Below are 71,453 nucleotides of genomic sequence, written 5' to 3'. Positions count from 1 at the left end.
AAGCAGATATGAAATTGAATGTAAATTTTGAATTTGTTTTTAAAATTAAAAATCTAATTGTGGGCCAGGTGCAGTGTCTCACTGCACTAATCCCAGCAGTTTGGGAAGTCAAGGCAGGAGGATCGCTTGAGCCCAGCAGTTCAAGACCAGCCTGGGCAGCATAATGAGACCCACTTCTACAAATAATTAAAAAAATTAAAATTAGCCAGGCATGGTGGCATGCGCCTATGGTTCCAGCTGTGTGTGAGGCTGTGGTGGGAGGATCACTTGAGCCTGAGAAGTCAAGGCTACACTGAGTTCTGACCATGCCACTGCACTCCAAGCTGGGCAATAGAGTGAGACCCTGTCTCAAAAAACAAATCTAATGTATAGACCACTTGAGACTATATTCACTTTCTTCTTTACTAACAGAATCCAATTTTGTTGGAGGTCCCAGTTGAAAAATAAAATTACCTTTCCCAGCTCCCCTTGAAGATGGAGTGGCCACGTGTCTGCTCTGGCCAGTGAGCTCTAAGTGGAAATCACCAGGCAGGACTTCACAGAGTGCTCCTTAGAGGTGGGTGGATTTAGGTGGACCCCCCTTTTGGCCTTGACCATTCTTCCTACTTGGAAGTGACCACAGGACAACCATGAAAAAAATGCCAAGAACGAACTGGGACTTGGCCCTGACATCTGTGAGTCTTTGAATCATACCTTCATGTGGCCATCTCTGAAATTCTTGTGCCAAGAGAAAAATAAAACTTTTTTTGAGACGGCGTCTTGCTCTGTCGCCCAGGCTGGAGTGCAGTGGCGCGATCTCGACTCACTGCAAGCTGTGCCTCCCGGGTTCACGTCATTCTCCTGCCTCAGCCTCCTGAGTAGCTGGGACCACAGGCGCCTGCCACCACGCCCGGCTAATTTTTTGTATTTTTAGTAGAGACGGGGTTTCACCGTGTTAGCCAGGATGGTCTCAATCTCCTGACCTCGTGATCCACCAGCCTCGGCCTCCCAAAGTACTGGGATTATAGGCGTGAGCTACTGCGCCCAGCCCAAACCAGTTTTTCAAGTTTCTGTTACACCTGATTGTAGTTCTTCTATTTTCAGTATCTCTCCATTTTCTACGAACTTTTACCTCCTTTCTATTTTTTACGTTCTACAAAAGTGTCACTGCCAAATTCTGAGTCTTCCAGTCTCATCCTATCATGCTCCCCACGGGAGTCCCTGGTTCAGGGTGCTGAAGGGAGGAGAACATGCTGAGGGCTGGGAAGGAGAAAGAACCCATCCAGATGGAGCTAAGAACAAAGACCTGGGCCCCCCCGCCCATGAGAAAGCTCAAATGTGTGTGACTACTTTTATTTATTTATTTATTGAGACAGGGTCTCACTCAGGCTGGCAGGTCACCCAGGCTGGCATGCAGTGGCGTAATCTCAGCTCACTGCAACCTCCACCTCCCAGGCTCCAGTGATCCTCCCCCTCAGCCTCCCGAGTAACTGAGACTACAGGCACCACCATCACGCTCAGCTAATTTTTGTATTTTTTGTAAAGAAGCGGGGCAGTGGGGATGTCTCACCATGTTACCCAGGTTGGTCTTGAACTCCAGGCTCTAGCGATCCACCCACTTCAGCCTCCCAAAGTGCCAGGATTACAGGCATGAGCCATCACACCCAGCCAACATGTGACTCCTCTTGATCCCTCTTCTCAACTCCTCCAGCTGCCGTTGTGAAGTCTGCTAGGAAGCTGTGAGCCTTGGGGTACCATAGATGCAAGTCCTGCTCTTCTTTCTACCCTTAACAAGCCATGTGTTTCCCGTTATTGCTCATTCATAATGATACCTTCTCCACAATCTTATGGGACTGATGACACAGAAGAATGTACACACAGCACCTGGCTCAGAGCCTTGCACATCAGGTAGTCTCGACATATTGAATTATCCTTCTGCCTTTGAGGTCCTGAATGTTTATTTTATCCTCCTATCACCTGGATGAAAATGTTGGCCTGTGGTAAAGCAGGTTTCCCCACAGCATGGCTTTTCCTCCCAGCTCTGTGACCCCAAGAACAGCTCTGGCGAATGGAAGAGTTCGGGAGTTTAAGTTTAAGGCAACTCCCAAAGATTGGAAAGGTCAACTCAGAGACTCGCTGTCCTGGGAGAGGAGAGTGAAGACCGCACTTAACTGAAGCTCAGAGGAATGAAGTGAGGTGATATTAGAGAGAAGCAAATGGGGATGGCTCACTGCAAATTATCTGCCACTGGGATTTTGGGGAGGGTGTCCACGTGTCCCTGATGGCTCTTGGCTCTTCCATCTTCTCAATCTGTGCTCATTTCTCTTTATGTTATTTACCCTTTAGATTTTTCAGAGAAAATAGTTGGTCTTTAATTCACTGATTCATAGAGTCGTTTATTTAAGAGAGGTTAATAGCGCAATCCTCTTAGTGGAAAGAGTCAAGCAAAGAAACAAAGTTTGAATTCCAGCTGTACCACCAACTAGCTGAGTAACTGGAAAACTCAGTTCATCTCTATGGGCCCAATGAAGGGAGAGGATATGAATATTCAGAACTTCTTATTAAGATACATTTTAAAACATACAGCTTTGTAGAGGATAATAAGGCCAGGCACAGTGGCTCATGCCTATAATCTCAGCACTTTGAGAGACTGAAGTGAGTGAATCACTTGAGGTCAAGAGTTCGAGACCATCCTGGCCAACATGTCAAAACCCCATCTCTACTAAAAACACAAAAATTTGCCAGGTGTGGTGGCGGGTGCCTATAATCTCAGCTACTCAGGAGCCTGAGGCATGAAAATCACTTGAATCAGGAGGCAGAGGTGAGCCGAGACTGGGCCACTGCACTCCAGCCTGGGCAACAGAGCACGACTCCGTCTCAGAAAAAAAAAGAAAAAAGAGAATAATATGTACTCATGTGCTCACATGAGGCTTTATCCAATCTCAGCATCTTTTGCCATATTTGCTTCCTTAAAAAAAGACGTTACAAATGTATTTCATAAGGTCAGTCACTGTGTGGACATTCTTCTGTGTCATCAGCCCCAGAATACTATGGAGTAGGTATCATTACGGATGAGCAACTAATCCCTGTCCCCTCCTTCCCTTCCTGAAGGCAAGCATAACCTGAATTCGTTGTTTTTTATTCCCATGAATGTTTTCATACTCAGATCTATCCTCCCTTATCCACAATTCTGAAATCTGAAAAGCTGCAAGAAACAGTTTTTTTGTAAATTTGTGACAAACTCATTTGGCAGTAAAACTCGAACTGACATGTAGTTATTTATGGACTTTATATGGCTCGTTTTAAGTGGTTGTACATAGATTTCACTGAAGAAATACTGATGTATTTGAACCTAGGTAGCTGCCTCATATCCTGTTAGCGATGTTCTCTGCAGCCCCATATGACCTTTCTGAAATGTGAACAACTCCAAATATCAAAACATGCCTGGCCCCCAGGGTTTAGGATGAGGATTATGACTCTTCATTACACATACAAACCACATAACACCACTCTCACCGTGTGTCTTTATACAGTATGGACCTATATGATTTTCAACTTTTATTTAAATGTTTATACAAAATGCTTCCTTTGGCAACTTGTTTTTATTCACTCAATATTTTCTTAAATTTTTTCCTATCAATAAATGTAACTATGTGGCACTCCACTGTCTGACTTTATCATGAATTATTTATTCATATTGCCTGTTGATGAACATCTAGGATGTTTTCAATTTTCCATTTTTGTAAACAGTGCTGACTGAACACTCGTGCTTATGTGGGTGAGGGTATCTTCCCGGACCCTAGGGAACCCACATCTTCAAGTTCAGTAGTGCTCAGTTACTCTCCAAAATAGTAAATTGGTTTACACTTGCATCAGCAGCACTAAAAGGACTTTTTGCTCTAATTTTTTTTTTCCATTTTTGTCCATTGGTGAGTATGCTTCGGGGAAACCCAACCAGCAGGATACCTTCCCTTGCCCAAGTTTTGAGCCAATTGGGAAATAGACAGAAGACTTAAGAGATGGAGAACCAAGCACCATCTTTACCAGCGATAAAGTTGGGTTAATGCGAGAGCCAGAAAGGCCTTGCTCAACCTTGGAACAGCCCACTCATGGGAAGACTGAATCTGGAGCAAAATCACACTTGCCTGGGTGGCTGGATCATGCTAGTCGAGGTGGAAAGGGAGAAACAGACCAAACCCCTTGCATCCAGGATCTTTTTCAGATAAGTTCCACCCAGGAGAAAAATGTAAGTCAAAAGCCCCCCAACCAGGGAATTTGTCCCATCTCCATGAGGAGGAGAAAGGGTAAGACGAGAAGTCATGAGTCAGGGGAAATCTCCTTTCCTGAGGAAAACATCAGGAGTAGGGAAGAAACAGTTTTCTTCTAGCCACTATGAAATGGCAACTCGTTGTTTTTAGTTGCATTTCTCTGATTACTACTGAGGTTGAGCAAGTTTTCATGAGTTAATGGCCATTGATGCTTTCTCTCCATTGAATATTCGTATTATTTGCCTGTTTTTCTATTGCATTATTTGTCTTTATCTTACAGGTTTGTGGGCATTATTTATATATTGTGAATCCCATACTTGTGTCAGCAATATACGTTGCTAATATATTCTTCCAGTCTTTGAGTTGTGTTTTCACTTATTTACAATGAAATAGAAATATATGAAAGCTGAAGATTTTTAATGTCATCCAATCCTTTATTGATTCTCCCCTTTAAAGTTCATGGTTTTTGCATCTTATTTGAGAAATTCTTTGCTATCTTGTAGTCTGGGAGTAGCAAGAGTTTCAGGATATGTATGTACCAAACGGCCTGGGTTATATCCCAAGGAGAGATATGAAAGTTTAGAGCACCAACCTAATGACAAGGTGGGGGCATAGAAGGAAAGGAAGACAGAGCTGGAGGACTGCCAGCCTCCACAGCCCAGCTAGTCCTGACCAGCAAAACCTTCTAGGGTTCCACTAGGCTCAGAACCTGCATGCAACTTCTGAGACTCTCAGGTGGTGGCCCTGGGCCCTGGGAAAACGGAGCTCCTCCAGCCGCAACAACCAACAGGCCAGGGAACACTTCTGGACTTCGGCAGAGAGGAACCTCCCAAGACAGGAAGTCCAAGGATTCCAGTGGAGCATGGTGAGGACTGCCCACAAAAGAAGGTCTGGATATGTTAGGGACACACTCTGAATCTTAACTCAAGATGGCTCTTTTTTTGTTTTTCAGACTGCTATAACAAAATAAACTGGGTAATTTATAAACAAATGAAATGTATTGCTCACAGTTCTCCACGCTGGGAAGTCCAAGATAGAGGTGCCAAAAGATTCTGTTTGGTGAGGAGCTGTTCCCCATCAACAGTGCCTTTTTGCTGAGCTGTCACATGGTAGAAAGGCAAAAAAAAAAAAAAGTCTCCCTCAAGCCTCTTTTATAAGGCAATAATCTCATTCATTAGGGCAGATCCCTTATGAGCTAATCACCTCCCAAAGGCACCACCTCTTAATACTAATGCTAATACTATTGCATTGTTGATTCCAACGTATGGATTTGGGGCCACATTCAGATCATAGCACATTCGCACTGGGCATTGTCTTCCCATGGCCTACATCTGAGAGGTTTGCGGAGTGAGACGGCTGAGACTGGACAGGTCCTGGGTCCATCCAGGTAAGAAGGGACCCAAGGAGACCCAGGTGGGTTTGTGGATGCAGAGCTGATGAGCTGTGATGGCTGCAGGGATAAGCTGTCCCTAGAACAGGGTGCAATAAAGAATGATGTGCTGAGCTTACATCTGGAGGGCGATTTTCTTCAAATCATCACCTCTGCTCACTCACTCTCTGAGGTGCCTCTAATGAGATTTTCTTTCTTTCTGTTATGTGCAGCTTCTGTCCTGAAGTCACCTGGCACCTACAGCTTCGGAGCTGTGTCACCTCCCCGTCTCCACCACCAGGGCAAGCTCAATCAGCAGCTTAGCAGACTGGAACCTTGGGCTGTGTGAAGACAGTCTTTGGGTGCCTTTTGCCCCTAGCATGGGCTTGCCACCCCCCTCCAAGGACAGTTTTTTGCTGCTTTCCGGTCTCTCCTAACAGTCTCACCTTCTGTGTGTAAACCATAACAGCTTTATGCTTTCTCTTCCTAGGCCTTCTCCCCCACCAAACTTTTTCTAATTTACATCACAACTCAAACGGTTATTTGCTGCATTTAGCAGACTGCTGGTGTCATTATTTCCCCAGGGATGCAACAGTCTCACCTCTCATCTGCTCCTACCTGGCAACACCCCACCTTCCCCAGAACTAAGAACACAGTTTAATATCATAAGAGTGTATTTTTGTAATGTGTAACTGTGTCTGTTGTTTTCGCGTGGGAGTGCCCATGGCAGCCCTGGCTTCCCTTCCTCATCCTTCTTTTCCCATCTTTATCCTGTAGTTTGTCATAGTAACCAGTGGGTGGCTGTAGTACTTATATGTACACATACATGTGTGTATGCGCATACACACACACACACACACACACACGCTCCAAGCTATTCATTTTCATTTATAAAGTTGCTACAAATAAGCGAATGGGTGTTCAGAAGGACGGATGTGTGAGTAAATGACCAAATAAATGAATGAATTAGTAAATGCTCAAATGATTGAATGAATGAGGACAAAGGAAAAGACTGTCGACAGGAAGGCACTCAGCAGCAGTGAATACCAAAACACTAGAATTATTTTATAGACTTCAACTGTTCAGAATGTCAAAGAAACAGTCCATGGGAGCCAAAATATATGCCATTTCAGTTCCGCAATATAGAATATCTGAAATAACAAAAAAAAAAAAAAAAAAAGGAAGAAAGTATAAGAATGGGGGAGCATGAAGGTGGAAAAAAGACAGGATACAAAAGTAAGAGAAAGCAAAGGGCAGTTTATGTAGCTAATTCCAAGACAGACAATACATTAGTTGATATTAATGTCAATTTAGCTTCAAATACTTCCAAGAGCCTTGTATGTGTGAGGCACTGAGTGAAACATCCACATGCCTTACTCATTTAATGCTCCCATCAACTTTGGGCAGAGAGGCATCATTCTTTTTGCTTTTCAGATAATTAAATTAAAACTTTAATAAATAGAGCCTTCGGACACAGTGGATCACACTTGTAAACCCAGCATTTTGGGACGCCAATGTGGGAGGATCGCTTGAGGCCAGGAGTTTGAGACCAGCCTGGGCAACATAGTGAGACCTCCTTTCTACCACCACCAACAAAAAAAAAACAAACCCCACTATTTTTGACTAGTTGGGCATGCTGGCATGTGCCTGTAGTCCCAGGTGTTCAGGAGGCTGAGGTGGGAGGATTGCTTGAGCCTAGGAGTTGGAGCCTGAAAAAGAAAAGAAAGAAAGAAGGAGAGAAAGGGAGAAGGAGAGAAAGAAAGGAGAAAACAGAGCCTTGCCTGGCTCTCAGCTGTGTGCCTGAGGAGGGTGTTTTGGGCAGCTGGGCAGGAGAGCAGGAACACAATGTAAGTGGTGGCTGTAGGGGACAGCATGAGGGTCACAGAAGGAGCATCATTAGCATGCAGGACCTACCCCTGTCTTACGTTCAGTGAATCATTGCTGTTTCCCCCTCCCAGGCACTCAGGCACAAACACTCCATCCTTCTGGGTTTGCAGCCTCCTTCCTGCTCCAGAGGTTCCAGGAGGACTTGAAGAGAAGAGCCCAGTCCTTGCCCTCAAGGAGTTTCGGCTAATTTAGGCGACAGAGCTGACACTATGAAGCAAAAAGGCAAAGTGGGCCTAGAACAGGGGCTGAAATGTGTGGCTCAGACAAAACGTGTTCCATGAATTCAGAAGAAAGAGAGACCCGTGAGGGAGTAAACACTCAAGGAAACATTCTGGAGAAAGGGATGGATTTCTTAAGGATTAAGTCTGGTGGAGGAAAAAGGATTCTGGAGGAGAGGCACCAACAGCAGGAATGAGGGATGAGCCTGGTGTTTGTAATGCAATGACCATCTTACCTTGACTGGAGTGGAAGGGCCTAGGTGTAGTGGAAATAAAGTAGATGAGAAACAGGGCTGGAATCCCAGGGGCCTTCAGAGTCAGATGGAGGTAATCTGTGCACTCTGATGCCAGTTACTGGCTGCCACGTTTGTAGAACTGGATAGAGAAGCCCAATCAGAGTAGACATGAAGAAGTCTACTTCAACATAGATAGGACCCTCATCCCTTCCCCCATTGCCTGACCTTGATTCCAAAACACAAAATCTGTATGGACCAGAAAACCAGGCATTCAGACCACAGAGCAGCTTCTTACAGAAGGAAACAAAGACTGTGCCTTCTCCTCCCTCCCTCCTTCCCTTGCCCCTCACTGGCACTTCTCTTTATGCATCCATTTCCAAATCCAGTGAGGCAGACAGTGAGAGGAGGGAGAAAGAGGGGGCACCTCCAGGAAGGGCCCTGGTGCCAGTGAACTTAGAAGACTGACTTTGGTATATCAGAGAACAAGGTAAGAGGGGCTGGAGAAGAGGCCATTGGTCCAGTTGCCTCTGGTGGGGAGGTAAGGGGATTGGGCTGGGAGCTCTGCTCCCTGGCTTGTCCAGAGATGGATCTGGATGGGGAATTTGGCAAGTAGCTAAGTGGACAAAGACAGAATTGCCACAGTGAGCCACACGCCCATCTGTGGATGTACACGAGGCCTGGGGAGTCCCTACTGCCGGGAAGAGGGGTAACCAAAATCCAAGACAGGACCCATGAAGGACTCCTATCTAATATGGGAGGGGAACCATCATCACGAAGACCTAGATGACATTCCCAGCTCTGGAAGTGATTTTTTTACAGAAACCAAAGGGGAAATTGAGTACAGGACTTGGCAGTCTCTAAAGGATACTAAAAGATAGGGTTTTCATGATCTGTGATGAAAAGACAGCAGGTATTATTGTAGGAAGAGGAAGATAAGAAAATATTACAGGGAAGCCAAACTTGCACTAGCAGATTTAAAATCCACACTGGTGCCAAATATCACCCCACAGATCACCTACCTACTAATTTCCAAAAGGAAATTAGAGCTTGACAACAGAAAGCCCTGATCTCTACTACCTTAACCACACAATCAAACTGAGCAGCTTTAATGATAGGACATGGGATGACTGATAAAAAATAAAGTAGCACTATGAGCTATTCTTGCTAAAAATGTTAAGCAGAATCTAATCACACCTTCAAACCTAGCTTCTACTTTATAGCACATACAAGGATGGAGTAACAAACTAAATATACCAAATGGAAACAATCAGACTAATCCAGAATGTGGGAGAGTCTAAAATTAACAAAGGAATAAAGCAGGGGTGAGGAAGATCATTCTAGGTTAACAGACTAAAGAGGCAAAACAACAAAAAGCAACAGATTAACCTTGATGGTATACGGACTCTGGGGCAGGAAGACATTTTGAGGACAGTTGAGGCAACCTGAGTATGGTCTGGATTTAATATCAAGGAATTAAGTTTCTTAGGTGTGATCATGGTATTGAGGTTATAAAACAAGAGTGTCCTTACTTTTAAGAGATACATACTGAAGTACTTAAAGGAGACATGTTATAATATTTGCAACTTATTTTCAAATGGCTTAGCCCTTAAACAAGTCCATATATATAAATGAATAACAGATGGCGGAATACTCTCAGTTATTGAAATTATGTGAGGATCCTTATTCTCTCAACTTTTTTGCTTGACAATTTTTCACAGTGAAAAGTTGGGGTAAAATCACAGGGCATTAGTAAAGAGCAGAACTAACTGTGCTCTACTACAGCGGTCCCCAACCCTCTGGCCACAGACCCCTACCATGGCCTGTTAGGAACCAGGCCACACAGCAGGTGAGCAGCAGGTGAGGGAAGCTTCACCTGTATTTACAGCCACTGTCTTATCAGTGGTGGCTTTAGATTCTTATAGGAGCACGCACCCTGTTGGAACAGCACATGAGAGGGATTTAGCTTGCATGCTCCTAACGAGAATCCTGATGAACAGTTTCATCCCAAAATCACTCCACCCCGGGCCCCCTTGTCCATGGAAAAATTTTCTTCCATGAAACCGGTCCCTGGTACCCAAAAGTTTGGGGACCCACTGCTGTTAGTAGAGCAGTCTGTCTGTCACGTAGAAAACAAACTCAAGAAGCACTCCCAGGAAGCAGAAGAAAAGAACAAAGAGGTAAAAACGATGAGAAAGAAGGTGACAGATATGTAGACAAACCTCAAGAAAGCTTGGGAGAGTGTGAATGAGCAAGGGAGACAAAAATGAATCTTATTTTCCAAGCAACAGAAATGGAAGAGAAGGAATTATGATGCATTAGAACAGACAGAGGAAATAATTTGACATAATTAAAGAACATGTTGTAGAAATGATAATAGGCCCGAGTAAGAATAAAAACATGGTCTGGATTTCAGGCAAAATCAATTATTTGACTCATTTCTAGAAACCCTTTGAAAATAGCTTTTAATTATAAGGAATGCAAGAAAGTACTATAAGCGTTCATGCAAGGAAAATTTTTTTATTTGCATTATAAGCAAAGGAACAGATTTTATGTTGCAGACTTCTCAGAAATGCTAAATATTTTTTAAAAGTCACACTCAGAGCATTTTGAGTGAAGAAAGTAAGGATTCAATAATTTTATTCCTGGCCAAATTATTTGTAATATGTGGAGGCAGCATAAAGATATTCTTATATATGGGCATGGAAAACATAACTTTCACAGAAGAAAATTACATGAACATATGTTCCATTCAACCAAGTGATAAATTTAAAACACAAAACTGGCGAAATCACATCTGAAAGTATTTGTGGATCCTTTCTTGCTGGATTTAGATCCCAATCATAGTAACTCAGTCCAATTATGTGTCTACCATGAGCAACCATGCCGTCATCTCACCACTTTCTCTTCTGCTAATGTGCCTTTTCCAGAACTAGGAGGTATGGTTTTGAGCCGTATGTATCACCCCATAATTGTGATGGTATCCCTTGTCATCCTTGATAAGCAGCAAGAACAATGACTGCTGCTGTTCTGTTCCAGCAGATGCAAACAATAGAAAATGATGAACATATGCAATGTTATGCCAGGAGAATTACTGAACTCAGCGTCCTTTTTTTTTCTTTTTTCTTTTTTTTTTTTATCTTCCATTAATGGGCCACATAATAATAAGGAACTTGAACGGTGATTTTTATACATCTTGAGTGGTATAAAATTTTTGTTTGTGTTTTTTATTTTTATTTATTTATTTATTTGAGACAGAGTCCTCCTCTGTTGCCAGGCTGGAGTGCAGCGGCATGATCACGGCTCACTGCAACCTCCACTTCCCGGATTTAGGCGATCCTCCCACCTCAGCCTCCCAAGTAGCTGGGACTACAGACCTACACAATCATGCCCAGCTAATTTTTGTACTTTTTGCAAAGATGGGGTTTTGCCGTGTTGCCCAGGCTGTTCTCAAACTCCTGAGCTCAAGTGATTCACCCACCTCGGCCTCCCAAGGTGTTGGGATTACAGGCATGAGCCCCTGCGCCTGGCTGTTTTTGATTTTTAAAAAGCAATAAAATGCCAAGAAGAAATTATCATGTCATTAGCCTCTGTTAATATAATCTTCCATCTAAAACATGTGTACATTCTTACATTAATTATTCCTTTTTTTTTTTTGAGACAGAGTTTCGCTCGTCTCCAGGCTGCAGTGCAATGGTGTAATCTCTGCTCACTGTAACCTCCACCTCCCAGGTTCAAATAATTCTCTTGCCTCAGCCTCCAGAGTAGCTGGAATTACAGGTGCACACCACCATACCCGGCTAATTTTTTGTATGAAGTAGAGACAGCGTTTCACCATGTTGGCCAGGCTGGTCTTGAACTCCTGACCTCAGGCGATCTGCCTGCCTTGGCCTCTCAAAGTGCTGGGATTACAGGCGTGAGCCACTGCGCCTGGCCCATTAATTATTCTTTAAAAAGAATATATGTTATGTTATCTTGACTATGTAATTTATACATACACATACTAATGCCTGTATGTTAATAAAGGGAGCTTGAGAAAGTGAGACAAGCATGAGTCTTATGTTCCAAGCAGCAGAAATTCCCTCTCGGGAAATATTTCCTCTTGCTAGAAGTTTATCTTGATGAGCCTTAGGGTGAACAGTGACAGTGCAATTGGTAGTTGTGATTTTTCCAACCATGTGGCTTTTGTTTTGCTGAGTGGGGGATACAACATGAGGTGGCAGTTAAATTGCTCCAAAGCATAGAAAGGATTGGGGAGGCAAAAAAGGAGAATAATATTACCATAGCTAATACGCCTTATATGCCAGACACTACCGTAAGCATTGTTTAAGTACTAACAATTCTGCAAGGTAGATGCCATTATTATCCCCACTTGACAGGTGAGGAAACTGAGACCCAGAGAAGTTAAGTCGCTCATCCAAAGTCTGACAGCTATTAAGTAGCAGAACTTGGGGATCAAACCAAGCAATTCTGGCACATGAATCTGTGCTCACAGCCATCAGAGCTAGGGGTAAAAGAGCGAGGAGAATGTGGATACGTTTCTGATGGATAGGATGTGATGTGGATTCTCTTTCATGTCTTGCAATAAAATCTTTTATAAAATATTCAGGTGTCCTTCATGTGTTCTAAAGTTGAATTTGTTTTGTGGGTTACAGTGAAATGCCAAGTATGGGGAGTGTGTGTGTGTATGTGTACAAACAGAATGTAAGAATGCAGTTGAATCTGTGTAATTTTTTCTCCTTTGCATTTTGATTTTCTGTAATATTCTATGGCTGAATGTATAATTTTACAATCAGAAAAAAATTATTTCTTAAAAATAAATATATTGAATTTTGTATTTGCCATATGATGAGTGCATTTAAAATGTTCATAGCAAATAGCCTGGAAAAAAACTCATAAAAATGTAAGCAATGGTTATAACTAGATGGAAAAACTAGGGGTTATTTCTTTCTTTCCTTTCTTTACTAAATTTTCTAATCTTTTTATAATGACCAGATTCCAATTTTGAAATGAAAGAAAAAATCATAATTTTAAATAAAATCAAGGATAATTTTAGATGCAATGAGCAATGGGACATTATCAAAGTGAAGTGGCATGAAGACAGTGGGTTTTAGAAAACTTTCTCTGATGGTACCAGAATTGACCAGAACAAGGCGAGAAGCCAATGATTGGAATACCAAAGTTCCCCCCCTTTTCAGCCTTGTCAGCTTTCCAGCCACAACAGGATATCCACAGCTTACTGATGTATTCAACAAATGATTATTGAACAACAGCCCTGGGCCAACCATGGGCCAGGCACAACAAGGAGGAGTTTAGATTGTGTGGGGAAGATAAGCACTAAACAAGTAAACCAATCACTACACAGCTAATTTCAGATGATGGTACAGGATGTGAAGGGGAATAAATATGACACTGACCAGAAAATAGGTATTGGGGCACTGGCGAAGGAGGGTTTTGCTTTAGATAAGGGGCACAGGGAATTAAGGTTTTAGCTGAAGCCTAAAGGAGAAGAAGGAGTTGCCCAGGCATTCCAGGCAGTAGGCACTGCAGGGACACAGGCTGGGAAGAAGGAATAGAAGGGATAAGAGGGATATGGGAATTGAGCAGGAGCCAGTCACATATGGTCTTTCAGGCCATGCAAAGGGGTCCGTATTGTATTCCAAGTGCAAGTAGAAGCCACTGGGAGGTTTTAATAATGGAATGACACAATCTGAATTATGCTTTAAAAGGTCACTCTGACTGCTCGTGGAGAATGAGTTAAAGAGGAGGAAGAGAAGTTCTGCAGAGACCAGTTAGGAGGTCAGCATGATTGCTGGTGACAGATGATGAGGCTTGGCTGTGGCAGGCTCTGGAAAATGTGACTCAACTTCCTGTCTTTCAAGAACGTGTCCAGCAGTTGCCTCCTCCCTGAGGCTTTTCCTGACCCTTCCCAGGGGGCTTTGTGACACCAGGGATCACCTCCTATTGCAACTGTAGCACTGTATAGCACTCACTGTGTGCATGTCCATCTCATCCTTATAAACAGTCAGTCTTCTTAAACTTCTAACTGGTGCCTAGCACAGCAGCTTGCCCTTAGCGATAAGCAACAACTAGGGTATTGAGTGCCTATAACCTGCCAGACTCCCACTAAGCAATGTACATACTGTGATGGTTTGTTTTACGTATCAACTTAACTGGGTTAAGGGATACCCAGATAGCTGGCAAAGCATGATTTCCGGGTGTGTCTGTGAGGGTGTTTCTGGACGAGATTGGCATTTGAATCCACGGGCTGAGTGAGGAAGATCTGCCCTCACCCAGTGTGACAAGGCACCATCCAATCCACTGAAGGCCTGGATAGAACAAAAAGGCAGAGGAAGGCAAATTCTTGCTTTCTCTCTTCTAGAGCTGGGATACCCTTCTTCTCCTGCCCTTGGACATCAGGCTCTAAGAACTGCACCCGCAGCCCTCCAGGTTCTCAGGCCTTTGGCCTGAGACTGAGAGTTAGACTATGGCCTCCCCAGGTTCTCAGCTCTTTGGGCTTCTCTGGGGCTCCAGCTTGCAGACAGCATATTGTGGGGACTTCTCAGTCTCCATAATTGTGTGAGGCAGTTCCCCTAATAGACTCTCTCTCATCTATATAACTATCTGTCTCTCTATCTCCATCTCTCTGTTTATCCTATTATTTCTGTTTCTCTGGAGAACCCTGACTAATACACATTTATTGCATTATTTTAATCCTGTTAACAGTCTGATAGGTAGGTATTTGTATTAGGCCATTCTTGCATTGCCATAAAGAAATACCTGAGGCTGTGTAATTTATAAAGAAAAGAAGTTTAATTGGCTCACAGTTCTGCAACCATACAGGAAGCATGGCACCGGCCTCTGCTCCACCTCCTGATAAGTTCCTCGTTTCATCTGAGACCTCAGCAGCCTGGACTTCCCTGTCCTTATCACTATCAGCATTTTGGTCACAACCATTTAACCAGTTTCTAAGAAGTTCCAAACTTTCCCTCATCTCTCTTCTTCTGAGACCTCCAAACTCTTCCAATCTTGGCCTGTTACCCAGTTACAAAGTGGTTTCCACTTTTTCGGGTATTTTTATAGCAATGGCCCACTCCTTAGCACCAATTTTCTGTATTAGGCCATTCTCGCATTGCTATAAAGAAATACTTGAGACTGGATAACTTATAGAGAAAAGGTTTAATTGGCTCCCACTTCTGCAAGCTGTACAAACATAGCGCCAGCATCTGCTCAGCTTCTGGGGAAAGCCTCCGAGAGCTTTTACTCATGGCGGAAGGCGAAGCAGGAGTAGGTTCCTCACATGGCGAAAGCAGGAGCAAGAGCGAGAGTAGAGAGGGAGGTGCCACACTTGACAACAACCAGATCTCAGAAGAATTCACTCACTATCATGAGGACAGCAACGCGCCGTGAGAGATCAGCCCCCATGACCCAAACATCTTTCACCAGGCCCCACCTCCAGATTTGTGGATTACAATTCAGCATGAGATTTGGGTGGAGACAAATATCCAAACCATATGAGTATTATTCTTTCCACTTTACAGATCAAAAACTGAGGTTTAGAGACAATGAAAAATTCATCAACATCACACAGATAGGAAGTAAAAGAGCATGAGCTTTGAATGCGGGTCTAGCAGGCTCTCAAGCTCAGGTCACTATTGAGCAGGGCATCAATAAACAGGTGTTAAGTGAACAAATGGAGGACCTGGACTAGGGCATGGTGGATGAGACTAGAAATAAAGAACTGGCTACAGGAGAAAGCTCAAAGGAAAGTCTGGATAAACCTTTGTATCTATTAACTGTGGGTGGTGAGCAGTCATTCAAGACAGCCTCAACATGGCCCCACCTTAAGACTAAAAGCACACAGGGACCTCCAGGTCATGGAAGTGGGTAGGGAGCTAATTTCAGAGAAAAAATGATATTTCTGGATCTCCTGAAAAGCTGTGATAAAAAAGGTCAGGAACAAAGGGAGAAGACAGCTTAGAGGAGATGGCCATCCACTTGGTCAAACTCTTTCCAGGTCAAGTGGATTAAAAACAAAAACGTTTTTTATTACAGTGCGGTTTCTGAGGAACCCAAATTGCAATACCATCTAAGGTTATTTTGCAACTTGATTACTTAAAAGGGCATCAAGTCTGAGTGAAGTGAGGTCATGGAGCCCATTTCCACCCCATCCGCCCTCCTCCTAACAGCCACAGGGAGGAGATGGCACAAAACCAGGAGGCAGATTTTCCCCAAGACCTAGGCACCTGAAGGCTCCTGAGACAGATGGTAGCTCATCTAATAGGGGAGCCACCCTCCAACATGCCACCAGAACATAACTGCACTCCAATTATATGGTTTTCTATTCTTGGACATTGCCCTGCAGGGAGCTATGTTTTAACTTTATAAGCACCCCATGGGGAGAGCATGAGAGTTGGTAGAAAATGTGTGACGTATAGGTCTCACCAGGCCCCCTTCATGATTTTTCAGAGACATGTTCCCCCACTCAAATGCAGCAACAACTTGACAGAAGATGAAAATGGAGAGAGAAGAAAACAATTCATGCTCATGGCATAAGTGGAGGAAAAGTGAAAAAGAGAATCACTCACTTTCTGATTATTGGAGTTGCCAGGCAGCACAATGAAGCATTGCTAGTAGAAAAGTGCCTGTACCTTCTGCCATCACACACCTCCCTTGGGACCAGAGCCCCTGGCCCACTAGAAAGTCTGAAGAATGCACAACCCTGTAATGGTATCTTGGCAGTGCTGCAGCTATGCCTGCAACTGTGATTTCAGATACATGGCTCACAGACAGGTGGACTTACATCGCTTCAACAGCTGGGCACTCATGAACAATGTAAAAGGCACTCCACCTTGACGGGGGCTACGGAGGAGGAGGGGTAGGGAGAGTGGAAACAAAAATGTCCAGGAAGGGCAAACAGTGGCTCATACGTAGCCTATAATCCCAGTATTTGGGGAGGCTGACGCGGGCGGATTGCTTGCGTTCAGGAGTTCAAGAGCAGCCTTGGCAACATAGCGAGACCTTGTCTCTACTAAAAATTAAAAAAAATTAGCTGAGCATGGTAGTGCTTGCCTGCAGCCCCAGCTACTTGGGAGGCAGAGTGAAGAGGGAGGATGGCTTGAGATCTTATCATATCCACCAGATATGATAAGAAGCAACCAGATCAGTTTCCAGGAAGTGAAAATCTTTGCTTTGGTAAAAAAAGAAATTTTTTTAAAAGGAGAGAAAAAAGGGGTGGAGGATGGGAAAAGAAAAGGAAGAAAAGAAGGAAGCAATTGACATCCAACAGCGGATATTTCCACAATAACAGAATGTTGAAATCTAGCCCTGAACAAAATGGACATCAATTCACCTAAGTGGAGTGTGAGCAAAGCCAAGCAGCTATTTTCTTTCCTAACCTAGAGTACTGGCCAAAGGATTCTTCTGAGATTCAGTTATAAAACTGGAATTACACTGCTTTTGTTATATACCTGAGTCCTCCAACTGTTTCACACTCTCAAGTAATTGACAGTCCTGAGGAGCTCTAAAATAACCATGCCAAGAGGCTATTAGAAACATTCACTCCTCAGATCCGAGGCCAGCGGTAGACAAGACCATCCCAGCTGTCCTCTCTGTGGGCTCCTTTTCCATGGAGTACGGCCAACTGGCCCTGGAGGGGGGACAACCACAGTCACCCACAGGTGACTTCCAGGGCTTTCAAATTACATGACTTATCAGTGGCACCACACAACCCCAGAAGCCTGAAGCTGCCACAAAGAATGTCCACTCCTCACATCCCCAAAGCATAGTTCCCATGGGCATGATGAAGAGCCAGGAGCCTTTGCCCTTCTTTGGGTCTGTCCTTTGGTCAACACTTATTGAGCATTCATCATGTGTCATATCCAGAGCCAGGGATGGAAAGAAAGAAAGAAAGAAAGAAAGAAAGAAAGAAAGAAAGAGAAAGAGAGAAGAGAGAAAGAGAGAAAGAGAGAAAGAGAGAAAGAGGAGAGAAAGAGAGAGAGAGAGGAAGGGAGGGAGGGAAGGAAGGAAGGAAGGAAGGAAGGAAGGAAAGAAAACTCTGGAAAGAGTCCTGCTTTCTTGGAGCTCACAACCTGGCAGGGACAGTGAACAGGATCGAATTTAGATTCAAGGTGAAAAGCATAGCCAATGACATGAATGAGGTGCTACGGCAGCACAGGGTGGAAGTCGAGATTGATTTGAGCCACATGTGCCAGGTAACAAAGTGAAGGAGGCTTTATTAAATCCAGGCAGAAGGACAACGGGTTAGGGAAGGTATGTCATAATCCTATTTTAAAGGCTTCACACGATCTCTGTCACCCACTCTACCTTTAGGTCATTGATGACCTGCTATATTTATTTTCTCCTATTGCATAACAAAACACAAGAAATTTATTGACATAAAACAATAGCCATTTATTATCTCACAGTTACAAGGGGTCAGGAATCCAGGCATAGTGTAGCTGGGGTCTCTGTTCGGAGTCTTACAGGTTGAAATCAGGGTGTTTGCTGGGCTGAATTTCTTCTAGAGCTTGGGGTTGTTGGCAGAAACCAGTTCCTTGTAGCTGTAGAAATGACATCCTATTTGATCACTGCTGCTGGGTGAGAGTCACTCTTAGCTTTTGAAGGGGACCACGTGGCCAGGACCTGAAGTAAGTAGTTCATAACATGGCCATTTGCTTCTTTGAGGACCTGAAGTAAGTAGTTCATAACATGGCCATTTGCTTCTTTGAGGCCAGCCGTGAATTGCTAGACAGCCTCCTCGAATGGAGTCTTACATAACAGCACCTAATCAAGGGAGCAATGATCCCATTACAGTCACAGATCCCACCCACAAAAATGGAGACGGGTGCCAAAGACGGGAATCTTGAGGGCCATCTCAGAATCATGTCTGCAAACCAGCAACTTGTCGCATCCAATGGGGAAACTTCATTCTTTTTGGTATTTGACTCTAGAGGAGTTGGCACGGTTGACCACTCCCACCTTGAAATTCATTCAATGACTCCTAGTTCCTCTCTTTTGATTTTTTCCTGTTTTTTTCTTTCTACATTCTTTGTTCTTTTTCTCTCTGTTTTGTAATTTTTCAAATGTGAAATATATTACACATATATAAAAGTGCATCAAATATAACTGCACATTGTCATGAACAATCATAAAGCAAACCCTTATGTAACCATTCCCTAGGCCAAGAAACAGAACATTCCCCCGCCCTGAAAAGACCCCTGGGCCTTTTTCCCGATAATGCTTCCTCCCTTTGGCCACCCTGACTTCTGCAATAATCATTTTCTTGATCTTTTAAAATTGTTTCATCACCTATTTATGTGTGCCTAAACAATATAATTTAGCTTCACCTGTTTCTGAATTTTATATAAATAAAGTAACATTTACCTATTCTTTTGAGTCTTCATTCTTTTGCTGAACATATGTTTGTATGTTTCATCCATGTTGCTGGATAGCCTTTACAATGTCTAATGCTCCATTATATGACCATTATTGATCAGCAATTTATTTATCCATTCTACTTGAAATTTTTTTATTTTTATTTTTTATTTTTTAGAGTTTGGCTCTCACTATGCTGCCCAGGCTGGAGTGAAGTGGCTATTCCTAGGTGTGATCATTGCACACTACAATCTTGAACTCCTGGGCTCAAGCCTGTAACACTGAGCCCAACCCAGCTTATCCATTCTACTTTTGATGGACATTTGAGGGATCTCTAGTTTGGTGATTTGTATTAGTTATCTATTGCTGTGTGGCAAATCATGCCAAAACATAGTGGATTAAAACACCATGCGTTATGTGACAGTTTCTGTAGATTGAGACTCCAGGCATGGCCTGGCTGGGTCCTCTGGCTCTGGTCTCTCACAAGACTGTAATCAAGGTGTTAGCTGGGGCTATGGTCTCATCTTAAGGCTTGAGCAGGGGGTGATTCAATGCTAAATTCACTCAAGTGATTGAGTGGTTGTTGGCAAGAACCATTTTCTCACGGGCTGTTAGACTGATGGCTTCAGTCCCACGCCAGTTGTTCGCAGGAGGCCTCCCTTGAGTCCTTGCCATATGGGTCCTTCTATAGGGCAGCTGACAATGTGACAGCCAGCTTCATGACAGCAAGCAAGCAAGAGGGCCAGAGAGAGAGTGTGAGCAAGGCAGAAGTCACATGCTTTTGTAATCTAATCTCAGAAGTGATATCCCATCAATTTTGTCATGCTCTATTTGTTAGAAGAAGTCCCTAGGTCCAGTTCACACTTAAGGAGAGAAGATTACAGAAAGGCATGAATACCAGGAAGCAGAAATCTTACAGAGCCATCATAGAAGCTGTCTAGTACAAAGGATATAACAAACAATGCTGCCTTACAGATTTTTGTATGTATATTGTGATATACGCATATCAGGTTATGCACCTAGGCATGGAGCTTCTAGTCTTAGGGCATGTGAATCCTCAACTTTCCATGACAATGCCAAACTTTTCCCAAGTGGTTACACAAATTCACATTCCCACTAGCAACAAGTGAGAATTCTGTTTGCTCCATATCATCACCAACACTTTTTATTATCAGACATTTTATTTTTGGCCAATATGATTTATGTAATATATGATGTATTATAGCTTTAATTTGCATTTCTAAGATTACTAGTGAGGTTTGGCACTTTTTCATTTATTTATTGGTCATCTTGTATTTCCTCTTTTATGAAGTATCTGCCTGAATCTTTTGTTCATTTTTCTATCGACTTTTCTTTCTGATTTGTATGAGTTCTGAAGATAATCTGGATGCTTGGGCTGAGGTAGTTACATGTGTTGCAAGCGTCTTCTCTGGTTTTGTTTCCTATCTTTTTATTCTTTTAAATATGTCTTTTGATGAACACAAGGTCTTCATTTTAAGGCAGTTGAATTTATCAATCTTTTCCTTTATGAACTCTTGGACTAAGCCTGTCTTCTGGCTATTGTTTTCCACCTATGTCTCCAACTGTCCACCCCTCTTGATCCCCCGCTATTGTCTCCATATAACATCTTTTCTATGCTCTGGACACATGACTTCAACTGCTCACTTGATGGCTCCACCTCCATATCCCACAGTCAGTCCAACACCAATTTACCCCAAACTGAACTCATCCCTCCAAGTTCACCTTCCGCCACGCTACCACCCCTAACTTGTATTTCCTAACTCCATGACTGACACAACTATCCACCAATCACAAAGCCAGTGTCTTGTGAATTTGTCCTGACTGCTCTTTCTCTTATAAGGATCCAGTTTTTCTGATTCTACGATCTAAACCTTGCCCTACTCTGTCTTCTCCTCTACATCTCCAGTGTCAGAATGTAAGTTCCATGAGACCAGGGACCTTGTCCAGCTTGTTCATTACCACAAGATCAGTAGGGGATAGTGCTTAACAGCATGAATTTTGGAGCCCAATTACCTGATTCAAATCCTGACTCCATCAATTATTAGCTATCTAAGGAAGTGGAAGTTACATGACCTCTTCTCCCTCAGTTTCCCCATTGGTAAAATGGGGGATGATGATAGTACTGATTCATAGGGTTGTGGTAAGGGTTGAATCAGTTCATGCATGTATAGTACTTAGAAAAGAACAGGGCACATGGTAAGCACTCAACAAATATTGACTATTAATACTATACCCTACCACCTAGCATGGGGTAGGGTATAATATTAAGCATCAAAATATATTTTAAGCATCAAAAAATATTTATCATCAAACAACTAAGCATCAAATAATATATATCAACAGAAATGAATGAATGCCACTCCTCTAATTTAGACTCTTATTATCTTTGCTTAGACAATTGCAGTAGCCTCCTAACCAGGCTTACTTTCTGCTAACCATCCCATTCCCTTTTCCATTCATTCTGCACACGGCCATTAAGGTTATAACTTCTTGTATATAAACATGAAGGTGTGGTGCCACTCCATTGCTTAACACCATGCAGTGGATCCCCAAGCCCCATGGGGAGCCAGAGCATAGTCCAAACTCCTCAATAGAACACATGTGCATGAACATGTGATCTGGCAATTACCTATCTCTTTACCCACCTCCATCCTTCACACAACCTGCACTCCATTTACCAAACCACTGGCAGTTCCCCAAATGAGTCACATTCCTTTATTCCTCTCCTGCCCAAAATGCCCTCCCTCTGTCCTGTCCAGGTGACAAAGTCATCTTTTTCTTGTTTGCCAAGTCCCAGATGTAGGCACTTCCAGGCAGAGTTAGATACATATATTATTGCAGCATTTATCAAATTACACTGTAACCATTTATTTACATGTCCACCCCCACTCTCCCGGGCTGCAAGCTCCTGAGAGCCAGATCGTATTTAGATTTGTATTTCTGGCAAGAAGCACAAGGGCTATGGAAACTTAATATCAATTTGCTGAATGAATGATTAGTTTTAAGAAGTACCTAATAAACCTTGGTAATTGTATTTCCTTAAATACTTGTTTTGGCTGCTACCTTTCTTAATAGAAATAGTCACTACTGCTTATGTTTACAAGTTTATTGGGTTCTAATTTTATCCTTTAAGATAAAAATTGCTAATATAATTCATTCATTCATTCATGCATCAATAAATATTTATCGGGAGACATTTGTCAGATACTGATTTGAAGTGAACAAATCAGACATGGCCCCTACCCTCATGAGGCTTACAGTCTATTAAATCTGTTAAGTATGAAGGACAGACTGACCTTGAACCAATAAACAGGTCCATGTAAAATCATACATTGAAATGAGAGTTGTGAAGGAAAACAACAGGTTATAAAGAGGAAGAATAATGGGAGGGACCTAATTTAGATAGAAGACTTAGGGAAGTTCTCTTTGAAGAAGTTACATTAGAGGGAACACTAAAAGGTGGGTAGGAGCGAGCCACACAAAGTCATGGAGAAAGAGCATTCCAGGCAGAAGAAACAGTATGCGTGAAGACCTTAGGCAAGTGGAAGGCAGCTGCTGAGGCTGGGACCTGGGAGTTGGGGACCGGGAGCAGACAAACCTAGAGAAGTTGTCAGGGGCTAGACAATGGGGTTTTGACCTAGACTATAAATTTCGTTTGTAGTTCATAGGGAAGACATTGAAGGTTTAACATATGGGAATGACAGGAACCTCTAGCAGGGCTCTGTGAGCATCACGTAGCACTCTGAGGATGTGTGTGCTACTCTAGGTTTCAGTGGAGAAAAAAGCAAGTGACAACCCTTCTGTCCCTGCTCAGCAAAAGCTTTGATCACCAGCCCCCTTCCCCTGAATATACTGGAGAAAAATAATGGAAGTGCATTTCAAGGGCCGCATGTGAGAAGATCCTAAGCTGTCCTGGCTGTTCAGGTAGAAGTTGTCATGTTCCTCAATGATTTCGGCTATTGGAAGACATGGCCAGGCAGACAGAATCTAAAAGTTCTTCCAGGTGTGACATGAGTCCCTGGAGCTCAGTGACAGAAAACAGTGTCCAAAGCCAGATGCCACCCTGGGAAGGGGGGCTTTGGAAGTTCCTGGGAGGCCATAACACCGCCTGGAAGGCTCCTCTCTCCCACATATTCGCAAAGCTCCATGATAAGCCAGGCCCCTGCTGGTCTTGCAGCGTCCCCCTATGATGCAGAGTAAACAGTGCCACCCGTCAAGCTGTCTCCAACCTTGTCCTTGGTTCCACTACCAAAAGAGGGAACTTTGCTGGGCTTGCCCCAGCAAGGTGTTATTTATGTTAGGCTAGGGCCACCGTGGCTCCCAGCTCTTACTGCTTTCAAGGTGCCCTTACAGACCTCCCCACTGCCCCCTGCATACGCCAGAGTGTGAACACCCCCTCCCTCTCCACAGCCCCGGCAGTGGGGTTCGGGTGGGCGGGGAGGTGGTTTCATCCCTCTATATGCAGCCCTTGGAGACCTACTTAGGCAATTTGTCACTCAGGCTTCAAGCTGCCAGCCGAGAAGGGGAGCTGAGAAGACTCTATAATGAGATCTTTGTGCTGTAATTAAGTGCCGGGCTTTGTTTTACACCTATCTTTCCCGCCTTGCCCGATTCCACCGCCAAGCTCTTCCAGGCAGTGAGTGGGGAGTGTCAGCAGCTCTGTGATTACACCCCAAGTGGCAGGTGGCAGGGAGCTCCTCCGCCTGCAGTCTGCACCACACCCCCAGACTTCCCCCACCACTAGTCTTAACTCAAGACAGTGTATTTCTGTCCTTGAACTGGATTTCACCCCAGAAAGTCACTCCACCGCTTTCTCATAAGGCTACCTCCTTTTAACCCTATGGTTGCAGGGCCTCTGGGGTGTCCATTTCTTTCTTTTGACACGTTCCTTTTCCTGAAAGTTTCAGCAAACCCCATAGGCAGAGGGGGTGTGAAAAAGGAAAAGAGAAGTTAGGGCAAAAGGAGCACTGTTCTTATAGGACAGGAAGGGTCTGTCTTCTCTCTTGGGTCCTCCACACAAAATCGGAGCTTCCAAACACCCCAGCTCCCAAACATATGCAGTAGATTCTGCTGGCAAGAATGTGTCACTGTGATCTTCACATTTTAGCCTGAAGTTTAGCCTAGCTGAAGAAGCACCGGATTGGCAGTCGGAGAACATGGGATTGTGCTTCTCTTTGGCCTGGCTGTGCTTTTGGACAACACTTCAGGTCTTCGGCCTGAGTTTCCTTCTCTGCACGATGAGGAGAGGATAGGAAGGGGCAATGCTGGCCTGTGTGATCTCGATGGACATTGTGGGAGTCTGCAGAGACCGAAGCAAAACCTCTGCCTCCTCTCCCCCGGCCTCGCCTCTCACAGCCCTCGGAGAAAATCCTTCCCTGGGCTGGGGCGTGGCAGAGAGGGGGCGTGGCCTGGCCGGTGGGCGGGCCCTTCTGTGGGCGGGGCCGTGGGGCTTTCCGGAGCCCGAGCAAGGGCGCAGCTTCTGCGGCCGGGAGTAGCCAGACGAGGCGCGGGCTGCGCGGGGAGGCGTCCCAGAGGTGAGAGCCCTGCAGCGGCAGGGGACGGGCCGGGGCCCCTAAGTCGTAGGCGGCGCGGGGTGGGGACGCGGCTGCCTGCGGCGGTCGGACGCCTCTCCGCCCTCCCCCTGGTCAGTCCCGGTTTATTTTCCAATCTATGTCCAACTCGCGCCGCCTCACTAGGCGGCGCTCTCTGCTCCGCGGCACCCGCGAGACGTGGGGTCCGTCGGCCCAGGGACGGCGTGAGGGTGTCATGTGGGTGCCCTGTGCCCGACAGGTTGGAGACGAGGAGACCTCGGCAGTGACGAAGTCACTCACATCCTCTCCTTGAAACAGAGCGGGTCCCACTTGTGCTGTCTCGCTGTCACTCTCGCCTCTACCCTGTGGAAGAGGCAGGTGGCTTGTCCCCAGTCACTTTCTTCCTTGGAAAAGGAAGACAGAGGGCCACCTCCAGCAGGGCCGTGGAAATCCCAGAAAGTCACTGAGCTGCTCAACAAAAGGCCCTAAACACCCCACCCCACAGCACCAGGCAGTGCACCCTGGCCAAGACTCCGTGGTAAATGTTGCTGTCTTTATGTTGAGAGGGAAAAAAAAAAAAAAAAAAGCCTGCCTATGAAGATCATCGCCCAGTTGCCACGCTCCTGTGAAAACACAATTGGAAAACTACGTCCTAAGGGGCGAGGGTGGGTCTGGGACCATGCTGTGGCTTGGGTGATTGATGGTCGCAGTAGTGAGGGTGCTGCCCCGGGAAGGCGCTGAGACCCTGTTGGGTGGGAATCGATGGCTGCGGCTTTCTCTGGGAGGAGGGAGAGCGGTGTTGTTACCTCGTGTTAGGAGCACATCCGTCCAGCACCGTAAATTGCCAACAAGCAGAGTAACCCCAGTGTCCTTCAGATACTGTTGCTAAGCAGTGACCTAATCAATGAGATGCTCTGTTTGGACAGCAGGTACATCTGTAATGCTGCCCTCTTGCTCAGTGCCTGGAAGTACCATTGGTGACTCCCGGCTAATGCTAGGGGTAGCTACCCTGCCGGAGCAGTCAGGCTCTTGTAGGGCCTGTGTGATTTCAGCAGTTTTCTCCTGCATTTACCCATCCCCTCTGAATTCTGGAAAGTGTGTCCAAGATCTCTTGAACTCCGTGACTCACTTCACCCTTGTTCCTGTGGGCAGAAAACAATTCCCAGTGTGCCATGCACAGCCAGTCAGAAGGGAAGCAGAGCCCTGGGAAAAGTTCTGTGGAGCTAGATGCTAATTATTCAGTTACTGGATTGTGAGGAAATTCCAGGGGAGGTCCCAGAGGAGGGACTGGGCTAAAGCTAATTACCAAGCAATACAAAAATTATATATATATACGCGCACTTTTTTTTTTTTTTTTTTTTTTAGACAGAGTCTCGCTCTGCTGCCCAGGCTGGAGTGCAGTCACACAATCTCAGCTCACAGAAACCACTGCCTCCCGGGTTCAAGCGATTCTCTTGCCTCAGCCTCCCAAGTAACTGGGATTACAGATGCCTACCACCATGCCTGGCTAATTTTTGTATTTTTAGTAGAAATGGGGTTTCACCATGTTGGTCAGGCTGATCTCCAACTGCTGACCTCAGATGATCCGCCTACCTTAGCCTCCCAAAGTGCTGGGATTACAGGTGTGAGCCACTGCACTGGGCCAAAAATAATCTAAATTTCAACAGTCAGTATGACCATGTCTGTGTATATGGGCCTAATTATCAGTCTGACTGATTCTTCCTTTCAAAATGATGGCAGAGGATAACCTCTTTGGACATTTACAGCTCTGAGCAAAGCAAAAAGCATGTAGGTGCCATTGTCTGAATGTAAAATCAGCCCTGCCAGGTTTTTGATGTTGTTTCTGAGGAGGAAGCACCTCTCCGGAGGAAGGTGTTTCCAGAACAGTGCCTCTGTTGTTCATTCCTGTGCATCAGGAAGTCTCGCTCTGCTGAGTGTTGAAAGCAAAACTCTCCTGTCTGTTTCTGTATGCTGACAGACTTAGACAGCAGACAGCACTGCAATGTCCAGTTACTGCAGCCAGATGTGTTTGTTTCACTCTTAACATTGTGGGAAAGAATGCAGAAGGCAGATCCAAAGCTTCAATCAGATTTCTGAAGCTTGAGTGATTCCCAGCCTTGGTCCTTTAATGTGTGAGCCACAGCATATAGTGTCTTCAGCGTATAGTGTCTCTGGGACAAACCCAAGTTTGAGGCACAGTGCCTGCTGTCCAGAAGTTCCTAGGTCTAAGTGGGACGACAAAACCAGCACCTGTGAAACAATTAGAGCGCAATTAAGTGTGAAAGTATGCGGCAGCATCTGCTCGCTCAAAGAAGACAGCTAGTGTAGACTGACTGGGAAAGGAAGAGAGAGCTTCACAGAGCCAGCTGGTGTTCAGCTTGACTTAAGAATGACCATCAAGGGCTGGGCCAGACCCAGGAAAGGAAGCATGAGGATATATGAAACTCACAATAACCAAAGGCACTTGCTGCCCAGAGCCAATCCAAATTGCTGCCTTCCAGGAATTCTGGCTGTGGGTCCTGCCAGTCTCTTCCTGCACCCAGTCATACTGTCCTTCTTATAGCATTCTAACCATGGCTTTTTTTTTTTCTGAGATAGAGTCTCACTCTGTCACCCAGGCTGGAGTGCATTCCTGTGATCTTGGCTCACTGCAACCTCTGCCTCCTGGGTTCAAGTAATTCTCCTGCCTCAGCCTCCTGAGTAGCTGGGACTACAGTCACGTACCACCATGCCCAGCTAATTTTTGTATTTTTAGTAGAGACGGGATTTCACCACGTTGGCCAGTCTGGTCTTGAACTCCTGACCTCAGGTGATCCCTCTGCCTTGGCCTCCCAAAGTGCTGGGATTACAGGCATGAGCCACCACGCCCAGCCTGATCATGCCTTTTTTGTGTGCCTCCTTCACTTTATGCCTACTCTCCTATGCTCAAAATGCTCTGCTGAGCAATCCTCTACAGTTTTTAAGAAGCAGCTCAAATGGCACCTTCTCCAGTGAAGACTTCCCTGGCAGGCCCCTATCGAGTTTTTGAGAAGAATTGGAGGGTTTCTCCTTTGTCCTCCATTAGTCCTTGCATAGACCTCTGTTGAAGCTCTGTATTGTCCATAGGAGTTAAGGGGTCTTTGACCCACTCACTGAAGCAGAGCTGTGTCTCACTTACCTAGGGCTCCCCCGAGCCAAATTTGGTGTCTGGTACATAAGAAGCACTTGATAAATGATTCTTGATTGAAATTCAAGTCCTTATAGGTAACAGAGAAGTGCCCCACCAACTTGGAGTAGAAGGCATGCGTTATGTGTTATAGAGAGTCTCAGACTGGATAAATTAGATGGAGCCAATTCCCAGAGGCCTTGAGGAGTCTGAGTGAAATGTAGTGATAGTGCTCAAAACTCATAGCACCCCCTATTGCCTTCACTGAAGAATTCTGCCCTCAGCATATCCTCTTTAGCCTCATCTTCCACCAGCTCCCACCTTGAGTCCACAAATCTACCTTCTGAGCCACTCCAGCCCCAGGTAGCTCCCCAGGCCTGGGCTGTCTCTTTTCCTTTGTCCATGCTGTTTGGCAGCCTTGACCAGGAATGCCTACTGCTCTCCCCAGCTAATTCCTGATCATTAAGACTCCAGATCTGAATCCTCTGTGTGCAGAGGCCCCTCAGGCTGGGTTTTCAAGTTCTCTGTGCTCCGTAGCACCCTGCACAGCCTCTAACAGCATTTACCACACCCTCTTATGGCTGCTGTTTACTTGACCATCTCCCTGCTGGTTAGCTCCCTGAAGGCAGGGATTGGGTTAATCCTTGATATATCCCCCATCAGCTAATGTTGTTCCTAGGAGATGGTGTCCAATAAGTGTGCACTGGATGGCAGGCTGAAACAGGGTGATAATATCAAAAGAAGGACAAATCTAGAGACATCTGGAAGGGGAAAACTAGAATTTGGTGATTAGTTATATAAAAAGAGTGTATTAGTCTGTTCTCAGACTGCTAATAAAGATATACCTGAGTCTGCGTGATTTATAAAGGAAAGAAGTTTAATTGATTCACAGTTCCACATGGTTAGGGAGGCCTCATAATCATTGTGGAAGGCAAGGAGGAGCAAAGTCACATCTTACATGGCAGCAGCCAAGACAGCATGTGCAGGGGAATTCCCATTTATAAAACCATCAAATCTCTTGAGACTTATTCATTATCACAAGAACAGCACGGGAAAGACCTGCCCCCATGATTCAATTACCTCGCACTGAATTCCTCCCACAACACGTGGGAATTATGGGAGCTACATTTCAAGATGAGATTTGGGTGGGGACACAACCAAACCATATCAAAGAGTAAGGGACAAGGTTCCTTAAAACCTATGAGGCAGGTGGAGATGGTGTCCTACAGGGGTAGGATTCCCTGGCCTGGGGAGAGGTCCACTTATATGTCTCTGAGTACTATGCAAAAATGTTTTTGTTTCCTGGAGGATTTTCAAAATTCAAAATATTAAGTCACTTTGAGACATGTTGAGTCTGATGACAAAATGGAAATGTTCTAGAGTCAACTGAAACACACCTTTGAGTACAGGTGAGGTCGAGCCTAGAGAAAGATTTTGGGAGGTTGGTGGTGACAGTTTAACTTGTGAAAGCAAATGTGGTCACTGAGGGAAGAAGCCTAAAGCAGAGAACAAGGTCTTGGGGAAACCTGGAAGCCATGGGAGTGGGAAAAAGAAAAGGATCTGTTGGAAAATAGAATGACAGAAAGACAGGGAAAAAATCAAAGAAGCCAAAGGAAGAGATATTTTAAGAAGAAATAGGTGGCCAAAACTGCCCAATGCTAAAAACAAAAAACACCAAACCACACACACACACACACACACACACACACACACCCCACTAGGAGATTCAAAAAAGAAAAGAGGCTAGGTACAGTGGTTCATGCCTGTAATACCTTGGGAGGCCAAGGCAGGAGGATTGTTTGAAACCAAGAGTTCAAGACCAGTCTGGGCAGCATAGTGAGACAGCCCCCTACACACACACACAAATTGTCTGAGCATGGTGGCACATTCCTATAGCCCCAGCTATTCCAGAAGCTGAGGTGGGAGGATCACTTGAACCCAGGAGTTCAAGGCTGCAGTGAGCTCCGATCGTACCACCTCACTCCAGTCTGGGTGATGCAATGAGACCTGGTCTCAAAAAAAAAAAAGCCAGACCTGAGGAGGTTAAAGAGAGGCTAGTTACTGAGTTACTGGGCAGTGGAAATGTTGGGTGGAGTTTATAGACTTCTTGTCTGAGGAATTTGGCCGTAAAAGAAAGAAGGAAGGAATGATCTGCTCAAGAGAAGACATTCTGTTTGTTTTATGGTGAGAGAGATCTGCCTGCCTTTGATCACACTAGGGAAGGAGCTCATTTATGCTAAAGGAATATGGATAAATATTTATATTGTTCACATTGGTTATTTTTTTTTTAATTTTTTTTTTTTTTGAGACAGAGTCTCGCTCTGTCGCCCGGGCTGGAGTGCAGTGGCCAGATCTCAGCTCACTGCAAGCTTCGCCTCCCGGGTTTACGCCATTCTCCTGCCTCAGCCTCCCGAGTAGCTGGGACTACAGGCGCCAGCCACCTCGCCCTGCTAGGTTTTTGTATTTTTTAGTAGAGACGGGGTTTCATCATGTTAGCCAGGATGGTCTCGAACTCCTGACCTTGTGATCCGCCCGTCTCGGCCTCCCAAAGTGCTGGGATTACAGGCTTGAGCCACCGCGCCCGGCCTCACAGTGGTTATATTTCATTTAAAACTTCCTATCCTGCTTTCCCCTCCCCTGCAAGTGTCCCATAGAACTTTCTTTCTGGGGAATTGCCAAAGTCATGGTATTGCTAAATCCAGTGACAGGGTGTTGCAATACTGAAATGATTTGTTCTCACCTTACTGGCCTGTAATAAGCTTCTCTCAAATGCCTCCAGACAACTTTCCTTCCTAATAGTGCTAGTCAGGCATTTTCTGTTTTACTTTGCACAAATTAATAACACCAGCACTAACAGCAAATGCATAGATAGCACTTAACTCTGAGCTAGAGACTATTCTGAGTACCTATGAGGAGTAAATGGTGAACCAGTATTCAAACTCAACATATCTGTCTTCAGGGTCCATGCACTTAAAGCACTATGCTAAATTCAAGATAAATAAGTTTGTATTTTACCATAGATTGATGTTCATGTTTCTGACACTACTACAACATTCATAGTCCTGATGCTACTGATAACGTGGCTTGTCCACAGTCACCAAACCAGGCATCTCTCTGGACCCAGGTTCACTGTGGGTTGGACTAGCTTTAATAGTCAATAAGGCCAGGGACAGTGGCACATGCTTGTAATCCCAGCACTTTGGGATGCTGAGACGGCCAAATCTCTTGATCCCAGGAGTTCGAGACCAGCCTGGGCAACATGGCGAGACCTGCTTCTACAGAAAATAGAAAAATTAGCTGGTCATGGTAGCGTGTGCCTGTAGCCCCAGCTACTTGGGAAGCTGAGGTGGGAGGATCACCTGAGGCGGGGGAGTTTGAGGCTGCACCATGATCACACCACCGCACTCTAACTTGGGTGACAGAGTGAGACTCTGTCTCAAAAAAAAAAAAAAGAAATTAAAAAAAAGTACATAATTTGATAGTCAACAAGTAATCTGCCACATGTAAAGTATTGCAAGGGACCAAAAAATATAAGCTATGTGTCCCATCTCATTTACTCTTCATAACCATCCCATTTTATAGTCAGGGAAACTCTCTGGATTTGAACTCAGAAGACCATAATAAGGCAAAATCGAAAGCCACTTTTAGTCCTGAGTTTCTGGGGTCTGAGATTCCTCCTCATCTTGGTCAGCATATAACTAGGTTCAGGAAGTTTCAAGACAACCTTTTATTTTCTTTCCCAACCTGTGAACCAAAAAGGTAGTGAGTATGAATCTCTAGTATGCACAGATGTGCGAAAAATACTACCGCTCCTCTATTTTCTAGATATTAGTATGGGTTTAGAGCCTTCATCTCATCTGGCTGGCAACCATAGAAACCACCCCAGGTTGTGTAGGTGTGTCACACTTTCAGATCTTTTATGCATTGCCAAGATCCCAGGGGCACGGGTGCAGGTGTCTCCTGCTCCCCCATCTGGTCCACTCGGGTTACTACTGAATGCACTCTTGCGCCTGTCTTGCCTAGCAAGTCCCCACTGCTTCCAGACCACATAGCTAACACTGGGGTCCTGCCAGAGTCCTGTCTTCCTGGGACCCACAGGCCTCTTCCCTTCCTGTCTTCCTGTTTCTAGAAGCATGCCTCTCTGCTTCTACCCATCAGCACCCCCCCACCCCTCTTCCCCCAACTTGGCAAAGCCTTGTGTCCCAACCTAAGGCCCTGTTTGGGAAATCGAAGCCAGAAGAACCTACAAGCTATTCCTGGTAGGGTTCTGACATGTACCTGCCCTGGGCCAATGACTAGGGAGCTGGCTACAGAGGTGGAGGTGAGCCTAGGAAAGTAGAAATACAAGGAGAGGGGGAAAAAAAGTTGTCTAATCTCAAAATATCTAGCCACAGACACAAGATCCTCTGAGGGTAATTTCTTGAGGGGGGAAAAAGTTGCTATTTAAAGCTAGGATATATATGGATGCATTTTTTTCATTGGTACATTAATAACATCATTTTCCACTATGTGTCTTCAAGATCTGGTGTAACAGGCTTGTAAATTTGCCAGAATGAAGAAGGAATGTTCTGCTCCAGGGAGGATTGGCTCTGGTCTGTGATTGCTGTCATGATGATACTGAGCAAGTTTTCTTAGATAACTTTAGAGTTAACAAGGATGTAAAAATGCTTCCATTTCAGACTCACCGTTATACATATGCGGAAACTGAGGACAATGAAAGTTAGACTTGTCTAGGATACCCAGACTGTAGCTGAAGGAGGATTAGAACTGAGATTTACCCTCTCCCAGCCCGGCACTTTTGCCGTGGTCTCATTTATCTTGGAAGTAACCACCACTAGCAAGTTGGAGCCAAATCAACTAGCTGACTCCCTGCCCTGACTCAGAATGGAGCACAGCCACCCAGGGCAGCCTGCCCAGGCAGATTCCACATGCAGTAAACCTCCTTTGGGTCCCAGGACACTGGGCACAGGGTGGGGACCTGTGCTTCCAGCAGGGGTACACTCCCCAGCCTCACCTGTCCCTGCTTACAGTCCCTCAGGCAACACCAGTGAAATCACTTCCTCTCAGGGCATCTTCATCCTGGCCTGAGTGCCCCCCACCTTTCCTTCTCAGCCTCTTAAGGGTTCACCTTGCATCAGGGGGTGTCTCCAGCACCTGCATGGTGCATTGGATTTTATCTGCCTGGAAAACTTTCTCTTGATGCCTTTGCTAGCCCAGCACAGACTACACATCCCTCTCAGAACAGTTCTCAAGTGTTTGATACTCTCTCTTCACATTCCTATTCCGTGTCTAACCGATCAGTTTAATAGGGTTCCTAGTCCCCGGTCACCATCCCCACCACAACTGTTTCCAATTTACATCACAGTCCAAATGATTTTTGCAGCGCTTAGCAGATTGTCTGTGTCATTACTTTCAGGGATGCTATATTGGACTTCCCTACTCTCATCTGCTCCAGCTCCCTGACCTTACAGTTGCCCAGCTTTCCTGGCAATTGACTTTGCTCATCAATACACAGGATTTAGCTGAGTAGCATCCAGGGAGAATGTCGGAGCCTCAGATGTTAATTTTCTAATTGAGAATATTGGCGCTGTCTGAACCTGGAGACAGGTAGGGATGTTCACTTTGTGGACGAGCTACCTTTTCCTGACAATTTTAAATGTTATGCTAGTTGTTCGTTTTTAATATCACTCAGACAAAATGATGTCTTTCAATCAGATGCTTTAAAGTTGTGTAATAAAGAGTTATAATGTGCTGACAACAGGGAAGCCATTCTGTACCTAAACCATGTGGGTTTTCAACATAGCTATTTTCAGAGTATCAGCGCCTTTGTTGCTGCTGTTTTTGTTGTTTTCTGATGCTGGGAATCACCACCTAAAGACAGTAAAGAAAACAGAGGAAGCTTTCCCGTAATTTCCCACTCATGCTAAAGAAACACAAAATCACCGCAGTGCCTTGAGAAATTTCCTTTCCTTCTCTCACTTTCCACTTCAGTGGTATTCTAAAGGGAAGGCGTTTCTGGTGAGGGGTAGTTGCGTAAATGATGGCTGCCTGCTTCAGCAAGCAAGAACTGTTGGGAGTATTAAGCATGGGTAACTGGATCCTCTGGTTTGGGCACTGGAGGATCCTTGCAAGCCGGAAGCAGGCTGTTGCTGCCAGGGTAGGGGGCGGCAGGAGTGGGAGGTAGAAACTATTACTGCTGTGATTTTATAGGCAGTAAACTAATGCTCAGAGAGGTTCAGCACTTGCCCAAGCTCACACACCTACTAAACTGTGGAGCTAGGATTTGAATCTAGCTACAAACTTAGTTGTCATTGAAATGTCTAGATGCACTCTGTTGCGCAAGCGATAGGAACTTCCCAGCGGAGCTCAGCTCAGGGAGGCTTGCAGCTCCTCCCCGCCCCGCTCGACTCTCCCCCCGCGTCTCCGCGGGCTCCTCCCCCTCGGTCCGTGCCCCTTGTGCGCCCTCTGCTGGTCTCCAGGGAAAGCGCCTCTCCTGAAACCAGAGAAGTAGCACCCAAGCTGTCCTGTTTCCTTAGCTTCTAGTAAAGCGATATGACCCATCCATCCCCTCCTCCTCAAAGCCTCACATGAATCTTCTTTGAGGCACTCTCTGATGCTTCACTCTTCAGCGCTGAGAAAAATGGGGAGGGGGGAGTGAATGTATTAGTATAACCGCTTCTCAAAACCAGTCGTGCAGCATCTTAGTCATGCCTCATCCTGGAAGAATGAGGCAGCTCACAAGGGCATGGGGATAATGAGCAGGGAGGTGGATTACAGGCTCTTAGGTTCTCACCGCTAACAGTGTGGTCAGTGGACCAGCAGCAGCATCACCTGGGAGCTCGTTAGAAATGCAGACTTTCAGGTCCCGCAGCCACAGCCCTGATGAATCAGAATCACCGTTTCAAGGAGGTCTCGGGCCGTTTCAGGTTCCGAGCTCGCTTTGAGACCCTGTGGATGTTTCGCAGCGTATTGAATTTTGATTCTGTTTAAAGGTCACAGTGACAACTAAGTTTGCAGCTGGATTCAAATCCGAGCTCCACAATGTAATAAATATGAGATCTTAGACAAGTGCTTAACCTCTCTGCGTTAATCATCTATAAAATAATGAAAAGCAGTATAAGTCAACTCTTCAACTTTCAGGACATTGTTCACCCGAAACCCGAAATCCAGTAACTGTGCACTGTCTTCTAACATAGCCATAATTTACCTAGATGTACTGCTTAGAAGTCTCACTCTGATGGTGACCTTAGTTCTGTTTGTCCCTGGAGAGCCACCAGACCGTTTTGTCTGGAGGTTCTCTACTCACTGGACAATAGGGACAGTGGAATTGTCCTCATCCTTGTTCTTGAGTCTTTAGAAACCAAATGACCCCAGAAATGTCATGGAAGAGATTTTTAGGTCCCAGAGGAACTGAATGGCTTAGGCATCCATCTTCTGAACAAGAGGTTGGGCCAGAGATTTTTCAAGATCCCTTCAACCTTGGTGTTCTGTACACCTTGATTTACAAAGTAGTCTTGATCTTTTCCCATTAAAATTCCATTTAGTAGAGATACACAGAAAGTTTGCAGTTCTTCCACAAGAAAACTGCTGTATGGCATAGAAAAATATCTACGTAATTTTTTTGGTTTCTTCTTCTTAATTAGCTTTCCTGTTCTTCCTTAGGAAAACAAAAAGCCCTTTCTCCTGATTCACCAAAAAATAAAATACTGACTGCCATCACTGTGATGAGATTCCTATAGTCTCAGGAACTGAAGTCTTTAAACAACCAGGGGACCCTCTGTCCCTAGAATAAGAACATATTAGAAGTCTCTTCTGCTAGGACAAGGAGGTAAGTGCTTCTGATAAAAATGTATCATGTGTGTGTGTGTCTGTGTGTGTGTGTGTGTGTGTGATACATATACAAATTTATACATATTTGTACATTTATATACATATGTACAAATATACGTACGTATGTATATTTGAGATAGGGTCTCTCTGTTGACCAGGCTGGAATATAGCAGTGTGATCATAGTTCATTGCAGCCTCAAACTCTTAGGCTCAACGGATCCTCCTGCCTCAGTCTCCCAAAGAGCTCAGACCACAGGTGCACACCAGCATGCCTGGCTAATTTTTCTATTTTTTGTAGAGACAAGGTCTCACTCTGTGGCCCAGGGTGGTAAGGAACTCCTGGGCTCAAGCAATCCTCCCATCTTGGCCTCCGAAAGTGCTGGAATTACAAGCATGAGTCACCATGCCCAGTCCTATCTTCAAAATATTAATAGGGAAAAATATTGCTGGGGTACTTAAGTTGTGCCAAGTACTACAGGAGGATCCTGTGTGAATAAAACTGAGTGCCTGCCCCTCAAGACTTACAATCTAGTGGAGAAGGCATAATGTAATAAACGTGCCATGATGGAGATGTACCCACAATACCAGGGGAGGGAGATGAAGAGTGTATGTAGGCTGGGCGTGGTGGCTCATGCCTGTAATCCCAACACTTGGGAGGCTGAGGCAGATGAATCGCTGGATCCCAGGAGTTCGAGACCAGCCTGGGCAACATGGTGGAACCCTGTCTCTACAAAATAAAAACAACAACAACAACAACAAAATTAGCTGGGCATGGTGGTGCAAGCCTGTAGTCCCAACTACCTGGGAAGCTGAGGTGGGAGCATCACTTGAGCCCAGAGGGTTGTGGCTGCAGTAAGCCCTGATTGCACCACTGTACTCCAGCCTGGGTAACAGAGCAAGACCTTGCCTCAAAACAAAAGAAACTAGTGCACGTAGAAGTATGAGAAGTGCACGTAGAAGTCTCATGGCAGAGGTGGCCTCTGAGGTGGCCTTCAATGGGGCAGTTGGAGTGGGATGAGCAGATGAGATGTGCACAAGCATTCTAAGCCCTGGGACCAGCCTAAGCTGAGAGATCAGGTGGAGGGCAGACTCTGAGAATGGCAAGTTAGACGTCGAGCACAAGGCAGTGATGGGACACCAGTGTAGATACAGCCAGGAAGGCAGGGTGGCTGGAGTTTCCCCCTCTGTGAAATGAAAGGGTTCAAGCACTGAGGGCCTCTCCTGTCAGCCATTCCAGAATTTACTTAGAGTCTGTGGTGGGGACCCTGAGGTCATCCTGAAGAGTTTGAGTGATATGGGCATGAGGAATCAGTGAAGACTTCTACTCAGAGTCATGCCCTAGGAAGCCCCCTCAGATAGCAAGGGGTGTGTGTGTCAGGGTCAGGCTTACTCTGGGAGCCTAGCAAGGTGGTGTCTCCCATATCTAGAGAGGAGGCAGTGGAGCCTTGCAGCGGAGCAGTGGCTGTAGAATTGGAAGAAGGGGAATGGATGCTAGAGGCATCTTGATGTGAAATTCACAGAACTGGCCGCCAACAGCATTGATGCCCTGCTTGAGGCTTCCTCCGGCTGGGAATTAAGGAAACCAGAATGACCTCACCCTCCTGGTTAGATTTTAAGGATATGTACACTAAAGACAGAAATAAGGATCCATGAGCAAAGATGAGTATGAGGCAGTGTCTGACCAGTGAGAAGGGTCTCAGAAAGGCCATAGCCCTAAATGCTCTGAATTTGGGGGAAATGCTACAAATATGCAAAACGATTTTTCAAGCTCTGTTCAGATAAGGAAGAAGCAACAAGCTCACTCTGAGAAGCAGGTGGTACAATGGTGTAATACTAGCAGATAACCACTCCCTGACAGGAGAGAAGTGATGGCCCATGTAGGAGAGAAAGAAGCAAGCAAGTGACATTTGGCTGTTCTGAATCTGCCCAAGTCCTTCTCAGACCAGCCCATCCAAGGAACCCAGAGAACTGGCAGAGGAGCTCTCTGCACCTAGCAGCCTTTTCTGCAGGGCCACGAAGAGGGAAGGAGGCACCAGGCAGGATGTGAGCAAATTCATTCATTCAGCAGATACTTGCCAACATACTACATTCTAGGTGCTGGCAACACAGTGAGCCAGAGAGAACCAAGCAATACCTGGCCTCCGGAACAAAATTCTGATTCACAAAATGGGACACAGGTGGGCTTTTAAACCACAACCCAGCAAGCTTGACAGCAACTGTGGACAAATTTCTAGGAGGTTTAGTAGGTGGTCTGCAGCTCTGTGGAATGGTGTGGGGATCCCTGTATGTCAGCCTGTGTTTCTGAATGGTGAGTCACAGAGAACTCAGCTCGTTTCCATTCTGACAGGGTTACCCTTTTCTAGCAACTCTAGGAATTTGGCAGGGCATTTGACAGTCTCTCAGGGTACCCCCCAACCCCCACCCATTGCTAATGGAACAAAGGCTGCACATAAAAGTGCACATGAAAGGGAAATTTAGGCTACACTTAATAGATGTGCTTTGCATTACGGAATCATAAAGACCTAGAGAGGCAAACAGACCCTAATGAGACCACCGGGCATCAGTAAATAAATCAACCATTCTGCAGGGCACAGAAGCCTCGTGTGCTGATTCTCTGAGCCCTCTTTAGATAACAGTAGTCATACTTATACCCCGCTGTGTTAATCCCTGATGCTAATGACTGTTGCTGCTTAGGCGTGTGATGGGTCTGAGGAGAAACCTAGGTAGGAGCTCGCTTTACATTTTGCTCACATGAACGGACTGCCTGTTCCTGGGCGTGGAGTGCATTCTGCACTCACGTTTGCACGAGTGAGCTGCCCTCCCTCCGTCACCTCGTTAGCCTGAGTGTGAGCTGCCTAGGGCCCAGTCACACTTGCCTGACCCCAGCTTCCCCTCCCAGTGGCGCTGCTGGATGCTGCTCCCCGGGACTACGGCAGAGCCCTCCTCGCGGGCGCCGCTCCTGACATGGTGTCCGGCCGCACGGATGACCGGTAGAGGGCAGCAGCGCGCTCCGGGTCCCGAGCAGGGCCTTCCTTGTCAGACTGGCTGCAGGTCCGCTGCTGAGGGACCGGGCCTGGTGGGCTAGGGGCAAGGGCAACCTGGTGAAGGAGTGAGATCACTGCAGGAGGAAGAGAAAGAGGAGACGTGGAGAAGTGGTGGTGCTGACCACATTGGCGTGTTGAACACTGCACATTTATGTGGGCCCCAATGTGCCTGGCGCGTACACGCGACCGGAGCCCTGCCGTCAGGTGTAGACATGCAGGAGGCTGGCAGATGAGTTAGAAGAGCAAGGAGGCGTAGCAGTTGGAGGTGTCGAAAGAGGGTTTGAAGACAAAGCCCGGAGTGCCTGGAATGGTGAGGAGGCTGACACCGTGAAAGGCAGGGACGGCTCAAGGGCATTTTCAAGGCCATCAGGGAATGGTGTGGCGAAGTGAGCGCGCACAACAGCTGGAGGGGGCAGTTGCAAGGTGTCCAGGTTCTTGGGGTTTTGAACAAAGAATTGGACAAAACGCCCAGCAAAGCAGAGTGAAGCAACAAAAGAATAAAAGCAGGGATTTATTGAAAACGAAAGTACACTCCATAGTGTGGGAGCAGAGCCAAGCAACGGCCGGCTCAGGGGCCTGGATGCAGAATCTTCTTGGGTCCAAATACCTGCTAGAGGTTTCCCATTGGCCACTTCATGCTCACCTTATGTAAATGAAGTGGTGGCCCGCAATCAGGCTGATTGGTTGCAGAAAGCAGCCGACCAGAGGCTGAAGTGAAGTTACAAAGGCCAGGCTCCTGTGCAAATACCTGATTGGTTGCAAAAAGCAACCAATCAGAGGCTAGGAAGAAGTTACAGTTATTCTTCTATGCGAATGAAGACTCGGCAGGGAATCAGTCTGATTGGTTGTGGACAGCAGCCATTCAGAGGCTAGAGTGAAGTTACAAAGTTGTAAATGAAAACTCAACCTGCAATCAGTCTGATTGGTTGCAGACAACCAATTTCCCATCTGCTGCGCAGAAAAGGACAAAGGGAGTAGCGTCTGGTCCTTTTGTTACTTAGGCGTGGAAAGTTTGGGTTTTCCTTTCAGTTTAGTTCTAGGACGTCAGCGTGAAACAGCCTTAGGTTCCCTGCTTCCAGACCCTATTCTGCCTCACTCCCACATCGTTCCATTGTCAGGAATAAACGACTCTGGGGGTAAGGTGGACCTCCAGATGAAGATGAAGGTAGAAGGGGAGGAGAGGCTGAGAGGCTAACCTGCCACTGGGACCCAGGGCCAAAGCCCTTTATGATTGAGGGAAAGTGACCACAGATCAGCAGATGATGGCTGAGAGATGTACTGGAACGGGACCGTGGTCCGGTCCTGAACAACACATGCAACCATGCCCAGAGATGCTAGGTTTAGAGGCTAACATGCAGTAGACAGAGCTGCTTGGCCTTAAGTTACTTAACTTCTCAGGGCTTCAGTTTCCTTATCCGTAAAATGGTACCTACAGTAATAGTACCCAGTAATAGTACCTACAAAAGACTGGGAAGATGAGCGAAGGGAGGGAGCTCCCAGCTGTGTGGGGAGGAGTGTACAGGCGAGAGTAACCCACCATATGGTATTATAGGGATTTGTGTCTATTTCTGTCCTCCCTCCAGACTCTAGCCTCGTGGTTCTCAGACATGGGTATGCATCAGAATGACCCAGATGCATTAAAAACACTGCCAGGTCTGAGCCCCAGAGCTTCTGATTCAGTGGGGCTGGGATAAGGCCCAGTAATTTGCATTGCTCGCTAAGCCCAGGTGCTGCTGCTGCTGCTGGTGGTTCCGAGACTGCAGTGTGGGCACCACTGCTCTGGAGTCTGTAGAGCCCCAGCAGGGACTCCTGTTGAGGAGAGACGGGCACATAGTGGGAGTAACTCTAGGACAAACAAAAATTCCAAATACAGTGCAAGAAGAGGTAGTGCTGAATGAAAAAGCGATCACTCCAGCAAAGCTTTAAAGTCATGGTGGTTTATGAAGGAAATTAGAGTTGCACCTGGGGAGCAAGTGCTGCGGTTAATGGCAGTGCAATCCCCCGTCTGTTTTATTGGAACTGTTGTCAGAAGCAGAATACTGGCCTGGAGGGACTGTGGCCCTAGCAATGTTTTGGACTTGACAATGCCCATTTGGTGGGCATGATTCCAGTGGGATGCTATATTATGCATCTAGAGAATGTATTTGTCCTGGAAGAGTTCACTTTGTCCACTGCTCTCGAGCCTTTACCCAAGGCTAAACCCACATTCTGTACCCACATTTGGAATTGGTCCAGGAATTTTATACGTGTGTGAATTTGGAGAAACTCTCTCAGACACCCATTTGGAAGTGAATTAGTGTTTTTCTCAGACAGTGAGTCCTCCATGCTTACTGTTCCAATGGCCCTCCAGGTTTGGGCCCAGCACCTACCAGGAGAAGCATTCCCTCTGTAGCTTCCACCTGACCACAGCTAACCCAAGCCCCACTCAGAACCCCAGGTCTGCCAGCGAGCCTGTGACTGGAATTATCTGTTAGGGATCAAGCATTAACTTGGCACAGGAGCAGCCCTGGCGCAGCTGGAGGCATCCGCGTGCTGTGGTGCCCCAGGAGCAGAGGCACCCCTGAAATGCAGGCTGTGTGTTTGCTGCAGAGACACCATGGCCCATAACTCCCCAGGCGTAGGTGAGCAGCTCTGCTGTACAGGCAATTAAGTCAAGAAAGGGAACCAGCCCAGCTAATGGCTGGGATTAAAGCTAAATGAATTCAGCTCAAATGAAAGGGATACTGACCCTTCTCCCTCTGGTCTCATTATCTTAATTAACAGTGCTTGGCAGGAGTATTGAAGCCTGCATTGATTGTTCTGTTTCTGTTTTTCCCCCTCAAAGCCCTAGATACAAGTTAAATCAGCCTTAATAATAAAAACCCAATACTCAACAGCCCTCAGATTTTCTTACCAGCCCTCCTTCATCTAAGAGAATCACTTGGTTTCTGAGTTGAAGGCGATCCGTTAGACCAATACTTCTCAAAGCATGGCCTGAGACCACTAACATCAAAGTAACTGGGATACGGATATAAAATGCACTTTCCAGGCCTCAGAGGCCTGTGGAACTGGAATATTGGGAAGTCAGGTTTGGGTATTTGTAGTGGGTTTTTTGGGTTTAATTTAATTTTTTAAATTGTGGAAAAATAGACATATAATTTTCATTATATAAAAAATGTCCATTTTAGTAATTTTTAAGCAGACAGTTCAGTGACATTAAGTACATTCACCTCTGTTCGTCTCCAGAATGTTTTCATCATCTCAGATTGAAACTCTGCCCATTAAACACTAACTCCCCATCCTTCCCTCCTCCTAGCCCCTGGTAACTTCTGCTCTGCTTTCTGTCTCTTCGAATTTATCTGTTCTAGATATCTTTTTTTTAATATATATACTTTAAGTTCTAGGATAGATATCTCTTATAAGTGGATTCTTGCAATATTTGTTCTTTTGTGACTGGCTTATTTTACTCAGCATAATGTCTTCAAAGTTCATCCATCTTATACCATGTGTCAGAATTCCATTCCTTTTTAAGGCTGAAAAAATATCCTATTATATAGACAACAGATTTTGTTCATTTATTCATTCATTGGTGGACATGTGGGTTGTTTCCACCCTTTGGCTATTGTGAGTGATACTGCTATGAATATTGGTGTGCAAATATCATTGAGCTTCTGCTTCCAATTCTTTTGGGTGTACACCTAGAAGTGGAATTGCTGGGTCATGCAGCAATTAGTTCTGTGTTTCATTTTTTGAGTCAGTACTGTTTTTAAGCAGCCCACGTGGTTCTAAGGCGCAGTCAGGGTTGCAACCAGAAGACCAGGTGATCAGACTCTGCTGGTGGAATCACCTGAAGACTCTGAACAACCCCAGATGCCCAAACCACACTCCACACCAACTAAATCAGCCTTTCTCAGATGGGACCCACACACTTGCATTTTTTTAAAGTCCCCTGGTGATTCCAGTGTGTAGTCAACTTTGAGAACCATTGGTTTCCATCAGTGATCCTCAAATTTGAGTGTGTATAAAATTCACACAATGGCTAAGAATACAGATTCCTGAGAGAGCACACCACCTCCTCCCCCCGCCCACCACCACCACCACCACCACCCCAAAGAGGCTCATTTAATGCATCTGTGGTCAGTCTGGGCTTCCTGGGTCTGAAGACTTCTCAGGTGATTCTAATCTGTAGCCAAGGCTGAGAGCTACTAATCTTGTTCAGTCTTTCAATGAAACATGAGAACACTGAGACTGTGAGGAGTGACGCGCTCTGCCCAAGTCCCTGAGCTCGTTAGGGTCTGAGTCTGCACTCATTCCCAGGGCTGATTTTCAAGACAGTCCCACAGGTTCTCCATACTCTGCCTCGCAGGTGCAGGGGGTAGAATCATATATAGAACCTGCATCTTTTCTACTCTTAATTTGAACTGTAATCCTTGAATTAGAGTATAGTCAGTGCTGCTATAAGGCTTGTTTTGGAATGTAAACTTGTTTCTAACATGATTGATGTATTAGGGAACAATATTAATGTGTTGGGAAGATTATTGATATGCTAGAGAATAATATTAACACATTCAAGAATGTGAATTTCACATTTGCTTATGTGTAATTTCTTGCATGTAAAGGCAGAAAACTGCACCCAGCTGTGCCAAAACACAAAAGAATATGTAACCCAGACCCGCGATGACCCAAAAGCAACCACCAGAGTCCAGAGACAAAGCCAAGCGGCAGGGATCGCTTTATTTCGAGTTCGAACTCGGACCTCTCCTGCCAGGCGTCAGGTCCTAGGGAGAGGCCCCGAGCTCGGTGCTCTGTGGTCTTTTATAGTCAGACACAAACAAGTTACAGCAAGTTACAGAGTCACTGGGGATTTTTACAGTTGTAGGTTTACAATTGGCTGACATTTAAAGTTGAACATTAGTCAGTTGTTCATTGGTTCCCGCCCTTTGACCAAACCACAAACGGCCGTTGCTCTGCTAGGGACTTTCCAGATAACTTTGTTGTTTTGCATTTCCTGACTTTTTCTGACCTCTGATATTCAGTATTTTTCCACTTCTCATTTCCCCCTCTCTCTAGTACCTGGAGAGCCAATCTTGGGTCTTATATGTCTGACTCGGAAGTCTCGGTGAGTACAGGTTGGTACTGGGCTCTCAGGACCATAAGCTGGACAGTGTTGAGTCTTTCTTTTATAAAGTTTGTTAATCTGTTTATTATACATGGTCCTATAGTGTGTAAGAGAAGTATACTTACGAATGGTCCTATGAGGGGCACTAGAAGGGAGTACATGGAGGAATTCCACCAGCTGTTGGCAGCAGAGGTGAATTGTTGTTTCTGCAATTCTAGGCTAAGTTTATGTAGCTGTTGGACTCGCATTTCTACGAGTCCAGATTCATTTATGTAGAAACAACAATCTTCTCTGAGGAAAAGACAGGTCCCTCCTTTCTCGGCCGTTAACAGGTCTAGCGCACGGCAGTTTTGTAAAGTAACTCGGGCAAGGGAAGTCAGTTGTCTCTGTAATGAGACAAGGGATTCGGCGGAAGCTTCCATAGCTATGGAGAATTGGTGAGTTTTACAGTGCTGATAAGGGAGTGACCTAAAGCTCCTCCGGCTAGCCCTGCAGCAACTAAGGACGTGGTGAGTGAGACTCCGGCTACTAAGGGGAGGAATATGGCTCGTTTTGGTCTAGGGAAAGGGGCGGAGTCCCACCTGGAAAATTCTGCAGGGGTGTGTAAGGTCAGTTGGGGAACTAGCGTGACAGGGAGACACAGTAGGGTTATAGTGGCCTGAGTGGAAAGGTTCTTATATAGGGTCCCATTGCACCAGAAGAAAGAACCAGGGGGGCAAAGAGGGTTGAGTTGGGAGTGGAAGTTGTATTACAGAGGGTAGTGCTGGCATTGGAATAACAAAAGGAGACTTGTGTCTGTCCAGGGTTTAGGAACAAGGGGACGTCAGGGATCGGGGGTGGTACGTGGCTATTGTTAGGGCTTAGGCTGAGAGAAGCGTTAGACGGGCCTGGAAGTGGAACTGCGGTTAAGGGCGGTCGCCCTAGAGCCGCGCAGAAAAAGCAGGGGGAGAGATTGCCTAGGCCAGTGGCGTTTGCTATCTCTAACCCTTCTCTTAATAGGGATAACCAGGAAAAGGGGCGGGTAGGAGTTAAAGTTGAAAGCTAGACATTTAATTCCCTTTCCTGGTTCTGTATAGCTGCGTGTAGGGTGGTCTGGATCTGAACAAGGGAACGCCAGAGAAAAAGATGGCTACTAGGCCAGGTAGTTCCTGAAGTCATGTACATGGCCCCTTTTTGTTGAGAAGTCCAGCGGGGGTCCCAGGGGTCCCAGATAACCCAGGTGTAGCCTGATGTAGTTTTAAAAAAATTGTGTGACCGCCACGTTTGACTGGACAGGGACTCAGAAGTTTTTAGGATTTTAACAGTGTGGATTTTGCAGGACCTATATGGACAACTGACACTTTGTTCTACCCATGAGTTATTACAATAAGAGAGTGATTGGTCAAAGAGAAAACAAATTGCGGGTGCCGCCTTTTTTGGCTGGTGTACCAAATCAGTGAAATTTAGATGGATGGGAGTGCTACAACCCCCAGGGGGACAGTCAGCAGTGCCTAATACAGAGCCCTTTTGTTCTGTCTGAGCATAATTGGTCCAGTTCTCAGTCAGGAAAAAACACCAAGCGAAAGGGGATGTTGCCGGGTTTGCCTGGGTCTCCCCACAGGGGATCCATAAGAGTAGAAGAGTTATAAAGGAAGTAGGTGTCATAGTTACAGTTTAGGTTGCTGACGGCGTAGAACAAGTTTTAGAGGGTTTTCTTTGGTCCGGTCAACTGTCCAGGTTGTTGTCTCTCCCGTCGAGGATGTAACAAGGTCTGAGAGCGGGTCTATAGGTTTGGCGTGGGTGTGATGAATCCAGGCAGCGATGCCTTCCACTTTGAGGGCCGTAGGCGTAGTCAGGATCACCTGGAATGGTCCTTTCCACCGGGGCTCTAGGGTTTCTTGTCAGTGGAGTTTGACGAGGACCCAGTCTCCCAGTTTGTACTGATGTGGAATGGGTGGAGGCCCAGCTTCACATAGTTCCTTTAGCTTGGGCCAGACTTCCTCATGAACTCTCTGTAGGGCTTGTAAGGAAAATAAAAGTTCAAGACCATTATCTGTGTCAGCTTTGAGGAGATTGTCTTTAAGGGTAGGGACGATAGGGGGTGGTTTGCCATACATTATTTCATAAGGGGTAAGTCCTAGTTTATAAGGAGAGTTACGTGCCCGGAACAGAGCGTAGGGGAGGAGGACTACCCAGTTAGCGCCAGTCTCCATGGTCAATTTAGTTAGGGTCTCTTTTAATGTTCTATTCATTGTTTCTACCTGACCTGAACTTTGGGGTCGATAAGCACAATGCAGTTTCCAATTAGCCCCAAGGATGGAAGCCAGTTCCTGACTTACCTTTGCGGTGAAGGCTGGCCCATTATCCGACCCTATCATGACTGGAAAGCCGTACCTGGGCAGGATTTCTTCTAGGATCTTTTTAGCTACAATCTGTGCAATTTCTTTCTTTGTCGGGAAAGCTTCTGCCCATCCTGAAAATGTATCTATAAAAACTAGCAAATATTTGTATCCATATTTTCCTGGCTTTATTTCAGTGAAGTCAATTTCCCAATATATACCAGGTCTATCTCCCCTTTGTCTTTTTCCCGAGGTCTGGGTCCCGTGACTGGCGTTATTTAGTTGACATACTACACAGTTTTTAACCGTGGCATCTATTTTTTTAGGGGCGTTTTAAATTTTTAGTCCAGTATGTTGAATCAAATCTAACATCTGCCGCGGGCCCAGATGAGTGCTTCGGTGGATTTGTGCTATTACTCACTGCCCCAACCTGTCTGGGAGAATGGTATTGTTGTTAGAATCTTTCCACCACTGATTACTGACCTGTGTTCCGGGGAGTTTACTTATCCACTGGAGGTCTTCTTCTGAGTATTCTGGGTGAAAGGGCAATTCTCTGGGCCCGGGATCAGGCAGCTGGAGGGTCAGTAGCTGGGGGGTGGTTTTAGCCACGTCCTTTGCAGTCTGGTCAGCCAGGTTGTTACCTCGAGTGACTGGGTTAGTGGCCTTTTGATGTCCCGGACAGTGGACAATGGCCAGCTTTCTGGGTTCCCAAAGGGCAGTCAGAAGATTTAAGATTTCTTCTTTATTTTTAATGTCATTTCCTTCAGCTGTGAGAAGCCCCCTCTCTCTGTATATAGCCCCATGTATGTGGGCGTTGGCAAATGCATACCGGCTGTCAGTATACACTGTCAGTTTACGGCCTTTGCCTAGTTTTAGGGCTTGTGCCAAGGCTATTAACTCAGCCTTTTGAGCCGATGTTCCTGGAGGTAAAGGGTCAGCCCAAATTATTTCAGTCTCTGAGGTTACCACCGCCCCCACATACCTCTGTCCTTGGTGAACGAAGCTGCTTCCGTCAGTGAACCAGGTGAGATCTGCATCTGGCAGCGGTCGGTCCTGGAGGTCTTCTCTGACTCCCTGCACCTGGGCTAGTATTTCAGCACAGTTGTGGAGCGGCTTACTTAAGTCTGGGTCTGGCAGCAACGATGCTGGGTTTAGGGTTGTCGGGGGCTTAAATGTTATTCTGAGGGGGTTTAGCAACAGCCCTTGGTAATGGGTAAGCCGAACATTGCTGAGCCATCGGTCAGGGGGTTGCCGGAGGATGCCTTCGACAGCATGAGGGGTGGTGACTTGTAATTCTTGGCCCATAGCCAGTTTGTTAGCGTCTTTGACCATCAGGGCCGTTGCAGCAATCATTCGGAGGCAAGGAGGCCATCCTGCAGCTACCGGGTCCAGTCTCTTTGAGAGGTATGCAACCGGTCTGCACCAGGGACCTAAATTTTGGGTCAATACTGCTTTCGCTATGCCCCGGCTTTCGTCCACGTATAAGTGGAAAGGCTTAGAGACATCCGGAAGACCCAGCGCGGGGGCCGAGAGCAGAGCAGTTTTGATTTGCTGAAAAGCTTGCTCAGCCTCTTCAGTCCAATTGAAGGGCTGCTGCTCTTTGGTAGGCTGATAGAGGGGTTTTGCCAGTTCAGCGAAGCCAGGTATCCAGAGTCTGCAGAACCCTGCAGATCCCAGGAACTCTCTTACCTGTCGTGTTGACTGCAGTCTGGGGATCTGTAGGACAGTTTCTTTTCGAGCATTTGTTAGCCAGCGCTGTCCCCCTCTAAGTAGATACCCCAAGTAGGTTACCTTGGCCTGCAGATCTGGGCCTTTTTAGCTGAGGCTCGATAACCCAGGTTTCCCAAGGTTTTCAGGAGGTCTTTGGTTCCTTGGATGCAGGCCTCTGGGGACGTTGCCGCTATTAAGAGATCATCAACATACTGCAAGAGAGTTATACTGGGGTGTTGGCGTCGGTACTCACCCAAGTCTTCATGGAGGGCTTCATCAAACAGGGTTGGGGAGTTTTTGAATCCTTGTGGCCGTCTGGTCCACGTCAGTTGGCCACTTATGCCTCTCTCAGAGTCTGTCCACTCAAAGGCAAAAATTTCCTGGCTTTTAGGGGCTAAAGGCAGGCTAAAAAAAGCATCTTTTAGGTCTAGAACAGTATACCATTGATTTTCAGGACTCAAGGTACTCAGGAGGGTGCATGGATTTGGCACCATCGGGTATATGTCCATTATCCTTTTATTGACTTCTCTTAAGTCTTGTACCGGCCTATATTCTTTACTGTTGGGTTTTTGTATTGGTAGCAGCGGAGCGTTCCATGGTGAGTGGCCGGGGCGTAGGACTCCATGATCTAGGAGTCGGCGGATGTGTGGTATAATTCCCTCTTTGGCTTCCAGGGCCATTGGGTATTGGCGCACGCGAACAGGGTCCATCCCGGGCTTAAGCTCAACAAAAATGGTGGGACGGTGCTTTGCTAGCCCTAGTCCTCCTGTTTCTGCCCAAGCCTCCGGGAAGCTCTGGAGCCAGGTGTCTATATTTTGGCTAGGAGGCGTTAACTCCTGGTGAAGCCGGTACTCATCCTCTAGAGTTACGGTAAGAACAGATAGTGGCCTGTTTTGGGAGTTAGTCACTTTGGGCCCTTCTGGTTGAAAATGGATTTGGGCCCCCATTTTAGTCAACAGATCTCTCCCCAACAGAGGACAAGAGCTGTCAGGGATGACCAGGAAGCTATGGGACACTTTCCCAATTCCCAAATTTACTGCTCTCTGGGTTGTCCATGGATATTTTTTGGTTCCTGTGGCCCCTTGAACCCAGGAGGAGTTGGAAGATAACTTTCCATAGGGCTTGACTAAGACCGAATGTTGTGCCCCAGTATCGGCCAGGAACTGGACCGGGGACCCCTCCACTTGTAAAGTTACCCTAGGTTCGGGGAGGGGATCCGAACCCCATCCCCCCTAGTCTGTATCTTGAGTAACTAGTATTGGCATAGATTTGGGCTGCCATTGTCCTTGGCCTGGCTGGCGCTGTTTCTTTTTGGGGCAGTCTTTTATCCAGTGACCAATCTCTTTACAGTATGCACATTGGTCTTTACTCAGATTGCACCTAGGGGCACGCGTGGATTGGGTGCTTCCTGGCCGTGGTTGTTCTTTTTGGACGACCGCCGCCAGGACTTTGGTCATTTTCTCAGTGGCCCTAATTTGTCTTTCCTCCGGAGCATCTCTGTTGTTATAAACTCTCTGTGCTATGCGAAGGAGGTCCTGGACCTGTTTTCCCTCCATATCTTCTAATTTTTGTAGCTTCTTCTTAATATCTGGGGCCGCCTGGTTGACAAAGGACATAACAACTGCTGCCTGATTTTCAGGGGCCTCTGGATCTATAGGTGTATACTGTCTAAAGGCTTCCATTAGTCTTTCTAGATAAACAGCGGAGCTTTCTGTCTTTCCCTGTAAAACAGAATATACCTTAGCCAAATTAGTGGGCTTGCGAGCTGCAGCCCGGAGACCCGCCATTAGAGTCTGGCGATAAACGAGTAGCTTTCCCCTACCTTCTGCTGTATTGTAGTCCCACGTTGGCCTGGTCAAGGGAAATGCTGCATTAATGAGGTTGGGGTTTGCAGTCGGTTGACCGTCATCTCCAGGATCCAACTTTCTAGCTTCTACCTGGATTCTTTCCCGTTCCTCCGTTGTGAACAGAATGCAGAGGAGCTGTTGCCAGTCATCCCAGGTGGGCTGATGAGTGAACATGACACTGTCTAGAAGGGCTGTTAAATCCTTGGGGTTATCAGAGAACCGGGCATTCTGCTGCTTTTTTCCAGTTGTACAGGTCACTGGTAGAGAATGGCCAATACTGGAGTCTAGGGTTGCCTGTGTCATCGGGGGGTCCTATTTCCCTTAAGGGGAGTGCTACAGTGGAATCGGGAAGTCGCGGAGTTGCCTCATGCTGGACACGCCTGCGCGTTCATCCTGCCGGCCCTCCCAAGCCATGCTCACTTTCAGTTTCCCCTGGCGCCGCTGCCGCTTCTCGGCCCTCACGGCTTCCTGGGAGTGCGGCCGGTTGGGCTTGGGCATGGGGTCCAGGAGGGGGATGATAAGGCGGGGGTTCCAAGGATACGAGGTCCTGGCTGTCAGGCAATACAGGGGGCAAGGGGGCAGTTGGAGTTTTTGGTCTTTTGGTGGTCCCATGTGGCTGCACGACTAAGGTTCAGAAGTCAGCAGAAAGGGAGCTAGCCACGGGGGTGGATTTTCCACCAGATCTTGCCAGAACAAAATATAGGGGATCTGATCTGGGTGTCCCGAACGACCTGGCAGGAAAACCCTTGATTTTACCTGGAGAATAATGGGGAGGCAAAAGGTTCCCTCGGCTGGCCAGCCTACGCCGAAGGTGGGCCACTCAGAGTGGCAGAGGGTTATTAATTTTCCCTTTTTAAGTTCTATACTGAGATCATGCCCCCTTGCTTTCACATCTTTAAAATTATTGACAAGGAGAGAAAGTGGTGTGGTCTGGGAGTTACCCATTCCTTGGAAGTCCTGTTGATAGAAGATGGGTGGTAAGGGATATTAGTGCCTGGTACAGGACTGGCTCCGAAGCTTCTGTAAATCAAGGTAAATTAGTAAGAGGCGCGCGACAGATAACTTCCAAAAACCAAGAAATGTTGATCGCTAGCGCGTCTCGGGCTTAGGACCCGACCAGAAGCAGATGGGCCACAGAATACAGAGCCCCAGATGAGTACCGGAGGACGTTTCCTACTGGCCTGCACTGACTGTCCTATAGCGCGTCCGCCAGGACTAGATCAGTCTCATATACAGACCCCGCGGGATTATTCAGAGGCAGACAGACAACATATAGACAGAGCCGGCTTACTCTCTTTTGCGATGACCCGTTGGCCTGGGGTCTGGTGGCCTTAGGGGCCATCCCGGACGAGCCCCCAAATGTAATGCCCAGACCCGCGACGACCCAAAAGCAACCACCAGAGTCCAGAGACAAAGCCAAGCGGCAGGGATCGCTTTATTTCGAGTTCGAACTTGGACCTCTCCGGCCAGGCATCAGGTCCTAGGGAGAGGCCCCGAGCTCGGTGCTCTGCCGTCTTTTATAGTCAGACACAACAAGTTACAGCAAGTTACAGAGTCACTGGGGATTTTTACAGTTGTAGGTTTACAATTGGCTGACATTTAAAGTTGAACATTAGTCAGTTGTTCATTGGTTCCCGCCCTTTGACCAAACCACAAACGGCCGTTGCTCTGCTAGGGACTTTCCAGATAACTTTGTTGTTTTGCATTTCCTGACTTTTTCTGACCTCTGATATTCAGTATTTTTCCACTTCTCAAATATGCAAAATACACCTCCAATATTAGTCAGCTACCTCATTCTCCATGTGTGATTTAAGCCACATGCACCCACATCTGTTACTGTAACTTCCCCTCATATCAAAGAACTCTTCTTCCCCCATTCACAATAACTCACTGGCTGGCTGCAGTGGCTCACGCCTGTAATCCCAGCAATTTGGAAGGCTGAGGTGGATGTCAGGCCTCTCAGCCCAAGCCAAGCCATCGCATCCCCTGTGACTTGCACGTGTACGCCCAGATGGTCTGAAGTAACTGAAGAATCACAAAAGAAATGCAAATGCCCTGCCTCACCTTAACCGATGACATTCCACCACAAAAGAACTGAAAATGGCCGGTCCTTGCCTTAAGCGATGATATCATCTTGTGAAATTCCTTTTCCTGGCTCATCCTGGCTCAAAAAGCTCCCCCACTGAGCACCTTGTAATCCCCACTCCAGCCTGCCAGAGAACAACCCCCCTTTGACTGTAATTTTCCTTTACCTACCCAAATCCTATAAAATGGCCCCACCCTTATCTCCCTTCTCTGACTCTCTTTTCGGACTCAGCCTGCCTGCACCCAGGTGAAATAAACAGCCATATTGCTCACACAAAACCTGTTTGGTGGTCTCTTCACACGGACACGCATGACGGTGGGTGGATCGCCTGAGGTCAGAAGATCGAGACCACCCTGGGCAACTTGGTGAAACACCATCTCTACTAAAAATACAAAAATTAGCTGGGCATAGTGGTACACACCTGTAATCCCAGCTACTCAGGAGTCTGAGACAGGAGAATCACTTGAGCCTGGGAGGCGGAGGCTGCAGTGAGCTGGATTGCATTCCAGCCTGAGTGACAGATCGAGACTTCATCTCAAAAGATAAAAATAAGATAACTCACAAGCTGCAACCCTTCAAATGCCCACTTCCACAAGCAAACTGCAGGTCATTTTCAAAGTCGAGTGCTGTATTTATTGTGCATTTTTAAGCATTTAACTTGGCTAAAACTGTGCTACCATAAGGGGGGTTCCAATCCTTTCTTCTTCTTTCTTTCTTTCTTTTTTTTTTTTAGAGTCTTGGTCTTGTCACCCAGGCTGGACTGCAATGGCATGATTTTGGCTCACTACAACCTCCATCACCTGAGTTCAAGGGTTTCTCCTTGAACTGGAATTCAGGCGCCCGCCACCGCACACAGCTAATTTTTGAATTTTTAGTAGAGTTGGGTTTCACCATGTTGTCCAGACTGGTCTCCAACTCCTGACCAGTTTTTAGTTTGCATTACTCAATCTCATCACCTACAAAAGAAACAAACATTGGCAGGCACATGTCTGTAATCCCAGCACTTTGGGAGGCGGAGGTGGGCTGATTGCTTGAGCCCAGGAGTTCGAGACCTGTCTGGACAATATGGCAAAACCCTGTCTCTACAAAAAAAGTGCAAACATTAGCTGGCATGGTGGTATGTACCTGTGGTCCCAGCTACTCCGGAGGCTGAGGTGGGAGGATCACTTGAGCCCAGGAAATTGAGGCTGCAGTGAGCTGTAATCACACCACTGCACTCCAGCCTGGACAGCAGAGTGAGACCCTGTCTCAAACAAAACAAAACAATCACAGACTATGTAGGTGGAAAGAATACATAGGATTCACAGAATTCCTGACTTTCATCATCAGAGTGCCTGTAAGGAATGTGGAAAAAGACCTGGAAGCTTTACCTCTCAGCACTGCAGCACTGTCAGACCCAGGCCTCCGTTTTATAACAAATATTTGAAATGACCTCTTTATTATTTTGAAATGACATTCATAGATGTAACATAATCCACCTACATGCATAATTTTATAGAAATCAATATACTGTCCTAACTGGGATATAAAAAAGAAATAAAAGGGGAAGTAATTTATAATGAGTTGGTGCATGTCTCAGCATGTGAATGCTTGTGTGCAACTAGAAGATGAAAGGAGTTAAACACTCTCACCTACTTATAAAGAAGATGCTTGGATTTAAGAGAAGTAAGATAATATTCAACTGACACTTCTTAAACATTTTTTTCCAAGGCAGGGTCTTACTCTGTTGCCCAGGCTGCAGTGCAGTGGCACAAACACAGCTTACTGCAGCCTCAAACTCCCAGGCCTCAGCTATCCTCTCACCTCAGCCTCCCAAGTAGCTGGGACTACAGGTATGCACCACCATGCCCAGCTAATTTTTGCATTTTTTTGTAGATATGGGTTTTTGCCATGTTGTCCAGGCTGGTCTTAAACTTCTGGGATCAAGTGATCTACCCACCTTGGCCTCCCCAAGTGCTGGGATCACTGGAGTGAACCTCCACACCCTGCCTCTTCTCAAACTTTTGTATTACACTTGACATTTTGAAATGAGGACTAAGTAAATTTGCTCACACATAAATGTTGTCACCATATGGTGCAGACGGGTACAGTGTGTGACATTGTTTGACTCTCCACAGAGGCACTGGCCACCATGAAGTGATTTTCTGAAATGCTGAATAACACTGTCAACAAAAAAGAGTCAGACTCTGTGAAATATTTCAAGAGGTTTATTCCAAGCCAAATGTGAGGACCACAACCTGTGACAGCCCCAGAAAGTCCTGAGGACATGTGCCTAAGGTGTTGGCGCTACAGCTTGGTTTTATATATTGTAGAGAGACACGAGACATCAATCAATCTATGTGGGGTATGCATTGGTTTGGTCTGAAAGGGAGGACAACTCAAAGCCTGGGGCTTCCAAGTCATAGATGGATTAAAAGACTTTCTGGTTGGCAATTCGCAGAAAGAATTAAGTTTTTATCTGAAGTCCTGGAATCAAGGGGTTGTGGAGAAAGGTTCTTTTGCAGATGAAGCCTCCAGGTAGCAGGCTTTAGAGAGAATAGATGGTAAATGTCTCTTTCATGAGAACTAAAAAGGTGCCAGACTCTTAATTAAATCTCTCCTGGATCAGGAAAAGACCTGGAAAGGGAAGGGGATTCTCTACAGATGTAGATTTTCCCACAAGAGACAGCTGTGCAGGGCCCTTTCAAAATATGTCAAAGGAATATTCTATTTTGGGGTAAAATACTTAAATTTATTCCAGATCCTGCTATCTGTTGTGTATTTTATTTTATTTTATTTTATTTTTGAGACAGTCTCACTCTGTTGCCCAGGCTGGAGTGCAGTGGCATGATCTCTGCAACCTCTACCTCCTGGGTTCAAGTGATTCTCATGCTTCAACCTCCCAAATACAGATGCCACCACCCGGCCCAGCTAATTTTTTATATTTTTAGTAGAGACGGGGTTCCACCATGTCAGCCAAGCTGGTCTTGAACTCCTGACCTTAGCTGATCCACCCACCTTGACCTCCCAAAGTGCTGGGATTACAGGTATGAACCACTGTGCCAGGCTTATTGTGTTGGTATCTTATTGCTACAAAGAGTCTGTTCTATCAGTCTGAAGATGTCTGTTTTAATGTTAATACTGGTCAGTTGTTCCTGAATTCCAAAGGGAGGAGGGTATTATGAGGCGTGTCTGACTCCCTCACCTTTCTCATCATGGCCTGAACTAGTTTTTCAGGCCCCTTCTCTTGGCCAAGAGAGGGGTCCATCAGTCAGTTGGGGAGCTTAGAATTTTATTTTTGGTTTATAACACTTTATAAAGGTCCAAACTAAACAAGGTACAGTCTTTCCTAGATTGACAATTACCTAGACTGACATAGTAGTTGCATTCCTGAAAAGTTCAGTATATATTAAAACAGTGCAAAAACTATTTTTTTTTTTAGCATATAACACAAAGTTACATTCTGAGGTAATTTTGGGCAAGTTTTTGACCCTTAGGGACTTTGGGCAGGACATCCTACAGCTGTGTGGATGCTGGCCTATTCTGCATGTACAGGACTGTCAGGCACATGTAAACCAAAAATTAAATTTAAAGGCCCCACAACCATCTGAATGGACTTTCTTTATTCTTTCTTTCTTTTCTTTTTTTTTTTTTTGAGATGGAGTCTCTCTGTGTCACCCAGCCTGGAGTGCAATGACACAAGCTCAGCTCACTGCAACTCTGCCTCCTGGTCAGGTGATCCACCTGCCTCAGCCTCCCAAAGTGCTGGGATTACAGGAGAGAGCCACTGTGCCCGGCCCATCTGAATGGACTTCCTTCTAGGTCAGGGCACTCAAAAATTTAACTTAAAAGTCTGGTTTAGGCCATGATGGAAGTGGGGGCTGAAAATGCCTCATTATACTCGCCAACATTAACGTCAACACAGACCTTAGGTCTGATGAGAGGCATTTACATTCTGTTCTCTGTAGCTGGCTGCCTGGAGGCTTCATCTGCATGATCAAACTTTGGACTCCACAACCTCCTATCCCAACCCAGACATTCTTTCCTTTTGAGAACTCTTTTTTTTTTTTTTTTTTTGAGATGGAGTCTCACTGTGTCACCCAGGCTGGAGTGCAATGGCACAAGCTCAGCTCACTGCAACCTCTGCCTCCTGGGTTCAAGCAACTCTCCTGCCTCAGCCTCCTGAGTAGCTAGGATTTCAGGCACACACCACCATGCCTGCCTAATTTTTGTATTTTTAGTAGAGATGGGGTTTCGCCATGTTGGCCAGGCTGGTCTCCAACCCTGACCTCAAGCAATCTGCCTGCCTCAGCCTCCCAAAGTGCTGGGATTACAGGCATGAGCCACCACACCTGGCCTCTATTGATAACTCTTTCAACCAATTGCCAATTAGAAAAATAATTTTAAGTCTACCTATAAATTGAAAGCTCCTCCCCGCCCCTCAAGTTGTCTCGTGCTTCTGGACCAGACCAATGTGTATCTTAAATGTATTTGACTGATGTCTCATGTCTCCCAAAAATATATAAAACCAAGCTGCATCCTGACCACCTTGGGCACACATTCTCAGGGTCTCCTGAAGGCTGTGTCACGGGCCATGGCCCTCGTATTTGACTCAGAATAAATCTCTTCAAATACTTTACAGTTTGGCTCTTTTCATTGACATACATTATTATGCCATCCTGATTACAGGGGGGATACCCACCCCTGTCACTGCGACAACCAAAAAGCAAGCCTGCAAATTTACAGCTTCCTAGAAGGCAGGTGTCCCCATCAGAAGCCACTGCTTTTAGAGAGTGTTACAGATAAAATGCACTGAGGCAAAGGTCCTTGAACAGATCCAATCCCTTTATCTTTCTGTTGATGGCAGTGTTGTTCATTCAACATATTCAACATACTCTTTCCCTTTTTTTTTTGTGAGCACCATGCTTCTTTCTAACTGTTTGCTGTGTGGAGAATATAGTCTACCAGGGGACAGAGATGTTAATTATGATAAATAAGCAACCAAATAGACAAGACAATTAAGGGCTGTGATCATTGCTTTGATGGAAATAAGATGGTTTTTGAAAGAGTAACAGGGAGGGGGAGTTATTTCAAATGGTGTGTACAGGAGAAGGCTCTGAGGAAACACTGGTGTGAGATCCAGTCGCAGTAAGAGCAGAGAGAAGAGGGTTCACATGGAGGAGGCAGCACGTGCCAAGATCCCGAGACTGGAAAGAGTTTGGAATGACGGACCACATATGTATTCCAGGATGGCTGGAACTTCCACCTAGGACCTTGGTGCTGGCCACTCCTCTCCCTCAAACACTGGGCCTCTCCACATTTTTCCTTACTTCCTTCAGACCCCTGCCCTAATCTCATTACATCAGAGACACCTTTCCTGTCTCCTCTCCATAAATAGCAGCCACCACCCCAGCCCTGGCACCCCATCTCCTTTTTCCCACTTTGCTTTCCTCCATTGCACTTACCTCCACCTGTCAGTACATATTTCCTCTTCCTTTTGTTGTCTATCACCTCTTCCGTCCACCAGAATGTAAGCTCCATGAGGGCAGGCTTTGTCCATTTTGTTCACAGCTGTATCTCCAGCTCCTAAAACAATGCCCAAGGCTTGGTGTGCTGGCTCACGCCTGTAATCCCAGCACTTTGGGAGGCTGAGGCCAGCGGATCACTTGAGGTCAGGAGTTGAAGAACAGCCTGGCCAACATGCTGAAACCCCGTCTCTACTGAAAATACAAAAATTAGCCGGGCGTGGTGGCACACATTTCTAATCCAAGCTACTCAGGAGGCTGAGGTGGGAGGATCACTTGAACCTGGGAGGCAGAGGTTGCAGTGAGCTGAGATAGCACCACTGCACTCCAGTCTGGGTGACAGAGTGAGACCCTGTCTCAAATAAATAAATGATAAATAAAACAGTGCCTGACACATAATAGGTACACAGCAAAATTTTTTTAGTGAGTTATTGAGTAGAAAAACTATTCAAGATAATGTTGACAAGACAGTCAAGAGCTGAATCATGTAAGTCCTCGTAGGATTTTATTCCAAGTACAGCGGGAAGGAAGGAAAGGGCCCTGTACAAAGAGGAATGATATCAACTAGATTATGTTTTTAAAAGATCGTGCTGGCTGCTGGCTGGAAAATGAAAGGAAGACCAGAAATAAGAGAGCCAGTGAGGAGTCTCCAGTCTGGCCCACACAAAGAGATGGCGGTGGCTTACAGTAGGGCAGTGAATAGGCTTGGGAGGTGGCACCAACAGGACTTGCTGATGGATTGGATATGGGGGTGATGTTTAAAAGAATGAGGGTGATTCTGCTATGTTGTCACCCTGAGTCTCTGGATGGATATGGTGAAGCCATTTACTAAGATGAGGGAGAAATTCAGAGTGGTGATAAACATTCTCACCAAGTTTTTCCTAACAATTATCAGATGCCTGAGTTTGATATTTTGAGTCAACCCAGGCATCAATGCCTACTTCTGATTTGCTGTAGCTTGTGTGCCACGGCCTCACAGTTTCTGTGGAAACCCCACCATACATCAGCCCCAACACAAAGCACAGCCTCATTAGAGATAGCCTACCTCCAGCACCGTGACTGCTCCAGGCTTAATCTCTTCTGGTGTTGACACCTTTGCCAGTGATGTTGTCTCATGGGATCATAGGATTCATGCTCTTTATAAACCATTGCCTTCTTCCTGTTTCGTTCATTTATTTTTCCTCTCATTCGCCTGCCCTCTGAGCTATGTAACTCTTCCTTTACCTTCCAACAGAGGCCTTTCGTTACATTTAGAGCAAGTGGAATGCATAGCAGGCACCAAAGATGGAGGTGCTATGCAAATAACAGACACCAAGCGCTCTGTGGGTGGGGTTCTTGTGTGTTTTCTCTTCATAGCACCCAGCACAATACTTGGAACATAAGCCAGACACATTTATTGAGCACCATTTCTGCTGCATCCATGAAGGAAACACTCAACCCACCCAGACAGACAGTCAGCTCCCCCACTGGACTTAAGCAAGTGGGCCAGGCTCTGTTTATTGTTGTACACTCACACTCACACAGCTGCCAGGCGAGCACTAGGCACTTATCACACTTTTATTAAGCCCATCACATCTGACTCTTTGTAGGGATGCCAGAAAGTGCCCGATTTCTGCATGGTGGGATGGACTGTGTGTGGAGTAAGGTCGGATAAACAGAGATGGGCCAGTAGCCTAGACAAGTTAAGGGAGAAAAACAGTGAATTTATTTTCCACTCATCAGCTGAGCTTTCTGTGGGCTAGGAATGGGGTGCCTGGCTGAAGTGAAGCAACACTGTGTCTCTTCCTGCTGTTTTCTCCAACTCCCCTCAGCAAATCATGAATGAAAAAACTAATGAATGAACAAACGTAGAGTTATTATAAGGATTAAGTGCAGGCGGGGTGCAGTGGCTCATGCCTGTAATCCCAGCACATTGGGAGGCCGAGGTGGGAGGATCACTTCAGCTCAGCAGTTCAAGACCAGCCTGGGCAACAAAGCGATACCCCCATCTCAATTTTTTAATTTTAATTTAGAATAATAAATAAAAAAATTTTTAAAGATTAAGTGAAATGTTTTTTAAGTACCTAGAATAGTGCCTAGTATATAGAGAATTCAACATAAGTGTTTGATAGAAAGAGAGCAAGAATAGGCCAGGTGTGGCGACTCATACCTATAATCCCAGCACTTCAAGAGGTTGAGGCGGGCAGGTCGCTTGAGCCCACAAGTTGGAGACCAGCCTGGGCAATGTGGTGAAACCCCATTTCTACTAAAAATACAAAAATTAGCCAGGTACAGTGGCACATGTCTGTAGTTCCAGCTAATCAGGAGGCTGAGATGGGAGGATGGTTTGAACGCAGGAGGTGGAGGTGGCAGTGAGCTGTGATGGTGCCACTGCCCTCCAGCCTGGGCGACAGAGCAAGACCCTGTCTCAAAAAAACAGAAAGAGAGTAAGAATAGCTTTGTCTGTATCTGCCAGCAACCACGTTTGTGGAGTCAGAGGAATGAAGGGGTCAAAGGGAGCAGGAACATCATAGAGAATACCCCCAGGATCTGAAGACCCCAGTGCAATACCTCGAGCTTAAATGCCTGTGTTTTCATTCTCCCTTCTTCTCCATAGGATCATGGGAGACCACCTGGACCTTCTCCTAGGAGTGGTGCTTGTGGCCAGTCCTGTGTTTGGATTTCCTTCCTGCTCCTTTGATGGCCGAATAGCCTTTTATCGTTTCTGCAACCTCACTCAGGTCCCCCAGGTCCTCAACACCACTGAGAGGCTCCTGCTGAGCTTCAACTCTATCCGGACAGTCACTGTTTCATCCTTCCCCTTTCTGGAACAGCTGCAGCTGCTGGAGCTCGGGAACCAGTATACCCCCTTGACTATTGACAAGGAGGCCTTCAGTAACCTGCCCAACCTTAGAATCTTGGACCTGGGAGGTAGTCAGATATACTTCTTGCATCCAGATGCTTTTCAGGGACTGTTCCATCTGTTTGAACTTAGACTGTATTTCTGTGGTCTCTCCGATGCTGTATTGAAAGATGGTTATTTCAGAAATTTAAAGTCTTTAACTCGCTTGGATCTATCCAAAAATCAGATTCATAGCCTTTACCTTCATCCTTCATTTGGGAAGCTGAATTCCTTGAAGTCCATAGATTTTTCCTCCAACCAAATATTTCTTGTGTGTGAACATGAGCTCGAGCCCCTCCAAGGGAAAATGCTCTCCTTTTTCAGCCTCGCAGCTAATAACTTGTATAGCAGAGTCTCAGTGGACTGGGGAAAATGTATGAACCCGTTCAGAAACATGGTGCTGGAGACACTAGATGTTTCTGGAAATGGCTGGACAGTGGATATCACAGGAAACTTTAGCAATGCCATCAGCAAAAGCCAGGCCTTCTCTTTGATTCTTGCCCACCACATCATGGGTGCCGGGTTTGGCTTCCATAACATCAAAGATCCTGACCAGAACACATTTGCTGGCCTGGCCGGAAGTTCAGTGAGACAACTGGACCTTTCACATGGGTTTATCTTCTCCCTGAACTCCCGAGTCTTTGAGACCCTCCAGGATTTGCAGGTGCTGAACCTTGCCTACAACAAGATAAATAAGATTGCAGTTGAAGCATTTTACGGACTTGACAACCTCCAAGTTCTCAATTTATCGTATAACCTTCTGGGGGAACTTTACAGTTCGAATTTCTATGGACTACCTAAGGTAGCCTACATTGATCTGCAAAAGAATCACATTGGAATAATTCAAGACCAAACATTCAAATTCCTGGAAAACTTACAGACCTTGGATCTCCGAGACAATGCTCTTACAACCATTCGTTTTATTCCAAGCATACCTGCAATCTTCTTGAGTGGCAATAAACTAGTGACTTTGTCAGAGATCAACCTTACAGCCAACTTCATCCACTTATCAGAAAACAGGCTAGAAAATCTAGATGTTCTCTACTTTCTCCTGCAGGTACCTCATCTCCAGATTCTCATTTTAAATCAAAATCGCTTATCTTCTTGTAGTGGAGATCAAACCCCTTCAGAGAATCCCAGCTTAGAACAGCTTTTCCTTGGAGAAAATATGTTGCAACTTGCCTGGGAATCTGAGCTCTGTTGGGATGTTTTTGAGGGACTTTCTCATCTTCAAGTTCTGTATTTGAATAATAACTATCTTAATTTCCTTCCACCAGGAGTATTTAGCCATCTGACTGCATTAAAGGGACTAAGCCTGAACTCCAACAGGCTGACAGTTCTTTCTCACAATGATTTACCTGCTAATTTAGAGATCCTTGACATATCTGGGAATCAGCTCCTAGCTCCCAATCCTGATTTATTTGTATCACTTAGTGTCTTGGATATAACTCATAACAAGTTCATTTGTGAATGTGCACTTAGCACTTTTATCCTTTGGCTTAATCACACCAATGTCACTATAGCTGGGCCTCCTGCAGACATACATTGCGTGTACCCTGACTCGCTCTCTGGGGTTTCCCTCTTCTCTCTTTCCACGGAAGCTTGTGATGAAGAGGAAGTCTTAAAGTCCCTAAAGTTCTCCCTTTTCATTGTATGCACTGTCACTGTGACTCTGTTCCTCATGACCATCCTCATAGTCACGAAGTTCCGGGGCTTCTGTTTTATCTGTTATAAGACAGCCCAGAGACTAGTGTTCAAGTACCATCCCCAGGGCACAGAACCTGATATGTACAAATATGATGCCTATTTGTGCTTCAGCAGCAAAGACTTCGCATGGGTGCAGAATGCTTTGCTCAAACACCTGGACACTCAATACAGTGACCAAAACAGATTTAACCTGTGCTTTGAAGAAAGAGACTTTGTCCCGGGAGAAAACCACATTGCCAATATCCAGGACGCCATCTGGAACAGTAGAAAGATTGTTTGTCTTGTGAGCAGACACTTCCTTAGAGATGGCTGGTGCCTTGAAGCCTTCAGTTATGCCCAGGGCAGGTGCTTATCTGACCTTAACAGTGCTCTCATCATGGTGGTGGTTGGGTCCTTGTCCCAGTACCAGTTGATGAAACATCAATCCATTAGAGGCTTTGTACAGAAACAGCAGTACTTGAGGTGGCCTGAGGATCTCCAGGATGTTGGCTGGTTTCTTCATAAACTCTCTCAACATATACTAAAGAAAGAAAAAGAAAAGAAGAAAGACAGTAACATTCCGTTGCGAACTATAGCAACCATCTCCTAATCAAAGGAGCAATTTCCAACCTATCTCAAGCCACCAATAACTCTTCACTTTGTATTTGCACCAAGTTACCATTTTGGGGTCCTCTCCGGAGATTTTTTTTTTCTTTTTGCTACTATGAAAACAACATAAATCTCTCGATTTTCATATCAACACCATGTTCTGTCTCACTAACCTCCAAATGGAAAAAAATAGATCTAGAAAATTGCAGCTGCCCTTAGAGATTCCCAGTCTCCATTGATTTTCTTTCAGATCCAATAATACTGTTCTGTCCTGCTGTGTTGATTATGGAATGTATCCCTAATCATGGGAAGGACACTTGGGAGAAGCTGCAGATGGCTGATGTGCTTTCTCTAGCATTCAGCTCAAAAATGAGATGGTCCATGATTCTGGGTTCTCTGTGTTCTGCAAAACAACATTAAGTAGAAAACAAACAGAAGCAGAGGCACATTTCCTTCTTTTGCCACAGAAACAATGCCACTGTTGAGTGCAAGTCACGCTTTGTCTTGTAGATAAGAGGTGGCCCCAAAGAAGCTGGGATGAATGAGAGTCACTCCCTCTCTTGTGGCTGTACTGCACTTCATGTTCTTACCTTCAGCTTCTCCAGGTCTCGCCCTAGTGAGCCAAGAACTTTCTTTCACATGCTGCCTTTATTTCAGCCTGGCCTTCAAGACCTTCCATGATTTATCACCAACCTACCTTTTCAGCTTTATTTCCTAGCACACCTCATTGATTAGCCGCTCAGGCTGTTGCATGAAAAATACGGACTTTACACACAGATCCTGGGTTGAGTTCTGAGTCAGCTGTGTATTAGCTGTGTAACCTTGGCCATGGTATGCCCTTGGTGGGCCTACATTTTCTCACATAACAGCATCTATGTCATGGAATTCCTGTGAAAATTAAATTGGCCAAGGATGTCAGGGCCTCTCAGATCTTTTTCTTCGTTGCCCTAATGACCACAAGAGAACACATACAATGAAGGCCTTCTGGGGGCAGTCGCAATTTCATTGAAGTTGTATTTTTTTATCTTAAATGAAATCTATGTGTATTTTCCATTCTGTTCCTTTTTTCATGTTTATTAATATAGAAATGTGTTTTTGCAAAAGGACTAAGAACATTTAAAGCAAGGAAACTGTGCCAAAATTACCCCATAGCTTCACAAACTGCCTCCTCCAAGTCCAGCATAACTCCAGGTCACCTCCTCACCTCTCCAGATTGTCACCTTCTTCCCCTCACTGGGCCGCTCAATCCTGACTCCTCCAATACACACACACACACACACACACACACACACACACACACGCTATTCTCATCCCAACTTCTTTCAGCCACTTAAAATCAGTGAGACCGAGCTTGCCCTGCACCCAGTGATGGCATTATTTTCATGCACACCATGCAGGCCCCACTCTTCCTCTTTCCTCTGGATTCTTCTCCCATCTCTGCACATCCATCCTACATGTTCAAAATCCAGCCCATGAAGCTCCCTGGGATCCCTCCAACCCAAAGTCCTGTCTCCCCTTTTGTGAAAACTCTTGACACTTTATCTGGTCTTTTAAAAGTAGCTCTTACTACCACTTCCTGTCTTCTTTGTTCTAAGCCTGCCTGGCCACCCACCCCTCTAGAAGATAAGTTCCCTGGGGAAAGACCTTGTCTTCTGTGTCCTGCCCTCACTGGCTATAGCAGATCACTTATGTTTTTGGGATCATTCATGAGTTTCCCACCTATACATCTGCCCATGCTTCTTCCTCCCCATGGAATTTCTTCTCCCCATCCTACCACCTGTCTGCCTGGTGAATTTCCTTGATTAGCACGACTGCCCATCCCTCACGACCCCAGTGACAGATTTTCTGTCACAGATACATGACATTGTATTGCGCCGGTGTGTTTGTGTATGTGTGTGAACGGCTTAGTTTGTGAGACACTGCAGTCAGGACCTTGTCTTGTTCATCTGTGTATCGCAGGCCCATTATGGTGCCTGGCCCACAGTATGTGCTTAATAAATGTCTTGTGGATCAATGAAGTATATTGGGAAGCCCAGCTTTCCTCATGTCAACACCTGCTGTTATTAGACTTTCCACAGGATGCGCAGGGAGGATGAGGGCCTGAAGGAGCAAGATATCCATGGAGGTGCTGAGTGGTGAGCTGAAGAGGGCAGGAGACCACAGCTATCAGACACCCCTGAACACCATTTCAAATGGCCAGGCGTGGCACAGGGCTCCTGGGTAGTGGGACAGTGGCAGCCTGGATAAGCAGCTGGGAGCGGGGCTAGAATGGAGAGCTGAAGGGGTGGGGAGGAAAACAGAACCCACATGAATTTGCAGTGAATAAGGTCTCCTGGAACCTTGTGCTAAGAAATACAGTAAAACAGGGCCAGGCGCTGGTGGCTCATGCCTGTAATCCCAGCACTTTGGGAGGCCAAGGTGGGCCAATCACTTGAGATCAGGAGTTTGAGACCAGCCTGCCCAACATGGTGAAAACCCATCTCTACTAAAAATACAAAAATTAGCTGGGCATGGTGGTGCACGCCTGTAATCCCAGCTACTAGGGAGGTTGAGGCAGGAGAATTCCTCGAACCCAAGAGGTGGAGATTGCAGTGAGCCAAGATGGCACTATTGCACTCCTGGGTGACAGAGTGAGATCCTAACTCAAAAAAAAAAAAAAAAAAAAAAAAAAAAAGAAAAAGAAAAAGAAAAAGAAAAAGAAAGAAAGAAATACAGTAAAACCAAACAAAAGTATACTGTGCCAGTAACAGGTATAACTGCAAATCAGGAAGACTGGAAAGACCACTCTGCCTCGGTTCATGCTCTCCTGTCCCACCTGCTGTTCAGACATGGTTTTCCCCCAACTCTAGGGAGTGCAGAAGGGGCACCCAGGACACTGAAGAAATCTCCTGGTCAGAACACCTTGTAAGAAACTCCTAGGGAAAGGGGTTTCCTAGCCTGGCTAGGGGTTGGAGGTAGTGCTACAACAAGGACTTCCCTTGGTTTGGGTGACCATCGCTATGACTCTATTTTCCAAACCAAACCTGGGACATGTAAAATGACAAGTGCAGGTGTATTTACAGGAAGAACAAGCTGAAACACAGATAACTCTCAACGTAGGAAAGAAGTCTATCCCACAGCCTTTTCTAATCTTCTTATTTAAAAACACAAATTATAGGTAATTTTGTAATGCCCAGACCCGCGATGACCCGAAAGCAACCACCAGAGTCCAGAGACAAAGCCAAGCGGCAGGGATCGCTTTATTTTGAGTTTGAACTCAGTTCCCTCCAGCTAGGTATCCGATCCTAGGGAGAGACCCTGAGCTCGGTGTTCAGCCGTCTTTTATAGTCAGACACAAACAAGTTACAGCAAGTTACAGAGTCACTGGGGATTTTTACAGTTGTAGGTTTACAATTGGCTGACATTTAAAGTTAAACATTAGTCAGTTGTTCATTGGTTCCCGCCCTTTGACCAAAGCACAAACGGCCACTTGCCCTGCTAGGGGCTTTCCAGATAACCTTGTTGTTTTAGCATTAAGGGGAGTTTCCTGACTTTTCTGACCTCTGATATTCAGTATTTTTCCACTCCTCAATTTTCCTAATGAAACACATTTAAAAGGCATCTTTTGTGGTCTTTGTATAGAGTGTATGGGGGACCTGTTCACTTCTACATCCTAGCTACTGTTGGATTCAACATACCACTCTATTTCAAAACTTCCCTTTCCTGGCAAAGATCCAAAACTTACTAAAATTATTTTAATTTGTCTTCTTTTCCATGGTCAGGCCCAGCAGTTGGAATTCTTTTTGAGGCCATTTTCCCAAGTATTTATCACGTCACAAGACTTGCTGCATGCCTTACAAAAGGAAGGCCCAATGGAGGGAGCCACGTTGGGAAGTGGGCCCTGGGGAGTCTGCTGAGACGCTGGTTGCTAAGTGACTGCCCTGTCTTCCACGGGGCAGTGATTCAAAGCCATGCCTCAGGAAACAGATAAATTCCACATAGCATGGACCTCTGGGGTCACTCCAAAATAGTGAGAAACTACCACAGTTCGATCTCAGAACAGCTAGACCTTACTGTAGTTGAAACTGCGACTATTCTGGAAAGATCTAGAATATTGACTAGGGCTGCTGAAAACTTCAAAGAGAATCCCACTCATGCCAAATACAATTGACTCTGAAAATCCCTTGCCAACTACATGCACTTGCAGTGAAGAATGTTTTAGAGAGTCTTGATATTATGTAGAGCAAATGTGGTTTGAAGTTTTAAATCATGAAAGAACCACATTAAGAGGACAAGAGACTGTGGAGTAAAAGTTTAAGACAGTTAAATGCTCATGTACCACAATATAAAATTGATTTTAAAAAATCTACAAAATTAAATCAAGAAATAGCATTCCAAATATATGTATTTTGAAGTATGAAAATGCCAGAAGAAAGAACCAGACAAATTAATGATGATTGCCTGAGGAAGTTCTGCCCAATTATTCCATTTGGAGCATCTAGAAAAGCTGGAGAAACTATTTTTTAGAATCTATTTAAAGACACTGGAAAGATACAAGGTAGTAAATGGGGCCAAGAGGCAAGAGAAGAATGAAATCAAGAAAGATGACTACGTTGCAATTAAGACCATCTATTCACCAAAGAAAGACTATCAGTGAATGAAAAGGGAAACTTTAGCATGGAGGGAGATAGATGTAATACAAGTATCCAAAAAGGACTCAGGCCAAAATCTAAAAGAACTTCTGCAAATCAATAAGAAAAAGGCCACAGAAAAGAAAAATGGACATGACACTTAAGAATTTCACAAAAGGATATCCAATGTCCAATAAGGAAATGAAAAGATATTCAGCCTCCTTTAGTCATCAGAGACGTACAAATTGAAACCACATCGCAATCCCACTACCCACCCACCAGAATGGCTAACATTAAGAAGACTGACAGTACCAAGTATTGGCAAGGCTGTGAAGCAATTGAAACTTCCCTGCGTGATTGGTGAGAATGTAAATTGGCACACTATAAAGCAGCGTTCCCCAACCCCCAGGGCCACAGACCCGTACTGGTCTGTAGCCTGATAGGAAGCGGGTCATATAGCTGGAGGTGAGCAGCAGGCAAGCGAGTGAAACTTCGTCTGTGTTTGCAGCCACTCTTCATCGCTTGCATTACTGCCTGAGCTCCGCCTCCTGTCAGATCAGCCGCAGCATTAGATTCTCATAGGAGCTCGAAATTCGTGTACAAGGGATCTAGGTTGTTTGACCCTTATGAGAATCTAATGCCTGATGGTCGTCATTGTCTTCCATCACCCCCAGATGGGACCATCTAGTTGCAGGAGAACAAGCTCAGGGCTCCCACTGATTCTACATTGTGGTGAGCTGTATAATTATTTCATTCTATATTACAATGTAATAATAATAGAAATATAGTGCACAATAAATGTAATGGGTTTGAATCATTCTGAAACCAACCCACCCTTATCCCCCACCAGTCGGTGGAAAAATTGTTTTCTTTGAAACTGGTCCCTGGTGCCAAAAAGGTTGACGACTGCTACTTTTATTTTTTATTTTGTTATTTTTTTTTTTTTTTTTGAGAGGAAGTCTCACTCTGTCACACAGGCTGGAGTGCAGTGGCACAATCTCAGCTCACTGTAACATCCACCTCCCAGGTTTAAGCAATTCTCCTGCCTCAGCCTCCCAAGTAGCTGGGATTACAGGTGCGTGCCACCACACTCAGCTAATTTTTTTGTCTTTTTAGTAGAGATGGGGTTTTGCCATGTTGGCCAGACTGGTCTTGAACTCCTGACCTCAAGCGATCTGCCTGCCTGGGCTCCCAAAATGCTGGGATTACAGGCGTGAGCTGTGCCCAGTCGGAGACTGTTACTTTAAAGAACAGTTAGTCGTCTACTAAAGTTGAACCACACATGCCCTGTGATGCTGAAATTCTACTCATAAGTATATACACACTAGAAATCCATGCACTTATGCACTAAAACACATGTACAAAAATGTTAGTAGTAGCATTATTTGTAGTAGCCAACATTGGAAACAGTCCACATGTCCGTCAACCACAAAATGGATCAATAAATTCTGGTAATTGAAAGCCTTACAGAAATGATAATTAGCCAATTATAGCTACATGTAACAACATAAGTGAATCTTGAAAAAAATGTTAAGTCAAAGAAGCAAGGCATAATGATGAGACACCAAGTGGTTGCAATTTGAGAAATTTTAACAAGGCAGAACTCATCTGTGGTGATAACGAGGACAGTAGTCACCTCTGGGGAGGAGCGGGTAGCGCTGGAGGGGGCTTCCAGGATGCTGGATATGTTTTATGGCCTGACCTGGGTGACAGCAAGACTTTTGATAATACATCTTATTCGCACTGATGAATTTGTTCACTTTTCTGTGAGATACTAGTTTTCCGTTTAAAAAACAAATTTTTCCTTTTTTTTTTTTTTTTTTTGAGACGGAGTCTCACTCTGTCACCCAGGCTGGAGTGCAGTGTCACAATCTTGGCTCACTGCAACCTCTGCCTCCTGGGTTGGAGCAATTCCCCTGCCTCAGCCTCCCAAGTAGCTAGGATTACAGATGTGTGCCACCAGGCCCAGATAATTTTTGTATTTTTAGTAGAGACAGGGTTTCACCATGTTGGCCAAGCTCATCTTGAACTCCTGACCTCAGGTGATCCACCCACCTCGGCCTCGCAGAGTGCTGGGATGTGAATTAGGCAGATTTGTTGGTTAAAGGAATAGAAACATGTAGCAGACTAATTCATGTAGAGCTTCTGGGACATTCTTCCCAAGATACCTTATTTTTGTCAGGGATGGCCTCTGATCTAAATGTGTTTCCATGCTCTGCTCCCACCAAAGGGAAAACATACGTGATTATCCTGGAGAGCTTAGGGAGATTGGAGGAGTCAGGGAACTGCAAGCTTTTATTACGAGTATTTTATATTATTTAAAGTTTAACTCTGTGCATGCATTTCATTAATAATACTTAAAACAGACAAAAAAAAGTACTTACATAAAATTGAGACAGTAACTCCTGCCCTTGGCAGAAGACGGAGAATCTAGAAATAATTAGCCAAAATTCTAAAATTAAGCCACCAATAAAAAAACTATTTCAACAGGTGAATATACATACAAATGATACACACACACATATATAATATGTTTTACGTATAATGTTTTGCCCAATTTTATTTTTCTTAAGATTAAAGGCACTTTTAATCTCTTTTACTTAGCAATTAAATATTTGATTTCTTCATGGCCACAATAACTTCCATTTAGATAGACCTTTTAAGAAATTAAACATTTTTATTTCACAAAAAATTCCATGGAAAGAACTCACTAAGGCTTCCATGGTCCTCTCAGACACCACAGTCCAGGAGAGTCTGACAAGGTGGCTTTATTCCTGAAACTCAGGGATCTGATCCAACAAACTGGAAATTGTGTTCCTTTTCCCAGCTTAGGCTATTCACCTCCTCGGGCCCCTGTTTTCCTGTCTCCTCCCCAAGAAGGTTGCGATAAAAATCAATGACATCATGTCTCATCAGGCCCCAGCCACCCTTCAGGAAGCAGGTGCTTTGGCAGAGTGGAGACTGGGGCATTTTTCTGCTGCGCTGGCCTGCGTCTGGTGTTAGCCCTAGCCCTAGGGGCCTAACACTTGAGGTCACCTTCATGGTTTTTTCTTGGCCATTAATGAGCTCCCAGGGCTTTCCCCAGCTGCAGCTGTGTTATAGTGCCAGGATCTTCCAAGCCTGCAGGTTGTGCCAAGCCTGGAAGGATTTGCAAAAGTAAGTCACCAGTGGTTTCCATGCACTGGTCCCTGTGAAAACAAAAGAAGCTTTTTGGAGTGGGAACTAGGGATCACCACTGGTTATTTAAGGAAGACACTCAGGCTTAGGTGTGAAACAAAGGAGAAGCTGGTGTGGGGAGTTCCTGGCTGGCAAGGGACAACCCCAACGTGAGCCTCGGGTGAGGAGTTCCCCAGCTGGCTTCTTCTGGGCTTGGAATGAGAATGCGGAGTTCCAGTCTTAGCTGTGTGTTGTTTCACCCCTTGGAGCTTCAGGGTTTGGTTTGCTGTTGTTGTTTCCCCCAGGATTAAAAGGTATATGGAACTAATTAGCACAGTTCCTAGCACAAAATAAATGCACATTAACACCTGGTAGTGCAGAGACAGAAACTATGTTGTGGAAAAGTTGACCATCTAGGTTTCTCTGGGTTCCACAGGTCTGCTTCTAGTTCCACTGGTCTGGACACAGTTCCTTGTCCCTGGGGTGAATCTAATATCTTTGGAGGTCAAGGCAATACCTCTGGAAATCTGAGAAGAAAATCAGTAAACTGGGTTTTTCTTAAACATACAATACAATGGATACATTCCAAATGTATATTTCAATGTCTACACCCATGTAACCATTACCTCCATCAGCATATAGAATGTTTCCTTTGCTCCAGAAAGTTCCCTCTTTCCCTTTCCTGCCAATCCTTACCCCTGCCCCAACTCAGACAACCACTGTTGTAATCTATCAACATAGACTGATTTTGGCTGCTCTAGAACTTCATTAATTGATTCATTCGATCAACCTTTGCATCTGTCTTCCTTTATGTAACATAATTTTTTGAGATGCTTCCAGGATATTATAATATCAGTGAGTTTCCTTTTTATTGCAGTGTGGCTATGTTACAATTTATTTATCCAGTCTCCTATTGAGGGACACCTGGGTTGTTTCCAGTTTTTAGCTATTAGAAATAAAGCTACCATGTCCATTCATTTACAAATCTTTTTGTGGACATGTTTTCCTTTCTCTTGGATAAACATGTAGGAGTGAAATTGCCAGGTC

General features: G+C 45.5%; 2 protein-coding genes across 5 annotated transcripts; one reads left to right on the top strand and one right to left on the bottom strand.

The window, feature by feature from the left end:
• The first annotated feature begins 24,777 nt into the window (after nt 1–24,777).
• TLR5 (toll like receptor 5) lies at nt 24,778–64,661 on the top strand. 4 transcript variants are annotated; one of them, XM_033195878.1, is made up of 3 exons: nt 24,778–24,885; nt 35,690–35,855; nt 60,061–64,661. In XM_033195878.1, exon 3 carries the CDS (start codon nt 60,065–60,067, stop codon nt 62,639–62,641), a length of 2,577 nt encoding a protein of 858 aa, XP_033051769.1. In that variant the 5' UTR covers nt 24,778–24,885; nt 35,690–35,855; nt 60,061–60,064; the 3' UTR covers nt 62,642–64,661. The 4 variants fall into 4 exon arrangements, with proteins under 4 accessions (XP_033051769.1, XP_033051771.1, XP_033051770.1 ...); XM_033195880.1 differs by having other exon boundaries at nt 24,791–24,995; XM_033195879.1 differs by having other exon boundaries at nt 24,791–25,420.
• On the bottom strand, nt 45,429–48,103 carry LOC117074437. The gene is made up of 4 exons (XM_033195882.1): nt 47,300–48,103; nt 46,801–47,017; nt 46,318–46,463; nt 45,429–45,998 (listed from the first exon to the last, which is right to left on the bottom strand). Exons 1-3 carry the CDS (start codon nt 47,668–47,670, stop codon nt 46,404–46,406), a joined length of 648 nt encoding a protein of 215 aa, XP_033051773.1. The 5' UTR covers nt 47,671–48,103; the 3' UTR covers nt 45,429–45,998; nt 46,318–46,403.
• Nucleotides 64,662–71,453: the final 6,792 nt, after the last annotated feature.

Source organism: Trachypithecus francoisi, unplaced genomic scaffold (assembly GCF_009764315.1).
Source record: "Trachypithecus francoisi isolate TF-2019V2 unplaced genomic scaffold, Tfra_2.0 Lachesis_group5, whole genome shotgun sequence".
NCBI classification, from domain to species: Eukaryota; Metazoa; Chordata; class Mammalia; order Primates; family Cercopithecidae; genus Trachypithecus; species Trachypithecus francoisi.
This window is presented reverse-complemented; position numbering and strand designations above follow the sequence as displayed.

Bases quoted from the DNA above. Each gene is read 5' to 3' on its own strand.
- LOC117074437 (XM_033195882.1), bottom strand. From the start codon at position 47,670: ATGATTGCTGCAACGGCCCTGATGGTCAAAGACGCTAACAAACTGGCT. The intron at 47,018-47,299 runs GTATGTGGGGGC...TTGGGAACCCAG, and splicing joins TTCGTTCACCAAGGACAGAG to AAAGCTGGCCATTGTCCACT. The intron at 46,464-46,800 runs GTCAGTAATCAG...TAGTTTTTATAG, and splicing joins GTAAACTCCCCGGAACACAG to ATACATTTTCAGGATGGGCA.
- TLR5 (XM_033195878.1), top strand. From the start codon at position 60,065: ATGGGAGACCACCTGGACCTTCTCCTAGGAGTGGTGCTTGTGGCCAGT.